We start from the raw sequence: 72,089 nt of genomic DNA on the forward strand, positions 1-72,089 counted from the left end.
GAGTTAATAAAGCTCCACTACTCTAAATTCTAGGAATGGAAATATGCAACATGAAAACATGCAAACTAAATTAAAGGTGCATAACTTAAGCATGCAAATTAAATATGGTTTCAAATGAACGTGGTTAATATGTTGTTGATGTGTTTGGCACGTATCAGGTTACCTCTTAACTATTTAGAGGTTACGAACCATTAAGAGGTAGCCTCTTAATGGCCATTAAAATGTTATCAAACAGCCCTTGATTCATGGAGCTTGTCTCGTTTCAAGGAATAGTGTAATGGTTCGCTACTATAAAATTGAAGCCTTGGGTTTATTATTGGGCTAAGACAGCCAAACCAACACATACGTGTTCTTAGCTTCTCTGAATTATCCCGTTGAGATTTCAAACAACTCATCATAAACCTCATTTTGAAAACATTTACATAATTACATGATTAATTGAATTTTCCGTAACGTACATGTTTGACCTGTTTGATATAAAAACAATTTTGTTCGCTTATGTTTCTTTAAATATAAATGAGCAAATTATATTTATATAACTATAAACATAAAAGGGACGTGTTTAAATGATCTGTTTTGTGTTCCTTAATGCTAACTTATGTTCGTTTGTGTTTGGTCGATTAATATGTTCATTTTTATTTGTCTATGTTTGTTTAAGTTTGCTAGTTTGTGTTTGTGTTTGTTTTCGTTCGTTAACTATTCGTTTAGGTTTTAAGTGAACAAAAAAAATTGTATGATTATACGTTCATGTTCTATCAAAGTTAAATGAACGATCATGAACATGTCCATGTTCATATTCGTTCGGTTCATTTGCATGCCTAAGAAATGTATAGAGGATGGCTAGTTATTTAACTAATGACCGTCTTGTTAAGGAACTGCTGGTTTAACAAGAACAAATCTCCAACTCGTTTTATAGCATAAGGAATAAATTAGAAAATAAAATGTGCTTATGAATTTTAAATGACGAAATTTTGTTGACACTTCATATTTCTCATAAGTCATTTTCTTACATCGGAATAGAAGACAAACATATAACAAGTTACGCGGGCCCCCTCATTAGATAACAAGAATAGCCTTTTGAATTTTAGATGCACGGTGTTTTAAGAGTCACATTTTCTTACGTAAGTTAATGTGAATGTTCATATTTTATTATACAATTTTAATTTTAATAATACTATTTCCCCCTAAGGGGTGGTTATTTTTCGAATGAAATCAAGGACACGAGTTTGGAATGAGGTTGCCATGTAGTTAACGTGTTAAGAGGTTGAAACTGATGAACCCAAAAATGACTCATATACTATGTTAAAAACATCAATAATAACACTAAATCCATGTAAACACAACTCATATATGCGTTTTATCCGGGTCAATTGGGTTGACATGTTAAAATGACCACAATACTGGAAGCCTGTCATTGAGTTGTGATAAGTTTGTAAACGAATTGATAAGATATAAAATGGTTGTAATAAAGTTGTAAACCTGATGAGATTATTACTTTTGAATTTAAAAAGATTGACAGGTTAACCCGTTTATCATTTTACAACTTGAACATGTCTCGTTTATATGTTAAATATATCAACTCAAAATATTCATTTATATGTTAAAAAGTAAACGATACCTATAAGTAGAGACAGTTAGAATTATCCTCTTTGGTGTTACAATATGCTATTTCATCCTTTTTTAAAGGATAATTAATAAACAAAATATACATCAATTTTAAATATATAAAATCACAACTAAACTTCTTATTAATAATCTTTGAATGAGTAGTACAACGATTGCGATTGATCAACGAACTCTGGGCCCATCAGTAAGGCCGACATGATAAATCTCTTAAAAGGACAAAAACAGTCCTTGATTTCAGGATTTATTTCTCATTAATTGTATAAAAATCATATAGGAGCCGGTACTAAAAAGGCTTGTATTCTGGTGATAGTTGAATACGTGTTTTGTTCATTAGTTTGAGAGTTTGAGTTACATAATGTACAAAATGTGTTGATTTAGAAGTAAGGTTGGGTGATGTATGATTTAATCTTTCTAAGGTTATGTATAAGACCATGTGTAGTCATAAAGCTTCACATCCAGGGGTTATGCGCCACGTGGCGCCCAGTCAGAGTTATGGTTTTGTACAAAAACATGTTGTAGTCATAACTCTCCACATCCAGGGGTTATGCGTCACGTGGCGCCCAGTCACTTTTACACTTTTTGTTTTTTGTTTTTAATTTTTAATAAGAATAATCAAATAACAATAATATTTTATTAAATAAATATTACAAGAAAAAACAAAAAAAAAACTATTCGTCGTTGTCATCGTCGTCTTCGCCCTCTTCGTCGTCGTCCTCGTCCTCCTCATCGTCGTTTTCATCGTCGTCGTTGTCTTCATCATCGTCGTCGTCCTCGTCCTCCTCATCGTTTTCACCAGGCAGAGGCCGATACATCCAAAGATGTTGGACCAAATCCTCGTTTAGTGCGTTATGTATCTCTCTTGACCGCACGGAATCCGAGTTTTCGAGTCGTTGCTCCATACTTGCCGGAGTCCGTGGTGGATCCGGGTCCGGTATGAAAGTTGGACATATTGCTCTTCCCTCGTCCTCGATGATCATGTTATGCATTATGATACACGCATACATAGCACATCTCATTCTTTCTAAAGACCACAGACGACAAGGATTTTAATATAATGCCATCGTTGTTGAAGAACACCAAAACACCTCTCGATATCCTTTCTCGCAGACTCTTGCACTTTCTTAAAATACTGTCTTTTTTCATCCATCGGGTCTCTGAATGTTTTAACAATTATCGCGAACTCTGGATATATTCCATCACCCAGATAGTACCCATGATCGTAGAAGTTATCGTTAGCCCAAAACGAAGCGACGGGAACGGTCCCAGATATGTAACTCTCCATCACAGGAGACTGCTCTAAGACGGTTTTGTCATTGTTGGAACCGGGAACACCAAAGAATGCCGACCAAATCCAAAGGTCGTATGAAGCGATCGCTTGAAGGCTGACCGTTGGTCCCTTTTGGTCACCTCGTGTGAATTGACCTCGCCATGCAGTTGGACAATTAGCCCATTCCCAATGCATGCAATCTACACTTCCTATCATGCCGGGGAAACCATGTACCCTTGTATGTGCCTCGTAAAGACGTTGTAGATCGTTAACGTTGGGCTCTCTCAGATAATGTGGTCCATATAGTTTAAATATTCCTATATTTTACGAAATTTTTATAAAAATAAATGATCACAGTAAACAAGTGATAAACTATTTAAAAAAAAACAAAACGTACCGTAACAAAAATACTCCAAGGTGTCCCGAGTTGTTTTTTCGGCCATCTTTAAATACTCGTCGTTGATGTCGGTCGTGTTTCCGTAGGCGAGCACGCGCACGGCTGACGTAACCTTCTGAATAGCCGTGAATCCTAGCGTCCCTCGAGCGTCAGGCTTTTGCTTAAAGTAATCAAACTCACGCTTCTAAATCATTGGTGATGCGCATAAATAAATTTTTAGACATCCGAAAACGACGCCTAAAGGTCTTCGGGTTCTTGTATCTCGGCGTGTCGCAGAAGTAATCCGCCATCAACCGGTTGTTGGCTTCGGCACGATCTCGTTCGATATATGCTCTTGTTGAAACGGGGGGTGGAGAGCTAATCGCACCCGTAACGGAACTCATATACTGTGTCGCGAGCATAATCGCACTCGTAACCGCCCGTTCCTCCTCCATGTCCTCGGCTTGTTGGTCGGGCCCGAAAAACTGTTTATATATAGATGGAGGATCCATATATAGTGAATTTGGTGTAAAGGAATTTTTATAGAGTTGAAAGAGAAAATTTTTATAAATTTAATGAGGTTTGATTGGGGATGAAATGGTTTAATATATAGGAAATAAATTTTTTTTTTTAATTTTCCAACGGTCAATTTTGCAACGGTAACTTTGGATTTCGTGCCATTATCAGCGTTGTATATAAAACGCTTGCAAAATTGAAATCAACATAACGCGGGGGGGGGGGGCGGTGTACCCCCCGCGTTTTGAGCCATAACGCAGGTGGCAAAGCCACCACTACACATGGTCTAATGGTCTTAACATATGGTAAAAGTTAAAGTGTCATGTCAGTGTCACGTAGACACTGAGGCTTTAACTAACGACATTTCCTTTAGCCACTTGGGTGAAGTGGTTTTAACAAAAATAATTAAATTAAAGAAAAACAATAAAATGTGTGATTGGTTGATTGGGGTTGCATTCCATCTCTCACGCCCCTCACCTCTATTAGACCATGAGTAGTCATAAAGCATCACATCCAGACATTATGCGACACGTGGAGTCCAGTCAGAGTTATTGTTTTATACAAAAATAGGGTGTGATCATAAAGCCTCCATGATCCTCAAACTCCATTATTTTATTATTATTTTTTTGCCTTCCATCCGCGTTTTGTACAAAACGGCCAAAAAAAATAAGCCATAATGCCACCGGGGGGGGGGGGGGGGGGTGGTGTGCCCTTGGCGTTTTAGCCCATAACGCCGCAAAATTAAGTGGACTACGGATGGTCTTAAAGGTTTGGTGAGCTCACCTTTGGCACTCGAGTAGTGGTGTTTGGGACGCTAAAGTGTGACATAGCATGGCTTAGGCACCCTCACGCTCCTCCACCATGTAGTTTAAAAATAAATAACGAAATAAACTATACATGAGATGGTTTTGCTCAAAGTAACTTTCGGATGAACTCAACAAGACTACAACACATGTTTTTTAGACGAGAATATACGTGTCTGTAAAATTACATATCATAATCACACAAACATATGTATATAACTATGTAATACAATTAACATGTAAATAATCACGCAACACATAATATCAACAATTATTAACGATGTTTCGTAAAGGGTTGATCTGACGTGGTCGACTGGTCTCATCAAAATTCAAGATTATTTAATTATAAATATTTTTTGAATTGAATAAACCTTTATATTATAATAATCTATGTTTTTAAGGCACATAAATAACCTATATAACACGTCTTGTTAAGGTGTGCCAAATTGATTTTCTTTCTTTTTAAATATTATATTTATTTATTATATGTTAGAAGACTTCTAATCTTTACTTTTAAAAATATTTTATCATTAAAAAGATCTTGCCCATACAGTTAATAACTTTAATTTTATATCTAAAAGTTTTATTCGTTTTGATCTGATTATTGCTTTAATAACTTTAAACTTTATGCCTACAGTTGTATTCGTTTGGTCACTTGGTATTTCTATAAAGGATTTTAATGGAAAATTTGTTTGCAAGTTTCATTCAGAACTTTCGATTTTAAAACACATAAAACAAAATATAACTTTAAAGTGAAAAATTGGAAGATGATATATTGTATATTTAAGCTTTTGAAGCAGTTGTAACGTGAAATGTACTTTTGTATTGTAAAAATGGAGACATTGAGATTGAAGAAACTGCATGTACGCGTGAATACTTGATAGAAAACCTTGAGACACGGGTAAAATTGAAACGAGGAAAAAATATGACGAAAAATGGGATATGCATTGGGGTATGAAATTAATTGTAAAAAAGTTTACGGGTTTAGGACGAGCGTGGTATTTGTTCGATTACTGAAATCAGCCATGCTTGTTTCAACACATTGAAACTGAATATATTACCACCATATGCAATCTTTACAAGAAACCAATCCTAGCCTTTAATCTTGAATTTCCTATATTAGCTAATTTGAAGATATTCATGTGTTTTTCGTTCTTGCCTTCTCATTAAGAACATAAATTATGGTAATCACTCACGCCTCTCGTCCCAAAGATATTCATGTGGTATTTGTTTTTATATCAATGTAAAATACATTTAACCCAATCCATTCATATATTTTACATCAAGTATTATATAACACAAACAAAAATATTGTCGGTCAAAGTTAAACAAGAAAGACTTGAAAAATCAAATTATGACACTTAAAATGGGACGGAGGGAGTACTTCTTTTAAAGTGACACAAAATCATTTTATTTTATTCCATGCACATATATATTTCGTAAATCTTACATCGGAATGTCAACAAAAATAAATGCGTCGTGATTGTAATGTTGAAATTTATTAAAATTTATATATTCAAAGATATAAAAAGAAAAACAAAGAAAAAAGAAAATATAGATGAATATATGGGTGAACTTAAAGGGGAGGAAAGATAATTATTAATTAAACTTACAAAAGTTGAATATAACTGAGGGGTTAAATTTGTAATTATATTTGAGGTTTATAAGTGCATATATGAGTTGTACTCTTAGGCTTAATTGACTTGTACATTATCATAAACACCTCAAAATAAAATAAAATTTACATTGAATTGTCGACAAAATTAAGCACGTTGCAATGATAAAGTCGGGTTTTTTAAAACATAATATATTAAAAGATATAGAAGAAATAAAAGTTTTAAATGAATTTGTCAAATAAATGAGTAAAGTTAAGGGGGTTTATTTGTAACTACTTGATAAATTAAGTAAGTTTTGTTGATGTTAAAGGATCATAATTGTAAATATATTCAAAACTAAATATTCTTAACCGTACATCATGTCTAAAATACTATATTACCCCTACATTTTCAAATTTGTATGCATTATAGATTTTAATTTATGCAATAGTGTTTGTACCTCTTAAAATTTAAGAGGTCCTTCACTCATGCATTATATATAGTAGAGATAATGTGAATTCTTGATCATCAGTAATATTCTACACAAACTCTCTCTAGATTCTCTAATTCATTTTACGTTATCAGCACGATTGCTCTCACTCATCCATCTATTCATCACATCCGGGTACACATAATCGTCTTCATAATTTGTTGCACATGTTTCTACATTAATATTGTTTACAACCATATAAATATATGCCCAGCAAGATGAATTTGTATGCTATGTGCAACAATCGGTTATTAGTAACAAACTCATCATTCAAAATTATGATTACATGCATATACATGAATCCCATATGATATAATATAGTTAATTAACATGGGGCATGATTGTATGAAAGCATAACCGAATCATCTGTTAAAACAAAAGATGGTGGCTATAAATGATTAGAAATATTAAGAGACGTCTAGAAATTAGAATTACATGCTTTTAGAAACAGAATCATTCATTGTTACGGTTTAATTTTATATGTAACAGAAAAGAAACTCAATGGTTCATTGTTCTGTTTTCCTTTTGTTCATTTAAAAAGATTATGTATTAGAAATGAGATATGATAAGAAAATATGAATCAAGATTCTATTTAACAATTAGTTAATAAAAAAAAGCCTTATTTGATTAGTGATTCTTCACTGATGATTTATGATGTAACAATCACATATGTGCATGTTTGGCTTTTGTCAATACTACTACGGATTCTATTTCTTGATGAATTGGAAACTTTGGGTGACGGTTACGAACGGATAAGCCGGCGGTTGTTAGGAATGGAAACCATAAAATAGTAACCTACATAAAATAAAATACTCATGCAAATCTAATTAAGATTTGAATAGTTATATTAAACAAATGTTTTTTTTAATAATTTCTACAATTTCATATAATACCTTCTTGGTTATATGTAAGCAGATTACAGAATCTATGGTTATTACAAATCGAACTCGAAGTTTTTTTTAAGATATATATTTTATACACAAAAACTCCTTTTCAATGAAGCTTTTGTCATTATAACAAACGTGAAAGTGTTCCAAACACAAGTTCGTCATACTCGACAACTCATTACATAAATACATCAAAGATACTTTTGACCACAAGAAGTTAGTCGTCCTTCAAAAGTTCCTACTTAAATATCATACAAGCTGATCAAGCGGTGCTAGTAATTTCTTGAAGCGAATGTGTAATTTTTAGGGCATAGTTGCACTAATCAAATAATATCCGACTGCTAATCACAAACGCTTCCCATCTATAACTAACCTCCCGAGGAGAATCATTTACATATGATAGTATTCCCAGTCTTAAGGGGGAAGATAAGAATGAAAAGTATGGTAATACATGAAATAATATGAAATGCATCACAAATATCAAATTTTGGATTCCGGAAGAGGTCAATATGAATCAGAAGTCACATATGTCGTATGTTAACAAAGAGTAACTAATGAGTTACTAGATGCATTCATAAACACAAACAAAGTGACAAAGTCACATAAACCAGCATCAAATTCATTTGCTCAATTTAAAGTAATCCATAAAAGATTACTATGCAAAGAAAACAGGGAAGATAAATTGGTTCCAAAGATAAAAACCCATGAAAATCAAATAAGCAGAATAATGCAGTTGGTTTAACCCCAGAAGAGGTTACATGAAAAACCATATAAGATTTTATTGATAGACTCAAGTGAAGGTAAATGTCCTAGAAGAGACTAATATATTTCTAGAAGAAAATATTAAACCCATGAAGAGGTAAATGTCTCATAAGAGACTAAGATAATTTATAAAGTTCAAGAAGAAACACCGATATTGAATCAATATGAGATCTCTACAAATTATGTACAAAATTGTAACATCCTAAAATTTATAATGTGAATAAAGAAAGTTACGTTTTGTGATTTTGCGTTATTAATAAATTAATATCGAGTAAAGAACGGATCATGGACTTAGATTAATTGAGATGGGTTAAATGAGAATGGGCCTTAGGTCCATGGGCTTTAAGGGATATAAATATCCCCTAAACCCTAAACCATCATTCATTTCCATCTTATTCTCTAACACACACTCCAAAACACACACGACCCGAACCAAGATCCAAATGCGAGGACCCGAGCTTGTTGGTGCTAGATCGTCGTGACGAACCACCAGCTCGTGTTCGTAGTTCGACTCATTTACGGTACGTTTATATCGAGAACTTGTTCGTTTAGGTTTGGATTAGTATAGAAATGATAGATCTGTGTTTGTATGGTAAAAACGAATCCAACAAGGCTAAACTTACTGAAAATGGTTATGATTTGATGGGTTAATCGATTGATAAAAGAACCCGTAACCTATATGCCTAAATCGCACCCTTTAAACATCGATGTTAGGTCGATTTGATGGTTGGGGTTTGTAGGCGCTGGTCAGACGATTCCGTGGATACCTAAATCGAGTTATATGGTTAAGAAACGAAGGATTTAAGAACGAACAGTAGCTGCAGCCGACAACTTCGCCTGCAAGCTAAGTTCGCCTGATGAACTTCGCCTGCAAAGCTAAGTTCACCTGATGACAACTTCGCCTAAAGCTAAGTTCGCCTGATGACAACTTCGCCTGCAAGCTAAGTTCGCCTGATGAACTTCGCCTGCAAAGCTAAGTTCGCCTGATGACAACTTCGCCTAAAGCTAAGTTCGCCTGATGACAACTTCGCCTAAAGCTAAGTTCGCCTAAGGTTTAACTTCGCCTAAAGTCAAGTTCGATTAGAAAATAAATTAAAAACCTAATGAAAAATGTGTTAAGACAGTTAATGTAAATAAAATTTTTCCAAGCTGACCTGGCAGCTCGACCCCAGCCAGGGGCTCTGCCCCTTGGACCCTGCTAGGGGCTTCCGCCCCTAGACCCCGCTGCCAGGGGCGCTGCCCCCGGACCCCCGTTCGTTGTGGGTAGTAATTAAGACTAGAAAGATGATATGAGTAGTGATAGTTAATTGATATGTATACTTGTTATACAGTCAGCCGTGCACAACTGAAGAAAGGGATTACGATTAACGGTGAACGTAACCGTGTTCAGGTGAGTTTCTAGCCCCATTTATGTGTTATGTTTTCGGGGCTGTGTGCATACTCGATATGTTTGTTAATACGCTTATCCTAAGAGATAAGTGTATGCCTTATGTGAATGATGTGATATGTATGAATGATTGCTTGATGGTACGTGAACGATCTTCGGATATTGCACGTACTGTCAGGTTGTAGCGCTAAGTATAAGGTAAGTATGATATGTATGCTTATGTGTATGAATGTTATAAAGTTAATAAAAGAAGGAAAGGATGGTTGTATGGTAACGAAGAGGGAATCGAACCCTACTAATATTCGAGAACTAGGGAACCGAACCCTACTAATATTCGAGGAAAGAGGGACCGAGCCCTAATAATACTCGAGGAAAGAGGGTACCGAGCCCTAATAATACTCGAGGAAGGAGGGTACCGAGCCCTAATAATACTCGAGGAAGGAGGGTACCGAGCCCTAATAATACTCGAGGAATGTAAGGCGTAATGCTCTTTATAACGTAAGATATGAAAGTAAGTTAATACAAATGAAAGTATGAAAGTAAGAAAGTATGAATGAAAGAATATAAGTTTATGTGTATTGTATAGTGTACGATTAACTAGAACTCACTCAGCGTAGCTGACTTTTAGTATGCACGCAGGTGAGTAGGATGAGGCAGCTCGCTTGAGCAGACACGTGGCACAGAATAAGAGGCTGGCATCGGAAGACCCAAGACGTTTAAGTTTAATGTTTCGTTTATTTTGAAAGACAAAATGATGTTTTAAGACAAGACGTGTTGTGTTATGAAATGTTTTATGAAAGCTTTTATATTCCGCGAATGTTTTAAATAACTCTGATATTTAAAAAACTGCGTTTATGAGTAAATCCAACACGAAAGTAAGGCTACCGGCAACGGGGCCTTACAAAAATGGTAATATGAAACCAGAGTTAAACACGCGTATAATGAAATATTTTCATAATCTATAGCAACATATGTAATCGATGAGAAAGATTATGAATCTAAAGCTCTGTAAGAGTACATACACAGAGATGATTGCCAAAGTGGCAAGATGCCTAGAAGGCTAAATTGAATATGACAAACAAAACGTGTTTGGACCCGTAGTCCGAACGCCCATAGACGTCAAACCAGTAGGTAATAAATGGGTGTCCTTAAAATAAAAAGGAACGAAAAGAATGAGATTTGCGATGTAGGCATAACTTGTGACACATGGTTGTTTTCCCAAATCCCAGCAGTTGATTATGAGGAAACGCATTCCCCAGTAATGGATGTGATAACCATTATATGATTTAATCAGCCTCACAATCTCATAACGACTTCATATAAAAGTTATGGATGTTATCACCGTATGGTTGTACGGGACAACTGAACATTACATTTACCTGAATATCCTTGTATGCATAAAAATACCTGAAGCATTAAAAACAATACCCCGAGATATGTTTATGGTCTCAATAAAATGGGTCATATGCGGTACAAACGACTATGAGTTTGATATTCTAACTATCAAAATTTTACTCTTAAAATTTCATATAATCGTAGTTTAGAGTTATGATGTCCTACATCATCGAGAGACTTTCTCAAACTACTTAAGAGAAAATTTTGAGACGAAAGAACTTGAGACCGCCAAACTATTCCTCGACCTACAGATCGAGTATATGTTTAATTTATTTATTAATCAATCAAATTACATCTAGAAGATGTTAACGTATTTTAATAGAAGTAAAGTTGATTCACTAAGCACATCATGATCGGTCAATTGCTAGATATAACATATGATTCTCATTGTACCAAGAAAGGGGGAAGAAGTACTTGGTCTAGAAGTACCGTGATTAGAAGTACTTGGTCCAGAAGTACCATGGTTAAACGAAATTGATGCCTTAATATGTCTTGTAAATATCACGAGATTGAATATTGCATTATTTATATATGTGCTAGTGAAATTTGATTATATTCTAACATGTTGCACTCTTTTTCCCTTTCACAAAGTTTTTCCTATTAGGTTTTCTTAGTAAGGTTTTTGATGAGGCAACATAACTGATCCAGTAGCATCAGTTTATCTTATAGGTCCTGATGTATCGATTTAACATCATCCTAAAGTATGTTGTTTATTTAAATTACGTTATGCACGTTTTTTTCCCTTTAGCTACGGTTGTGTCCCTACGGGTTTTTCCTAGCAAGGTTTTTCAAGATGTAACATGATTAAGCATATTAAATGATAGGTTAATATTTTTAAGGACTCAAAACATGGATTTGTTCCATAAAGAAAAAGCAGAGTCCCGTGTTATGTTTATGCAGGATATCCATCAGACTTGCACTGAGCTCGACTATTATTCAAATACGTTTTCACACATGAAGGTTAATGATCCAACACTTACAAGAGGCATGACCAAATTATAAAGAACCCAAAGGATATATGAAGACAATATAAATTGCATAGTTCCGATGGGAGACGACTACAACAAAATCAAGTCAAGCAACAATGATAGAAGATCGATTTCTAAAGACTTAGAGATAATGTTCAATTAAGGGGGAGAAATACACACGCGGTACTCTTTTTCCTTAACTAAGTTTTGTCCCACTGGGTTTTCTTAGTAAGGTTTTAACGAGGCAGCATAATTAATCCTTTAGTATTAGTTAATACCGGTCCAGAAGAACCGAGCCAACATTATCCAGTAGTATAATGTTGATAGTGTATAATAATGTATATCTGAGGGGGAGTGTAATAAACCAGATATACAATATCCCACATAACTATATTTGACGGTTGCTTTATGTATTACATGTTTATATATATATACATATATGTATAATGTGAATTCTTGATCATCAATAATATTCTACACAAACTCTCTCTAGATTCTCTGATTCATTTTAATTTCTAAGGTTGTTCCGCATGGTAGGGTTATCAAAGCCTTCCATAGTGTCACGTGGACAATAGAGGTATCGAAGCCCAAACTAAAATGTCCATTTATTTATTAATTTAATTTTATAACAAATACAAATCAATAAAAATTAAATAATAATATAGTAAACATACAAACAAAATTTATAAAAATAAAAAAATATAACCAACATATAACTAATTTACGTCATCGTCGTCCTTGTCCTCGTTTGCATATTTGGCCATTATCATTGCTTTTTTAGTTCTTTGCGAGAAGCTTGAAATCATATTCTCGTTGCCACTCCAAGTGAGCATTCTTTCTTTTTTCATGCATCACTTTGTATTCCGCATGCATCACTTTTCTTTCTTCATGCATTCTCGTGAGTTCATCTATTCAGTGTTTTTTAGCATTGTCAATCTCGTTCAGTTTAAGATCCAAGTTGTATAAACGCGAGCTCACTATTAGAACCTATAGTATTAAGGTTTAGTATTGAGCCCACGAGCCTATTTATCTCTATATATTGTAACCTTATATTGAATGGAAATTAACGAGTCTTTTACCATCTTACATGGTATCAAAGCCAGCCTAGTTCTATACCATCTTCGATGCGTTTCACAAAATAAAAACCCTAGCCGTCGTCGCCGAGTTAAAACCCTAGACAGGGCAGTGTGCCGCCACCGCGCCGCCGCCCTGTCCCATCGTCATCTTCTGTTTGCCTTCCTATTTATTTTTTTTCCATTATTCGTTTGAATTGAATAACGCTTCGTTTCGGTTAAAGATCAACACTGTATTTCCCATTCTTGTCCACCAGAAAGAAGTTCACTTTCGTCATCCATCTCGATTGTGCCATTTTTTTTGCTTTCCTGGTGTCGTTTGGGTTTATGTTTGCAAAGAAATCATGGCGCCACAATTACATTAATTGTTTTAACACAAGTGTGTTGATGTCATCAACCTCCACCACCATATATGGGTTGACTTTTGCTTCTGGCAACACACCACCACATGTTCCTTTGTGTGTTTAAGCTGTATCTGTATTTTATTTGACCGGCTATTATCACAAATGGGTTGGGTTACATCTCTTTCTTTTACTATTAGTCTCTCAGTTCGTTCCCATAACTTTCTTTTTCTTTTCTCTTAATTGATCGGTGTATTAGTCACATTTAAGACTGCGGTCCACGGCCACCGATCTCAAACTACGGTTTGACTAGTTTAGTTTTATTTTTCTTTTAAGATTTGCGGATCTCATCTCTTGATCTACGGATCCAAGAGACTGATGCATGACTATGGTCATCCTTTCTTTCTTTTTTTTCCTTTTTAGATCTACGGATCTAAGAAACCACTTCTTGCTAAATCTCGACACACCTCCACACGACTATGGTCACAGGTTGCCGACTTAGCTCTTGCAGATGGTGTTTATCATTCCGGGAACCATGAACCAATAAACTACAGTTGCGTAACCCCAACAAATTTGGTGATATTTTTTTTGAAGATTAATAGCCTACAAGCCGGCCGTTCAGCCTTACAGTCGCACGCTTTTGGAGACAAGGAACACATAATGCATTTGTTTAGCAAAATTTTTGGACCTACAAGTCAAAAACCTAGATCGAGACTAGTTATTATTATCATTATTATGTTTCTTGTTTATTATTTTCAAGTCTTAGCGTTCGATTCTCTACCTCTCTGACTGCGGGGGAATATTAGAACCTATAGTATTAGGGTTTAGTATTGAACCCACGGACCTATTTATCTTTATATATTGTAACCTTATATTGAATAGAAATTAACGAGTCTTTTACCATCTTACACTCACTTCGAAACTCATCGAGTAAGTCGTTCTAGACGAAGATCCTCCATCTCTAGCAGTCGCCTTGGCTTTATCTCTTCATACCGGACGTGGTAACTCATCTGGTTCATCAAAAACAAAATCGAGATCATATTCGTTTAGATTAACTTTAAAAACAAGCCTCTGACGCAGCTTGAGATGGCGACTGATTGGCCGAACTAGACGTTGTCTTTAACCGTTTGGACGGTCACGGTGAAGATGTCGGGACTGGATGCACTTTGGCGAGCTCGTGCATTGTCTCCAATTTCCAACATTTTTTCTACTGTTTGTAACGTGGGAGTAAATGTCTGAGAAGTTGGTCAGTTTTGTGTGCCTTCCATTTGTTTGAGGTAGATTCCTCCCCGCGGTAGAAACCTCGACCCATTATAGCAAAGAACTCAGTATGTATTTCTTCCCAAAAGTCAATGATTTGTTTACCGTCACCTTCGATACATATAAAGCTTAGTATTAGTCAACAAAAAAATAAAACATGAAATATTTATAAATAATTTTATAATTTACCTTGAATTGAGTCATCGGATGAGTCGATCCACGTATTCGCCAACGCCAATTCCTCATCCACTTCCCACCTTTGTCTTTCGACCTTTTCAGTAGTTTTTTGACCGCCAGCCTTCTTTTTATGACTTCGTTTACGTCGAACTTGTGGTCCAGATACTTAGGTTTTGGGTTTCGTGTGTTTGTGGTTCGGGTACTTCTTAAGGCATAAACGGCATTGGCAGTCGAAAGAACATATCGATGGTAAACGGTTGCATGGGTGGAGGCATTACAGGTCGATGTTGGTTGGCAAAGAAAGGGTTATTAGGGTCATTGTTACTTGAGAGGAAAGTAGCCCACAACATTTGAGCTGGATCCCAAGGGTTCGGGTTTCGGATCGGGTTGAGCTCGAGCTTGTGTTCGGGTTTGGGTTTCGGTTTGAGCTCGGATTCATGGTTGTGAAAATTTTGAGAGTTTTATAGTGAAATGATGGTGTGAAAGTTTGAGGAGTTTGAATAAAAAATGGAAAATGGTTTGATTTTATACAGAAAATGGTTAAATTATTTATTTATTAATATTTTATTTTTTACAAAATGATTATATAGTCGGGGGAGGAGCCGCACCATTTTCCTCAAAGTCGCCCGTCATTCCAAGCCCCCCCCCCTCCCTCGCCGGCCTGCCATTACTGCCCCTCGGCGGTGTTCAGCGTCATCGGCGCCTAAGTTGCCCCCTTCAGTGCCCATAACGAAGGGGCTAAGATGCGTGCAACTTATCTTTATAAATTTAAAAATGAAAGTAACGTATCTTTATATGTTTAACAAAATATGAGGAACAAAATAAAATTCTAAATGAATTAGAAAATTAGGGTTGTTCAAAAATCTTTGAAACCGATAGAATAACCCCGTCGAACCAAGTCAGCCAGTTTGAACAATTTGATATCCCAATAGTTGAGTTTTCATAGCTTGACGATTCGGTTCAGTCTAGTATGAAACTTGGAACCTGTTTTATAAACCAAACTGACGTTTACATTTATAAATAAATGTCGGAGTATTTAATTAGTTAAGTAATTAATTTACAAACGGTGATCAAGGTGAAAACTTGATCAAGATACCCTTGATCAAATAAAAAGAACCCTAAATCATATAACCACCTGTTAACACCTCTAGTATATTGTGTGGGGTGGGGTGGGGTGGGGTAATAAATTCACCGGATCAGTTCATCAGTTTTACTAATCCGACCATAATCGACCGGTATTAAAGTAGTTATATAACGAACTGATCATGACTTTAGAAATTAAAATCAGTGGTTTATAGGAGTATAATATTATATGTTGCTGCCGCGTCCTCCTTCAAAAGTAAAAAACATTATTGTATAGAATCAACACGAATAACCAAATAAAAATTTTCACCCAATTACATTTGGTCGGTTTCCAAAATATAAAAACGGATAAAGCTTTGATAATCACATTTAAGTAGTCCCCACATCAGATAGATATTTCCAGAAACAGCTGCCACGTGGCCCTCTCATTTCCACTATATAAACCCCCACAAGTCACACATATTTCCCACACCAAATCAAATCTTCTCAACAAGTAACAAAACAAAATGTCAGGAATCATCAACAAGATCGGCGACGCTCTCCACATCGGTGGAGACAAGAAGCACGAGGGCGAGTGTGCCCCGGACCACAAGAAGTACGAGGGCGAGTCCAAGGATCACAAGAAGGAAGGCGAGCATAAGGAAGGGATAATTGATAAGATCACCCAAACACCCTCTTAATTTAAAAACCTTAATTATCCTAAGCCCGGCCTATGCGTGTGTGCACTGATTTAACAAACAAGGGCTCGGTTGTGTAGTGTGTAATTAAATTAATTAAAAGGAGTACATTAATATGAAACTTGAAAATACACTTGGGTAGTTAAGGCTCAATGAGCCTAATCGATCATCTCATACAAGTCTCAACTTGGGCTCGATAAGGTTTTTCTCTTATAGAGCTTTTATCGATCTGATAGCGGGTGGCTTGGCTTGTTTGTTCCCCTAAAGTAACAGTTTACATGACTGACTCTAGACACATGATCGTATCTTCGTTGATCATGATTTCAGAATGGCTCAACGGTTAATTTGCGTAGAAACTGATTAATTCTATTAAAACAGTAAATAGATTTATGAGATGAGTAATATTATGTGAATATTTTGTAGGATGTACGTATGATTAATTACTCTTTTTGTGTTATGATTTTGCAGAGGATGAAGTTATATGCATAAAGATAACGCTTTCATGAGTGTGCTATGTGTTGTTGAAATAAATTGTGATGTAAAATAAAAAAAGAAGGAAAAAATTAAGAGTTATGGATTGTTGCTTAATTCGTAATTCGTGAGTGTAATTGCTACTGAATGGTGAATGAAGTTTTAGTACTTGTTTGTTTCCTTCGAATCTTTATTATTTTGTCCGAAGTAAATTTATAACAAATATAACTATAAGTAGTAAATATAGAAAAAGATACCAAGGAAAACTAAAAAGAAAAAAAATGTGTGATGCTTCAAGAAAATAGATGGTGATACGTTTATTCTAAAGTTGAGACCGTTAGAAAACATTACTTTAGTTGAGATTAATCACGGCTAATAAGTTAAAGTCGATATTATTAAAAAACCAATAACCTAAATTAAAGTAATATTTAAGTTGAAATATAGTTTGTATTAAAAATGGTTCATGTAACACAATACATACAAGAATAATAATAAGAATATTTAAAGGCTCCGTCTATTGACACACCCCACTTTTCTATTTACACACCCCTCATATGGGTCATATTGATCAATATGAACCATATCAGCCCATCTAACAGACAAAAAGCTGACCATGTCAGTTTTGGTCTGGTTGTTATTCCAATATGCAACTTAATGGTCAATATGGACCATATGAACCTTAGTGTGAATTTTTTGTCTGATTAGGTTGGTTATAAGATAATATGTACCAATATGGATCATATGGGCAGTATGGACCATATGAACTCTGCATATCAGTGTGAATTTTTTGTGTGTGATTAAGTTGGTTATAAAATGATATGTACCAATATGTATCATATGGGTACATATGAAAATTAATTACAACTAATATTTGACAAGAAAAATTAAAATTTGCATAAATATATAATCAGCTTGTACATACATAACAAAATTACAACTGATATTTGAAATTTAAGATAGTCAACAACTTAAGCTATGGCTGTAGATCCTGAGCGGGCGGCAAATCCTGGGCGGGTGGCGAATCCTGACCGGCCGTCGGATACTGTAGGGGCAATGGTAGTGGCCATTCCTGTAATCCGTGGGCCTGCCTCAAATCCTTCAATGTCTCAACTGCCCACCCCAACAAGTCTTCAATGCGGTTGATCCGGCTACCATAGTCCTAAACGAGTGCCCGTGCAACCGGAGGAAAATCCGAATAACCTTGTTGAGGATACTGAGGTTATCGCCGTTGCATCTGCGGCTGAGGTGACGGTGGTATATCATGATCAATCAGATCGTCAACATGAGCAGCACCTAATGATAAACCGGGATCACCGCCGGTAATGGCACATGAACAAAAATCTTGTGGTCCCTAGAGCGAAATCGAAGGGCCCCATCGAACATGCGTGTACAACGCATGCTCAACACCGATTTCTTATCAAACTTCTTTGACTGGATCGGCGGTGACAACCGTGTGTCCCCGTCCGGAAAGAGACCAAAGATCGAGCGATAATGGTAATGTACGCCCCCCCCCCCCCCCGGTATAATGACCCTTGCTTTTTACGATGATGGGCATTCGCAAAGTAATCCGCCAAACACCTCGCGAGGGCGCACGGCCTCCGGTAGAGAAGACAATATAAGAAAAACATATCACAAGACGTGCATTGGTCACGACTATAATCTCGTGGTGCAATGGATGTAATAATGAGTCTGTGTAAGTATCGGTAGAGAGGATCTGTAATGGCACTAACCTTCCCAGTCGATTTACCAAAAGGAGTCTCGGCAATCACCATCCAAAACCTAACAAGGGTTTGCCAATCGTATCTTGTGACCCCCTCCGTGTAAAGTGGCGTCACCGTCTCCGGTTCAGTGTACAAGCCGCTATGCTTCGCGAAGGCGATGAGTGACATCTCATACCATTTTCCCGCTAAACGAAAACGAACCTCAACAAACGGGTCGTCCAACTCCTCCGGACGATCAGCCGGTCGAGGAGTGAAAGTGAAAGAGGAGATAAACTCGACAACTAACTCCCTAAACGACGGTTGGGACGCAATATCAAACAACCGGTCCCATGGCGTATCGTGTCCAATGATCTCCCGAGCTCTTTCAGACTCACGAAGATCCTCTAGTAAATTCTAGTCGATCGCGACATGTCCTCCGATACTCATCTTACATAGCTTCTTACAATGCTTTTGTGCTTCGATACCATCATCGAACTGCAAATAAGGGTGGCCCTCTAGATTTTCAGAAGGACTGTGGTTATGTTTCGCGTTCAACACGTCTAACCTCCAAACCTTATGCTTTGTGTCTTACCACCCTTTAAGTGAGAAGGGGCAACCTATTTTTTTGCTGCCAGTTTTTCTCGTTGTGGCTTTATTTTTGTACTCGCCACTAAGACTGCATTGAAGCCATACACTCGTGCCATTTTCTCCTTTTTTCTTCGATCTTTTAGTGACAATGACGTAGCCGTTATCGGTTCCCCTATTCTTTACCCAATCCTTTAACTCTTCAAGGGAGTTAAATTCCTAAGAAAAAGACACTTTTAGACTTAGATTTATGGAAATGGACGTAACTGAGTAGTTCTCATACCTGGTCAGTTTCGAACGAAACTATCGAGTAAGGGTCTTCCTCGTCATCCATTAACTCCTTCTTGATTTGTTCGTCTGCATATGCCTTGTCCGGATAGTTTTTCTGTACGTGTAACAACGTGAAAATTTCAAGTTCAAAGTATCAACTTTCCAAAGTCTAGGGACTAAAATTGCCAAAATTCCAAACTTGAGGGTTAGAAATGAAAAATCTGGTTTCTTGTCCTATCGCACTACACGATGGACAAAAGGAGAGGTCCATCGCGTACCGCGATGGAGTCTCTGACACAATGTGACACGTGTGCCACGTGGCACACAGTGGCACCATCTTCTGCCACGTGTCGCCATGTGGAGCGGCGCCTGCCACGTGTCAACACGTGGCAGGTCTACGTAGTGAGTCAGCAGACCTATATCGCGATACGCGATAGGTCTGCCCAGGAACCCATCGCGTATCGCAATGGGGACCAATTTCAGCTCTATAAATAGCAAGTCCGGGATTTCATATTTTCACATCCAAACTCAGCTCTCAACTCTCTCTAACTTCTCTCTAAATCCCGACAATCATATTAACGATCCGTCTCGATAAGCGTGCCACGATCCCTCGTTTGTGAAGCTACGTTTCCTTGAAGTTTGTGCCACCTTCCACCCACATATCAAGAAGGTGTTTGTCGTAACGGCGATGAATCTCGATAAGCATGCCATCGTGTGTTGAAGATTGGCGTTCGTTGATTTGTTCGAGAAAAGAAGCGGCGTTGGAGTGCTGCTCGAGTCCCTAGGGTTTCTATACGCCACTAAGGTTAGGCGTAATAATGAATTCAATATAATTCAATATTATATTAAAGGCTTAAGCCTTAAGTCGAGGTTATACTCAATACCTCGATTAAAGAAAAGAAAGAAAATATAACAAAGAAATGAGTAAAAGAATGTATGTTGAATATGATAAATACATATGTGTGTAAGTATACATGTATATATATTCTTTGTTATGAAAATATTATTTAATGAATAAAGAGTATTCTTAAATAATAAAGAAAATAATTACGTTTTTTGGAGAAGAAGAAACGTCGGGTTTTGAATATAAACTAACGGTTTATAATTTACTTTTAAACTAAAGGTTTTCAAGTAAATAAGAATTGAACTAAAGGTTCAATCGAGGATTGAGATATAAGACTAAAGGTCTTAAGCCGGAGCGTGTATCCGACTAACAAATATTTATACTCGTACTATAGGTGCGAGATAAAGAAAGGGAAAGACCCTTGGACGGTGAGTGAAGCCGATCCTAAAGAGATTAGGTGAATACGCCCCCAACTTTTATAAACTTGTTTTCAAATGAGTCAACTTGTTATATGAAATTGTTTACAAGGAACTATGTGTTCCTAAAACCATTATAACTATGGGTATAAACCTAGCCCTCAGGCTGTGGTATACGTATGTCTGGATCCTTACATAGGTGGTACTATGCGATGTCTGGGCATGATCGCACCACCCTTGGTCGTAGGATGCTCTCCTGCAGGGAGTACGACCGTTGTGTATATTTACGGGTACTTAACTAAGTCGAACGCTGCGGTGTTTGCTGAGGTGACCTAGTGTAGAGGCTCTAGTTTGTAATGTGTTATTTGACTTTGTTATTCCTAAGCCACGTTGGGTCGATACAGGCGTAGTCTCGAGGGGTAATAAAGTAAAAGAAAGTATTTTTGCGTCAGCGTGTTCACCAGCATTCGTTGCTGACGTATTTTCTTACATTTTGCAGGTGAACAATGATAGCGCTTGGATGAGTCGAAGTGCTACTAATATCCGATGGCTCGGATTGTTTTGTAATAACTTAATATGGTGGTTTGTAATTATAAACACATAAATATTTTGTAACAACTTAAACGGGTGCTTTATAATCCCGTCTTTTGAATATATACATATATATAAATTACACTTTTGATCCTTAAAGTTTTATAAGTCTTCCGCAAATTAACGTAACTCTGATTTATTTACAACTACGATACCAACTATTGGGTCGCACTCCTAGGCCTTAGATGGGGGTGTGACACTACGTACGAGGGTTCACTACCGTAGCCGTAATCCCCGTACTTTTGTTGTCCGTATGAAAGTTCACAACCGTATTCGTTTCTTGAACAATCGTGTTGTGCATACGAAGGTTCACCCCCGTATCTATAGCTCGTGTAATCATGTTGTTCGTACGAAGATTCACCGTGATGGAGAAGCTCCTGAAACATGTTTGTGGTTAAAAGGTGAGCATAAAGATAAAACCAATTGTAAATTAAGAAATAAATATTTTGCCTGGTTTAGGTGGCAACACGGGTCTCTTGTCTTGTGAACGAAAACCAGTGACAACCTCCTCCTCGTTTAGGGCTGGCTGCAGCGGTTTCTCGTAGGAATTAGGAATGTCTGACTGATCATTAAAATTTTCGCCGAAAAAATAGTTCCCGTCCCACCACGACATTGTGATAATTTTGACAATGAGTGTTATTACATGTGAAAGAGAATGAATGTTATGTTTCTCACAGAGTCGTAGGTGATGGATGGTGTTATGGTGATATATAATTACCTAATATGCTCCATATTGGGCAATATTGAGCATATAGACAGAAAAGACAGACTTGACTTGTGGTATGCATATGATTTTAAGTAGGTAGGAAGATTCATGTTTTGGAGACCCGTATACTCGTGATTATAAGTTGGTAGGAGTGAATATGCTTTTGTCAGACTGATATGCACCATATTGACTAGTATGGAGCATATTGATTTTGAGTAGGTAGGAAGATTCATGTTTTGGAGACCCGTATACTAGTGATTATAAGTTGATAGGAGTGAATATGCTTTTGTTTTCATAGAGAAAACATGGTAAGCCTGATATGCACCATATTTACCAATATGGAGCATATTGTGAGAGATTAGACTTGTGGGACCCATTCACTTTGCATATGATTCCGTGTATGTACAATCATGTATGACATAAAACACTTTTGTGTCTGATTTAAGGCCATGATGCTTCATATTGGGCAATATGGACCATATTGGGGGTGTCTAAATAGATGTGAGGATGTGCCAATAACACGATCCTATTTAAAAGACAAAGGATGGGGAATGGGGTTAAAAGAGAAATGGGTAAACAGGGAAAGGATGGAAATATCTGGAAAAACAAAGATCACATCATTTGTTGTCGAATCCGATGTTTTATAGATGCTGTCGGTAACATACATTTAAAAAAATGTGAATAGTTATATCTTTATATAATTTGGATCTTATTCAAACCTTTTCAAATTTAGTCTACACAGAAGACCAAATATATAGACGTGGTTTGAACAGAATAATAAGAATAAGAAATGTGTTTTGGTAGTTTCGAAGAGAAATTATTACGTTTCCTTAAGTAAGAGGACAACATTTTAATCTATATATTTGCTATTCTAACCGGTATAAGAACACGCTCCATCGTGTTTGATTACAACCACTAACCATTCACATATTTACGTACAAAACTCCATGGCTAAAGCTATTGATAAACCTCAAAATAATTATGTTTCCGGCACTTTCGAATGTAATATATGTCTAGACACCGTCCGAGATCCGGTGGTGACACTTTGTGGCCACCTCTACTGTTGGCCGTGCATTTACAAGTGGATCCAGTACCAAGAAACTTCACCCGAACCGTACCTCGATCACCAAAACGCAAAGTGCCCGATATGCAAAACCGAAATATCAGAAAAGGACATTGTCCCCTTATACGGACCAAGCCTTATAACCCCAAAAAGGGGTCCTAGCGAAAGTGAGGTGGTCCCACCTAGACCGTCTACACCAAGATATTGTGGTCGTGGCATGCCAGATCATGGTAGTTATCGACGTCTTGCACCGTCACCTCTAGCTTTGCCTGGTCATGATGATATAACTATGGACAGTGTGGTGGTACCTAGCCCGACAATTGGGATGCTTGGTGAAATGGTCACAGGGAGGATCTTAGGCGATTTGGAATCCCCTTTGTTTGGCACACCGAATTCATATAATCTAGTCACGGTTACTAGACGAGAAAGATTGCGGACAACACATGCTGATAGATCTCTTAGCCGAATGTGTAGCTTTTTTATTTGCTGTGTAATATTTTGCTTTCTCATGTTTACTTAAATCAATATTTCATATTCAGTAAGCACCTTTATCACGGATTTCGGCAGAATAACGCATCAGTGATACTTCTTTGTGTTTGTAGTGTGAAACACAGTTACACAGGTAACCTCCCAACACGGCTCTCAACTACCTAAATCCTAAGTTAGTCTTTATTTCTGGTTCAAGTTAACCTACACATATTTGGTTTATATTCCATATTTAGGCATGCAAACGAGCTGAGCTACTCGAGATCAACTTGTGAAAAAGCTCAATCGAGCCCGAGCCTAAAAGTAAACTCAATTAATTAAACGAGTCCGAGATTCAGTTATCGATCTCGAGCCGGCTCACAAGCCTAAACGAGTCTGCCATTTATATGAATTTTTAATATATATATTTAATAATTATCAATTAATATATATAATATTATGAAAAAGTAACTAAAAGTAACTAAATAATATATATTATTTTATACATATAATTAAAATTGAATATATATGGAAATAACAAAATTAATTAATAAATAGTAAACGAGTCGAGATTGTGCTTGAGATACTCACTAGCCGAGCTCAAGCTTGAGCTTCATATAAGTTAAACGAGTTGAGCTCGAGCCTAATCGAACTTCAGCTCGGCTCGGCTCGGCTCATTTGCACCCCTATCTGTATCCTTTTATGTAAAGAGAACTGCTCTCAATATCAATTACTATAGCTATTTTCTCATGTCTATATGACTATATTGCTAGCCATTGCTAGTGATTGTGTAAGAATGTCTGCCATTTGCTCTTTAGAACTCACGGACTATATTGCAATTAACTCGTTATTTGGAATGTAAAGATCGGTGTTCCAAAATATTCATTATCTATTGAACGCATCTCACGTGAGATGGAAAAATATTATTTTTAATAAGAATAGACTCATCAAGTTTGTGACGGGGTACGCTTAACAATGTCATAAAAAATGCTTATTTAAATTTTAGGAGTTAAGGTTGTTAATTATCGAAAATTGTGATATGTAAGTTAATTACACAAATAATCTATATGGTTTTATCATAGTCGCCCATTTATTTTTATTAATATACGGTGTTATCAGTCGCAGAATCCCTTGCTCTAACGACCTTGTTTGCTAACATCCCTCATCTCAAATTACTCCACGACAAATTTCGCTGCCAAGTATTGAATAATATCAGCAACAACTCGTGTTCTTAGATATGGATCCTATGCTTTTAATAAAGTATATCTAATACTAGGTATTTATGCATAAAGTAGGTTTATCACATGAAATGTCATGAATGCATATATTATATAAATCTAATACTATATATACATGCATGAACCCTGTGAAAGTTATTTTAAAAGTAACTAATTGAAGGGTCTAATACTCGAATATAGTGTGATAACGATGATAATTTAAGTGGTTATTCTCAACCTAGTCCCGGTAAAGTGGGCTTGGGCCTAATCAAATTGGCCCTTCATGTTTTTACTTCTTTTTCAGTTTTTCTTAATATGCGTGGACTCATCGGATCTAATACCCGTAAGGGAATTATGTCTAGTGTTTCTTCTCATGGATTTAGCCTAAACTGGCTCGACCTGAACCTTCAAATTGACTCAGATTTCCACTTGATCCGACCCGGAAATTTATGTCTAATACTATGATATTGGATTATCTAAAAGCAATGTTACCACTAGAAAAAAAATTAAAGATGATTTATGATTCTCTTTTACACTCTGTTTCCGGGTTCCATTTAAAGAGAGAAAAAGAGAGGAAAGGAAAATAAGCGTTATTATTTCGTGTTCCCCAGTTTAATGAAAAGTAAAGGAAAGCAAATATTTTATGCGTTCCCTAGTTGGATGAAAAAGAAAAGAAAGTTATAATGTTACCATTATACCCTTAGGTACAATTAAAATAAAAAATACAATATTTTCCATTCTCTATTACTGGTTTCCTAAATGTGGTTATACTCTCCAACCTTTGTAGTCTCAAACTAGTCTTCATGTTCTAACATGCTAAAACCTTAAATTTAATTGAACATAACAATTAGATGTCTTGCAAATTAATCAAAGCAACCTGATGTCCATATTTATCTTTGAAATCCATATGCTGATATACAACTTTTTAAACGCGAGCAGTCATTTAATAAATAGAGCATGTATATTTTTTTGAATTACTAATTTATTAATACCAATCCAAATAAAACAGATGTCAATTTAGTAATACCAAACAAAACAGAGCCTAAAAACCAACTGCATTGCCCCGTTTGTAGTTTTGTCAACTCATGTATGTTTTAACAAATATACAATAATACAGTGTACTATAAGCTATATGAAGCATCACCTGAATTGACCTGCTCGTAGAGGTGTACATAAAAAATGGTTTATCAACCGAACCAAAATAGAACTGATTTGATACCGAACCGAAATTGCCCAGCTAATCTATTAGTTATATTTAAAAGGATAACAAAGTGTTACGGTTAAATTAAGAATACATTGATAAAAGAAGGGTTAGACGAGCATTGAGAAGCATCTGTGGCTTGTGGCTATGCTTGAGCGTCGAAGTTACGGAGAATAACTGCAGGTTGCTTGAATAACGAAAATTTTTTTGAAACAGGAAGTTAAAGGATAAAATTGATTTTAGGAGAAAGAAAAGTTATATTAGGAAAATAGGAGATCCGCCATTTGAAATGACGGGTGTCAACAAACAAGTAGGTCATGTCAGATCTTGTCTGATGAGGTGGACGACTACCAGGTGATCCGTCATTTCAAATGGCGGATCACGAATATTTTATTCGTGTTCCGCCAATTGAAATGCGAATGTTAGTTTTGGTAATCCGTCAGTTTGACTGGCAGGTCACAATTTCCAAAGTAGGCTACCCCTTATGTGTAAAAGTGAATTTTGATGGACATCCGTCATTTGAAATGGAAGATGTCATCTTGACATCCGTCATTTCAAATGACGGATGTGAATAGTATTTTCTGACTGATTTGACAACGCACCAGTCCTTTTTCTTTTTATTATTTAGTTATTTTCCAATATAATAACGTTTTTTTTAAATAATGTTGTTTAACAAATAAAAAGTGTATTAACAAATAACGTTTTTAAAATACGTTTTTTCTTTTTATTAGTTTTCTAAATATTAGTATTTAAAAAAAATACAAAATCTAATATTAAAAAGTTTTTTTTTAATAAAAACACCATGTTTTAATATATTCATATGGACATCCGTCATTTGAAATGGAAGATGTCATCTTGACATCCGCCATTTCAAATAGCAAATGTGAATAATGTTTTCTGACTGATTTAACAACACAGTAACACACTATCTTTTTCTTTTTAATTTTCTAATATATAATAACTTTTTTTAAATAACCTTATTTAACAAATAAAAAGTGTATTTAACAAATAACGTGTTTAAAATACGTTTTTTACTTTTATTATTTATTAGTTTTCTAAATATCATTATTTAAAAAAATACAAAATTTAATATATTTTTTTTATTAAAAACACCAACATGTGTAATTTTAATATTTTGATGGACATCCGTCATTTAAAATGGAAGATGTCATCTTGACATCCGCCATTTGAAATGGAAATATCCATCAAAATATTAAAACATGGTGTTTTGATTTAAAAAATCATTTTAATATTAGATTTTGTATTTTTAAATACTGATATTTAGAAAACTAATAAAAGAAAAAAAAACGTATTTTAAAAACGTTATTTGTTAATACACTTTTTATTTGTTAAATAACATTATTTAAAAAAACATTATTATATTAGAAAATAACTAAATAATAAAAAGAAAAATGGCTGGTGTGTTGTCAAATCAGTCAGAAAATACTATTCACATCCGCCATTTGAAATGGCGGATATCCATAAAAATTCACTTTTACACATAGGGGTAGTCTACTTTAGAAATTGTGACATGCCAGTCAAACTAGCGGATCACCAAAACTGACATCCGTCATTTCAAATGGCGGAACACAAATAAAATATTTGTGATCCGCCATTTGAAATGGCGGATCACCTGGTAGTCGTCCACCTCACCAGACAAGATCTGACAGGGCCTATTTGTTTGTTGACATCCGTCATTTCAAGTGACAGATCTCCTATTTTCCTTGTATAACTTTTCTCTTTCCTAAAATCCATTTTATCCTTTAACTTCTTCCTATTTCAAAAAAATTTTCCTCAAATAACATATGACCTAATATTGATAGGTGGGGGCAAGAAAGTAATAATAATGTTTTTCCTTTCCTTTCTCTCCTCCAATTTAAAATTTGAAAGGAAAATAAACACTATCAATTTCCTCTTTATTTCTTTTCCATTCTATTCCTTTCCTTTCATAAAAATTCTCATAAACACCATTTCACCCTTGATTCCTCCCGCTTTTTTTTTTTCTGTTCTCTCCATAAATAAACTTGGGAACACAATCAATATTTAAGTTTTAAATGCGCGCAAGGTTAATATGGATTTATTACTTAAAAAAGTAATTAACTTGCTAACATAATAACCGATTATAGCATACTTGGCTAATCATTTTTTTTTCTCAATTTGGGTTTAACTTAAACGAGTTCAAATGTTAACCATCCATAGAACACTTGCATACTTATCACATGTAATCACCTATAACATGTTAAATTTACCGTTAAGACTGCATCAAATATTTTATATCATAATGTCATAAGGTGTCCAAAAAGTGTATTTGAGATTAAAAAAGAAACAACGCAAAATTAGGCATTAGGCAAATATTATATGGTGCATCAAATAAAACAAATGGATAACAATAAAATTAAGATAAAAATTGATGAGAGTATTCTTAAATTTGTTTGATGATCTAGTTTATTCTAAGCATATTTGAAATGTGGACAAGAAACAGAATCTGTAAATGCAAGGTACAATTACACTTGCACCAAACACAACCCCACAAAGTTCTACCTATTTCAAAATCTCATTAAATCAGTTACTCCAACTTCAACCTATAAATACAACCCCCATCATCTTCAATCTCCATAATCAACAACACTCTCAAGTTAAGCATTTAACCATCTTTCAGCCTTTGAAATCATGGGTGTCATGACATATACCGATGAACACGTTTCCCCAATCCCACCAGCAAGAATTTTTAAGGCCTCGATCGTTGACTCACACAACTTGATGCTAAAAATCTTGCCGGATGCTATCAAAAGTATTGAAATTATCAAAGGTGATGGAGGGGCCGGTAGCATTAAGCAGATTAACTTTGCTAGAGGTAAACTTACATTCAATACGATCATATTAAAATGGGCAGGTCAGGTGGGTTGGCATTAAATATTATTCTTTTCCTTTTTAGGTAGTAACTAGTAAGTATTTAGATTACTAGAACTTCTATTTGGATGTTCAAGTCATCTTTTATTATCATGTGGCATAATGGACTCGTTTATAAGCATGCGGGTCGAAATTGTCATCTATGCTTATGAGGTCCACTTATTCAATACATTATTCTATGTAGGTTGGGTGAAACACCAAATAGATGAACTCAACGAGAAGACATTCACATACAAGTATACTTTGATTGAAGGTGAGGGCATATCCGACAAGATTGAGAAAGTGTCTTACGATATTAAGTTTGAGAGTTCGCCTAATGGCGGGACCATTTCCAAGATGACCACAAATATTTACACACATGGTGATTTTGAGATTAAGGAAGAAGAGCTAAAAGCCGGCAAAGAAAAGGTTTTAGGGCTTTACAAGGTTGTTGAAGCCTACCTTATCAATAACCCTAATGCGTATATTTGAAGATTCTCGTTTTATTGTGTTTGTAGCCACGCTTGGCATTTTTAAGATTTCCAATGTTTTCATTATATAAAAATCATACCATAAATAAAAGTTGTCAATCAATAAGAACATGAATCTACCTTATCTACGTTGACGTTGTATAATACGTGTTGCTTTGTATCTATGTCATCGACCTCTACCTCTAGTTATTGATGAATGATGGTGTTGGGTCAAAACCTGAACTCGCTGTTCATCTTTACCGGCTAACTCATCTTTGGAGGCCTCATAATTGTTAAATCACAATTATCATTGATATGTTTACAAACAACAAATTTCATGGTTGTTATACACCAGTGAACTAGGCACTAGATGCAAGGCGCAAACGGCTCGTTGATTGTCAAGGCACAAAAAAGGCGAAACATATATAAAAATAAATTAAAGCCTAATATCACTTTCAACACTTAGATCCATTTAGACCATGTGTAATGGTGCGTTGTGGCTAGCGTTTTGGGTGAAAACGTAGAGGGTACACCGCCCCCCCCCCCCCCCCCCGCGTTATGTTGAAATTTTTTTTTTGCGCGTTGTATCAAAAACGCGAGAATGGCACGAGAATAAAAAAAAGTAACCTTTGGAGTTTTAAAAAAAAATAATTATTATATTTATACTATATAAACAAATCAAACTCATATTTTTAATACATTCCTTCCAATCTACCAATTTACACAAATATTTATATCTTTTACACTAATATTTCTACCATCATGTTTCCAAACAACAACCAAAATATTCTTGGTTTCGGTCAATATGCCCATCAAGCCAACCAAAATCCACAACCGAACCAATCTACCGCCCCGAAGCCAACCGTACCCGTCCCGCAAATGTATGACACGCAAATGGCCGCGTACTTTGCACTTCTACAAAACTCTATGCCAAATGCGGTGCTTGGTTTCCAAAACCCATTGACAAACATTTTTGCGGGTTCGGGTTCCCAACCCGCCCCGGAGACCCAACCACGAGGTCGAGTTCGTGCCGGAGACACAACCCGAGGGCGGTTCGAGCCAACGCGGACGTTCGAAAAAACACGCAAAGAAGCCCGCCGGCGAACCTCGGGTTAAAAAGACGGTGATATCGTGGAGTATCGACGAGTACGTACTATGTGCTCGTGCTTGGTGCCAAATATCGGAAGATGCCAAATGCGGTAGGTTTTTAAAATGCATATATTTTTTTTTAAATTTCTTATAACAAACATTAAACTTGTAATGTTTTTATTTTTTTAGCGAACTATCAAAAAATGGGGGTATTTTGGCACAAAATTATAGAGAGGTTTCACAACCTTGGCGAGGACTCGCGTCGAGAAAAAGATTCGTTACTGTCGAAATGGGGCGACATAAACACCAAATGCATGGCTTTCCATACGGTTTTCTCTCGGATGAATCGAACTAGGAGTAGCGGTGTCTCGGACGCGGAAGTCACAGATAACGCGTTAGTTGAGTTTTAACATAAGGTCGGCGGGACCTTCAACTACTTTGGCATTTGGAAAGACCTCTTGAGGTTTCACCCAAAATGGGGCTTGGTGTTGGATGCCGAAGCCGAAGCCGAAGGTGGTCCGCGTAAAAAAAAGTCTAAAACATCATCTTCGGTTGATCCAGACACGCCCCGTTCCGACGCTCGAAACTTCAACTTAAGCGATAATGACCCCGTGAATACTACCGACATGCCTCGGCCGGGGGGTAGAAGAACCAAAGGCAAAGGAAAGGGGAAAGGGGCCGGTTCGTCGTCGGCAACGGGTTCGAATCCCGAATTGGAAAGCCAATTCCAATTAATGAACTCTCGACTCCAAGATTTACACCAACTTGGAACCCAACGACTTCAAGTAAATTTGGACGTCATCGACCTACTTCGAAGGAATGAGATGGACGAAGACATCGAGATTTTATCAAACGAGCTATCCGAAGACGACCCGATAGTCCAATCTCTAAAAGCCAATCGACGAACGAAAATTTTAGAAAAATATAAATGAGTTTTAGTTTTATTAGTATTATTTATGTTTTTTTTTTATTTTAATTTGATGTATTTTTTTTTAATTTAGTTTAATGTAATTTTTATTTGGAAGTTTAATGTAATTTTTAATTTTATGTTAATTTATTTAAATGAATTATTATTTAAAAAAAACAAATAAAATTATAATGACTGGGCGCCACGTGACGCATAACCCCTGGATGTGGAGAGTTATGACTACAGCCTATTTTTGTACAAAACCATAACTCTGATTGGACGCCACGTGACGCATAACCTCTGGATGTGGAGCTTTACGACTACGCAATAGCATTTCAATCATATGACAATTGTGTGTTTTCAAAGAGGAGTCTATTCAAATCAGATTTGAATAACACACAAACGGATACAAGAAATATGAAATTTTTAAGACTCCAACCAAAACTTAGGATATCTACCATACTAAAAAGTAAAAACTTGATCTTGGTTCATATCCAAAATTTTTAAAAAATATAATTTCCGTTGCCGGGACTTGAACCCAGGTCTCTCGGGTGAGAGCCGAGTAACCTAACAAACTAGACTACAACGGATTTGAATCATATCGTATATGAGTTATTAAATATTGGCAACTTATATGTTGTGGACATTAATGGAATGTTTAGAAAGAGCATTCCATGATTAGAAGAATAAATAAAAACAATATTCTAAAGTTGTAATAACCGAGTTCTAAATATTTCAAAGTTCAATCCACATACAGATGCCCATATCTCCGGTCCTTTAATTTTATAATGACTTTCGACGGCTCATAGCTGCAAAACAAATTAATAAACGTATATTCATCAATCTCGTTTACTATAATTTAAAAATATATTAGAACGATGATGAAAACTTGTATATTGGAACTGAAGGCATATGCTAGTAAGTGGTCTATAAAGTGATTAGGCAAGTCTAGTCACTAGAATATTTTTTACTATCATCATGTTTCCGCCATTAAATGGCCAAAATTTTGTACCGGTTCGGGTCGTGTCATTAAAGTTTCAAACATTGTACATTTTGTAATCAAGAAATAGATATGATGGTAATTACATAAACAATGGCGTGATTCAACTTTTTTTCCTTTTGAACGACAAACTAACTTACTCATATATAGACCACATATACATGTACCTTGCAGGATTTGAACCATCTACCTCTAGGATAGAGCAGATGACATGATGATTCAACTAATGTTAAAAGCTTAAATAAATTTAAAAAAAAAACCAACAAATTATGTTATTTAAGTCCGGTTAGATTATTTGTTTAGTTGGTTAACTGATTTTTAGTAAGTGATTTTAAATTTTGATTTTAGCTTAATCATAACAATAATTCTGAAGTTATTAAATATTTGTCATGGAGCTACCTAGTGGTTCTGATATGTTGTTACAAGAAATCTTAAACGCCTCCTCAACAGCATCCCTGTCAACCAAGTTGTTGCAAATGTTTTCAAAGGTTGCCATGTGCCCCATGAAACATTCATTTATCAAACCACAATGCTTCTCAAATAACTCAACCTTCAATGAAAAAAAAATTTCATTTAGTACAACAGTCACATTATACAAGTGAAAATCTTAAAAGTGAAAAAACCGTAAGTTAAGGGTGTCTTCGTCCTTTCAGACGGAAATCCCGGGTCAAACCTCTAACTACGGTTTAAGAAAAATACTGAAAGAATCTTATATATTTCAAACTGGCCGACTTGCTTCGGTTAAGACAGTTTTATTGGTTTATTAAAATCCCTTGACCATATGTTTGTTTAAGTAAGACATACCGTAGATTTATAGCATTTCCAATCATCCACTAGAGGTAGCCCGGGATCTCTAACTGGATGGATCATCGGATTACGAGGTGGTCCGAAAAGAAGCAAATCAATTTCCATAAAGACTGAGTTTAAACGTCGCATATACGTCAACATCTCTTGTGTCTCCCCAACAAATTTTGGATCTTTCTGATATTTACGACATCTTGATCTGCATACATATGCATAAAAAGTGTGAAAACATCATGTTAGAGAGATTACCATTGACTTATTATTATTATTTGATTCACCGTGTATCTTTAAGTTTGTTTGCCGTTAATTATATTACCTCTAGTTTGAAATCTGAATAAAGGATTGCACACAAATTAAGTTGTGTATTTATAAACGATCTAGTTTACAAACAAAAGCAAATAAGCAATAACTTATAAAGGTCACATGGAAACAAAATAGCTAGTACACGACTTACCACTAAAGCATATACGTAAAACTACCAACGAATGGCGAACGAAAATAATAATTAAACCATGATCCAAAAAAGAAACTAAGTAAACGACACAGGTCATAGCCTGAAGAACTGACCCGTTTTTTTTTTCAACTCTTTTAAGAGTTGGCATCTATATTATTCAATTCACTAAAACCGTTTTCTAGTTCTTTGAATTCTTTCACATCCTGACATCTATCTAATCTACGTTAGAAACCAACGAAACAATAAAGATTACTTACACGTTCCATCATGTCGAGACGACGAGTGTATCCTTCTTTTCTTAATCTAGTGACGTAATTAGCCAAATAAACTTGTTCATCGATGTGGTCAGGAACCACTTCTTCTAGTGCTTCCAATCTGGTTCCGTTTACAACATGTTCATCTAATTTTGGATTCATATTCACCGTGACCGAAGCCGAGACCGAGACAATTACAATAAGCAAGCATATGATACGAGATATTGTCATTGAAGCCGACAATAGTGTTATGAACGAAAAAGAAATGTACCTAATGAGTATTCAAGATCAGAAACCCTAAGGGTATGTTTGGTTGGAGGTAGTGGAATGAAGGGAGAATGGAATGGGAGAAGAAATACAATGAACAAGAGAATGAAATTAATCATTACCATTCATTTGTCTTATTTGGTTAAACTATGAGAATGAAATGAATTATTAATTAATGTTGTTTGGTATCCAAAAAAAATTGTAGGAATAGATAGAAATAATAAAAACATTTACCTCAGAGTAATTTTTTTACCAAAAAAAAACTATAATGGTGACGGTGGTGGTGGTAGCTCCGACGACAAAAATGGTGGTGGCGACGGTGGTGGTGGTGGTGGTAGGAGGGGTGGCGGTGGTCAAAAGATGGTAGCATTGGTAGTGATGGCGATGATAGGGTGGTGGAGGTCACGTGGTGGTGGTCAGGCAGCGACAGTGGTAGTGGCGGTGATGGTCAGGCGACGACGATAACAATGGTTGTGGTAGTTACGGTGATAATGGTGGCGACGGTAGTAGCGCTGGTGGTGGTGGCGGCGACGGTGGTGGCGGAGGTAGTGGTGGAGACTTCGACAGTGGCGATGGTGGTGGCAGCTATGGTAGTGCTTATGGTTGATGTTGTTAGGTGGTGATGGTGTTGAGAAAGTAGAGTGAATGAGGAATGAAATGAAAAAAAAAATGAGAGGTGGGAAGCAATGGTTTTGATGAAATGAAATTCCATGTGTAATTGATGATTCCATTCAATTGAGCAACTAAACGTGATTTTTTTCATTCCCAAGCAATGAATCATTTCATTCCCCCTGTGATTACTGTATACCAAACGCTACCTAAGTTTATAGTTTTTGAATCAGTTTTTTTACGTATATCCCCTCCTTAAATTTCCTTATTACATATTTCTCAAATGCTAATTAATTACGCATTTCCCCTTTTAATATGCCATTACTATTTTATCCTTTTTTACAATTTGCGATTCCCTAGTAAAAAACCAACCCTCATTTGCATATAGAGTAGTGAGATATTTAACTTACAAAACTATTTTTCTTAAAAACATTTCAAGAGGCAGAGGTTAGTAAATGAAAAATATAAAAACAACATCAAAATTTTTAAGTTGGTTCTTGAATAGTGAGATCAATTAAGAGATTTGTATTTGAAGTAATCTTTTACATTAATCTTTATTTGATTTTCTCTCTTATATTTTTCAAAAGTAAATATAATAGGTATTGCTAGCTTAATTTAATAGACTTGTAAACGAAAACGAATAACAATCAAACACGAACAATTATACAAGCAATTATGGTTTAATGCTAAATGAAAAAACGACCCATAAAAATATTTTATATTTATTAACGATTAAAATAATCGACCAAACTAAATTTGCTAGCTTCGAATGTTCATCTTACAACCGACTCTGTTTGGGTTTAAATTAGGAATATATGTAATTGTTACTAATAAGAAGGGGATCTATGTAAATTAATATTTTAATTATTTTTTAAAAGGATAAAATGATCATTTAGTTAGTTAATTTTAGGCAAAGGAGATATATAATTAAAATGTAAATGCCCCTAAAATTTATATTATCTAACTAGCTTTAGAACCCGAGTAATACACGGGATTCGTCAAATGTTAAAATAAATAAAATGTGTTATTTGAAAGAAAGAAACAAAATTAAATGTAATAATATATATTACGAACAATAAGAAATTTAATAAAATTAACAAATTTGGAAAAATCTTTTTAAGTAAAATTTTAGTATTGACTTGTTTATGAAGATGAGCGTAAAAGAATATCGATTGTGTTACATACTAACATAGATGTATGCAGGCAACAATTCCATCCAAAATTTGCATTGAACCTAGGATAAAATCAATCTATTAAAGTTAACTATAATATTGATTGGTGGATAAGTTTGGTATGAATTCAAATTTCGAGTATGATTTATGAATTACTTTTGATTCATTTTTTTCAAATTTCGAGTATGATTTATGAATTACTTATGAATGATTTAGAGCATTCTCATATTTTCCTGTATATTCAAATCCAAATTTACATTTAAAATTATTACGTTTTATCTCATATTTTCAATTAAATAGTATTTTGTACACCTTTATCATTACATTTTTGTTTTCCTTTAACCACAACATTTTTAAAAAATATTAAAAAACTTATTGGATGCTACAAAAACTTTTTAAATATATTACAAAATAACAATATTTTCTCACTCTTTCACTCACAACACCATAAAATATTATCTATATGGCTATATTATAAAAACTTCACTAACAATAAATTAGTTCCATAATTTACTTACATATCTTTTTCCTCGTTCGAAACATATTAAAACTGCCAATAATTATAGGAAATTTTGCCATTTTCACTTTAGTGGGGGTGTTAAGGTGACCCCACAGTATACAAATATTTAGTAGTTCAAAAAAATTATAGGAAAATTTTGTTGTGTTTTTTATTTAGATGAAATTTTTTAATTTTATTTTTTTACTTAGATGAAAATATAAAATTATTGATAAGAAAGAAATTAGTGGGTTTCAAAAATCTTACTTTCGATATAATTTAGGGTCATTTTAAAACAAAACAAACCTTAGAAATTTCTATGAAATATTTTATAATTAACGGACTGTAAATATAGAAAAATGAAAGATAGAAACCTTTTTTTTTGTTTTTTTTGTGTGTATTTATGGATATTTCTACTCAGTTAATAATTTTGATTACTTTCATATATGTAACCTATTTTTGATAATCTTTCTAAAAAGAAGTAACATATTTTTGATAACATTGGTATGAAAAAATTAATTAACCGTTTATAATACTTTTTACATGTGTTTTTTATTTTTACTTAATATCCTATATACCAAATTATTTTAACCCAAAGATTATAATTTTAGAAGGGAAAAGATGATGAAAAATCAATATGAGACTGACATGTGTCAACCAGTTTTTTCTTTTATTATTAAAGTAAGATGTGTTAATCACCTCCAAAATTATCTTAGATTTTTTTGGTTAGAATATTGAACGGCATATAATATTCTATATAAACAGAAATACGTGTTGCTATATATTTGTTTTTATATACATATTTATAAAATTTTAAAAAGTTGAACGAGATATGTATTTTATATGAATAAGTCAAGACGAGTCAGCACTTTATGAAAGTTTAGATAGAGACTTAGAAAAAAAAAATATGGTAATTGGATAGTTGAATTCACAAAAAATTATAAAACATTTAGTAGAAACCTACAAGATAATCAGAAAGTGGATAGGATGTGTATAATAAAATTCTGAAGGTGACAGAAAATTAAAGTTTAGCGTTAGGCCTAAAAAATCATTTTGGTTTTCCGTTAAAATAATATTTTTGAAATAGGTTAACTTCCACATAAAAAAAATAAATATTTGTGATAATGTCAAGAAAACAAAAAATTTGGTTGCCGGGACTTGAACCCGAGTCTCTCAAGTGAGAGCCAAGTAACCTAACCAACTAGACTACAACGGATTTTGGTTATTTGTATATACTACAGGTATATATCAACTCATATCTCTTCTGATGAAGCAAGTATCTTATTACTGAAAAGATATGATTACTAATCACATTTGACAAACAATTATATTAAAGACTAAAAGACTGAAGGAATTAACCGGTTTCACTTAAACTAACTTAACCCATTTTGCCTAATAATTTAATAATTATACATCCATGGTAAGGCAAATACACGGATACATTGAAAGAAGTGGATGTTAAAGCCACTCGGTTCAAGAGAATTCAAGTTTTAGTTTATTTATTAATTTATTTATTTTAGCTCTATAGAAGCGAAAAATGAAGGATGCAATTAAAAGTTAACTCCAACTTCAAAGCGTTGGCTTTAAATATGGTTGCATTAAATACTTCCAAATAACCCGCTAAGACCATGCGCAGTGAGCCGTGATCCCATCCCATGGAGCCCCCATAGCGTCGGGAACACCACCCCCCCGGGCGCTATGGAGAGGGGGGGGGGGGGGGCTTCCCACAAAGCGTCGGGTGGGGGGAAGAGGTTGGTTTTGATAGGTGAGTTGATTTATTTTATTATTTTTAATGAATAATAATAATAATAATAATAATAATAATAATAATTATAAAGAGTTAATGATTAGCAGGGGCTCCATCCACTAGTGGCGTGGCGTCGCAGGACGCATAACGCACCCATTGAAGTTCCATATAGGCATATACTAACATGGTCTAATGAGTACAAAATAATATACCTTTTACGATTACTTTCTTGTTTTTTTGGTAGTTGACATTGATCAAGCCAAACATGAATATCATGCGGGATCATAATGCTTGGATTTGGTAATTGCAAACAAGTAAGAATCGACTTCCAAACTACAAAAAGCAAGTCGACAATTGGTATATAAATGTTGAGTATATGAATGTTTCAAGTCGACTTCTTCTTCATTGAAGAAACACTAATCGACCCCGGGCAGATTATGGATAATCTGGGGGTTAAATAGATATTTCCCACGAGGGTTAGTTCCGGCAAAGATGGTTATTCTTCAGATGACCTGTAAAACAGACACCGTGAGCTCGTCACTGAGAAGGGGGGGTTCCTCCTTGTGACCACCCTCCGGCGTGAGAATCAGACTAGATTGCTTTGAATATAAGTGTATATTAAGAGAAATAGCTAGTGAAGATAAGATACAAGATCATGATACCGTTCCAAGATGTTGGAGTATTTATAGCCGAAGGTAGGTTTCCAAGCAGGTACAGCCAACTGTATAATATTTCTTTTATACCAACTGTGGGCTACGCACGTGCCATGCTGGTAGTTGGTGGGTAGGCAGCGGCTGATAGTGACATGGCCGGCTGTGTACTATTCCTTTTCCGCCGGCTGTGTACTATTCCTTTTCCGCCGGCTGTGTACTATTCCTTTTCCACCAACTGCAGGCTATGTACGTGCCACGACAAGGGTTGGTGAGTAGGCAGCGGCTGATAGTGACATTTTGTACTAGAGCGTGCTCCTCGTACTGTTGTCGGTGAGCTGTCACCCTGTGATTGGTTCATGGGCTGCTTTGGTCAGATCTTGTCTATTTTGTCCATACCTTGGTAGGTATGGTACAAAAGATATTTCAGAAGCCTACGGACTGGCTCATTTGGGCGGGAGTATTCCCGCCTTGCTCATTCCTTCAGGTGACACTGAATTATTGAGTTAGTGCCTTGTGCGTGTAGCCTTGCTATTAGTGCGGGTAGCCTTCCCTGATGGCTTGTATCCGCAACTGCGGGAACAGGCGGGGTACTTCACCATTGGGAGGCTTTTCCTGCGGGAACAGCTGGCGTACTGCGCGTAAGGTCTTCATCTCTGAGCATGGTTGGTCCTGCGGAACCAGTTGGTCCTTGCGCAGACGTCCCTCTTCAAGGTGAGTCATGCGGGTCCAACTGGGCTCTGCTGGGACCTACCTCTTCAAGTCCCCCCAGTCCAATGTTCTTCTCATGAATTGTTAATAAGTGAGGTGAACTTTTGGACTTAAGCAAGGGGTTTTGAAAAGGGTTTCTAGTTTTAAGGTTTTCCGTGGGGATTCTTCCCGCGGTTTTCCTAATGTCACGCAGAATTTCCCACTTTTCTGCTTGATCTTTGGGTATGATGCGGGTAGGTGTGTAACCTCCTCGCAAGTCAGGAGCGTTGAGTTTCAGTTGTATAGGTTCTCCACGAGGTTTTGGTAGTTTTAGACATAGTGATCAATTATGTTTAAACAACCAATTCCATCTTGGAGCATCAAACAATCTAGTTCTCAATGTTCCCGCTATGCGGGGATGTTATATCCCTTTCCACAAGCATGGCCCAGAAGATCCTTCTTGGTTTCAATTCCCTGCGAGTGCTAAGTATGTGAAGGGTTTCGCCTTGACACTGTACCCGCACTCGTCTTATAGTTACTTTACTTCCAAGGTATTCTTGACTTCAATTCCCTGCGGGTGCTAAGTATGTGAAGGGTTTTGCCTTGACACTGTACCCGCACCCGTCTTATAGTTACTTGTTTAAACAACCAATTCCATCTTGGAGCATCAAACAATCTAGTTCTCAATGTTCCCGCTATGCGGGGATGTTATATCCCTTTCCACAAGCATGGCCCAGAAGATCCTTCTTGGTTTCAATTCCCTGCGAGTGCTAAGTATGTGAAGGGTTTCGCCTTGACACTGTACCCGCACTCGTCTTATAGTTACTTTACTTCCAAGGTATTCTTGACTTCAATTCCCTGCGGGTGCTAAGTATGTGAAGGGTTTTGCCTTGACACTGTACCCGCACCCGTCTTATAGTTACTTGGTTGACAAGGGGGTGTATTCCCTCTTATTTTTGAATCTTTTTGAAATTCGAAGAGTTGGTGAAAGGATAAGAACAGTCCAAACTGTTGAAGGGACGTTAGCGTCGTCCGACGGTTTCTTCTGACAGTTTCAGGACGTGCAGGAAGTTATGGTGACGTGACGGTATATGGTCATTCCAGACGCTTTTTCAGGCGCGTGGGCGCGAGTTTCCGGGCGCGTGGGCGCGAATTTTACGGCACGCGTCCTTTCAACAGCTGTTGCCAGCTTGCTCTTTCCACGTGTCATAGTTTCATTGCACCTGCGCTCTCTCTCTCCTCCGCATTAAATTCATCACATTCATTGCGATGAGTATATAAAGGGGGAGAGGGTGCATCTTAATCCACAACTTCACTTCACTCTTCTTCTTCTAAACGATTTCCGGTGAATACTCTAACTTTTTCGTCGAGCATTCTCTTGAAATCGTTCTTTACATCTAAAACATGTCTTCTACTCATGATCCAGAAGTCACCGCCGAAGAGTCCGACGTGTATATCGAGAACCCATCGTCCACTTCTGACAAGGACGATAAGAGTACTGCTGGCGAGTGCCAGTGTGCTCTTCCCGTCGACCTCTATCAGTACATCGTCAGGAAGTTCATGCTCGAGCCTTTCGAGCCTGAGTTTCCTGCGTCTCATCAGACGGTGTACGATGCCCCCAAAGGCAAGATAGGGGTCTATGCTGCATTCTTCGTCTATGGGAATCTCAGGTTCCCATTGACGAAGTTTGTATACCGTGTTTTGGAGAGACACGGTGTGCACCTGACGGAGGTACACCCAATGGCGATCGCCAAGATCCGCCATTTTGAATGGGTGTGCCTCATTCTTGGTGTGGAGCCCCATGTCGACCGCCTGATGACCTTCTACTCCTGGAGGTGCATCCAAGGCTGGTACACCTTGGTCACCCGGATCAAGGGTTTGAAGATCTGTGCTACCGAGCGCAGTCTTCGGTCTTGGAAGCGGGAGTTCTTCTACATCTCTGCCCGTGTCGTCCCTACTGCGATGACATTCAAGAACGGGAGAGCACTCCCCAGCCTTCACACCTCCAACTACCAGAAGGCGGAATGGTTTATCGCTTTGCGGAGTCTGGGATGGTGATGCTTGGGATGAGCCGGGTATGGAAGGATGCTGGGGCAGAGGCGCCACAGATTCTCATCGTTCTTGAATACGGTTTGAATTCTATTCCCTATGGTATGCTCCATCTCTTTTTGCTGATTTTGGGTTTTTCTTCTAACTGCTTCTGTTTATTTTCAGAGGGGAACAATTTGCAGTCGCTCCTGCAGCCGCGTGAGAGAGGTGGTCCCGCTCGGTTGGGTACTCGTGCTCTCGACGAGAACGAGTTGCCCATCTTGGAGCAAACGGCGGATCGGTTTGTGGAGGTCTACCCGCCAGGCCACGAAATTCTGAGCGCCACGCGGCCATGTAAGGGTTTCATTAACCCTCGCCCTCTTCATGCTCAAACCTCTGCTGGAGTTTCTCTAATTTTGTCATCTTCTGATGAGGAATCCGCAGACGGTCCTTTCTTCCTGAGGAAGAAGAAAGCTGCCGGCGTGAAGGGCAAGGCGAAGGTTGCCTCCACTGCCGATCAGGGGAACCGGTCTGACTCGGAAACCGAAAGTGAAGAGGCGGCGGGGAACCCTGGTAGTGGTGAGACAACTGTCTCGGCGGTTGAGACAGCTGCCACCTCCGCCCGACCAAGTTCTACGACGGTGACTGGCGTGAAGAGGCCAGTTCCATCGGGTTCGTCCCCGCCTGTTCGCACCTTCAAGCTCAAGAGGACTCGTAAGTATAAACTTCATTTACCTTAACTGCATATCTTTCCGCCATTATACTTATATATCTTGTCTTCGTGCAGGCATGGATGCTACCGCATTCCAGAGTGGAGCTGGGAGTAGCGTTTCTGGACCCATGACGGTAGGTTTGGTCAACCTACCCGAGGCGATAACCCAGGCGGCTACGCCTGTTTGCAGTATTGGTTCAGTTGCTCATCCCGTTGAGGCAACTGTTCCAACTGTAACATCATCCCCGCCGGCTGTCAGTGCCATCTTCACGGAATCCTTCACTGAGCCAGCGGTGGTTTATTCTGCGGGTTTTTCCGCGGCGACTGCCACGGTTGTGAGTTCACCTCCGGTGAGTTCAACCGCGGCGGCCTCCACCATGCCTCCTCCAGCGCCGGCGACCGCGGCCGGTCCTTCAGGTATGTTCGGGGTTGGGGCGTCTAGCCAATCTTTGCCTCCTTCCCGTCTCCTTGACCTTTTGGATGGATATCCCTTAGGTTCAGGTGATGGGTTTGATGGCTATCGGCCTGTTGTCGACCCTACAGGTGCGTGGGGTTATCTTGGCCTTATATCCCTTTTATCATTTTTTTTTCTCTTAACTGTTTTTTGTTTTATTGCAGTTCGTGATTCCAACGAGGTGTACGCTCCTCGGTGGAGTATCCGCCGGGGAACGACCCTCCGGACTGCTGCGGATTGCGTCGAATGGGCGCGCCACGCCGCCCCAAGCGGTGCGTTGGGGGAGGCAATGGCTAGCTACCAGGAGGGTAGGCTACCCAATGAGCTTAGAATTCTCCTTGCCCGGATGCAGCCGCGCGTCGAGCTGCTTTGTCGTGAAAACGACAAGTTAAAGACGGCGCGTAGCCTGGAAGTGGCTCAGGCGCGGGCTATCCGGGAGGAGAATAAGAGGCTCGCCGCCGTTGCTGCGGAAAAGGAGAAGGCCTTCAAGGTCCTCGAGGTTGAAGTTCAGGCCCGGCTGGAGGCCTGTTCCAAGGCTACCCAAGCTGTTAACGAACAGCTTCGGTTGGCTAACGAAACTGCACGGAACGCAACTGAGATGGCCACCAAGGCTGAAGCTGTTGCTGAGCCTCTACGCACCGAGAATGAGGAACTTAAAGCCAAAGTCGAGAGGCTCCAGCAGGCTCATGATGCCTTGGCCATGGAAGACGCCAGGAAGCTCCAAGAGATCTTGGACCAGAGGGGCATACTTGACCACACTGAGCGTAAGCTGAAGGGCGTTGAAGAGGCTACAGCTAAAGATGTGTTGCTTGCCAACCTTACTAAAAACGAAGCCGAACGCGCCCGTGATGAAGCTCAAGCTGCCCTCCGGGAGGCTCTGGTTACCAAGGAATGGCTTCTACGAGAAGCGTTGTCGCAGGTATGTGCAGCTTCATAACTTCTTTACGCTTTTCCTTACACTTAGAAGAGTTTTTGATATACTTCTGTTTTGTAGGTTGTGCGTCGGGTTCTTACGAACACATCTTATGACGATGCCATGAGCGCAGCCCTCAACGCTTCTCATGAGGATGGGGAAAAGGCTGGCTTCCTGCTTGGTCTAGGGTTTGTTGAGAAGGGCATCCCGCCTTCCAACTTCCCTCTATATGACGTAGATACTGAAGCTGCTTATGACCAAGCAGTGAACCAGTATGCTGCTTTCCCACATCCGGTGGTGGAGAAGGTGAACGAGATTACTGCTGCTGATGATGGGCTAGCTATTCTCAAGGCTTTCCTTGAACCGCCACACTCTACTGATGGTGCGGGTTCAAGTGGGAGTGGTCCTGAAGCTTGAGCCTTTAGATCCCTCTCCACCGTTGGAATAGATTTTTATTTTTGTATAGATTTATATTCTTGTATGCGGGTATGTGCCCGGCCATTCTTGTAATACTTAAATTTTTATGGAATATAAATCTTTTGTTAATGCCTTGCCTTGTAAACCTTATATGTTTTGCTCATGCATATTCTAGTTTAACTTAGCAATTTCTTAAGTACTTTGGATAAGTTAACCTTTCAACGTGGCAGATAGGTTAAAGTTTTGCTTCCTCTTTCGTGATTGTACGGGTAAGACCGTCACTTTCACTTAGTAGGATGGCTAAACTTTACCTATATCTGACCTGCGTGGAGGTTTTCCTCATCTTTTCCTTAGAAATTTTCTAAGTGTTTTGAATAAGTTAACCTTTCAACGCGCGGTTGTCAATAGGTTAATGTTTAGTTTCCTCTATCATGATTGTGCGGGTAAGACCGTCACTTTCATTTAGTGGGATGACCAAACTTCATCTATAACTGACCTGCGTGAAGGTTTTCCTCATCTTTTCCGTAGAATTTTTTTCCGTTTTTTGTGTTTATGCGGGTTTTGCCGCCTTCCACACGCAACGACTTACTTCTTCCCATATTTATGCGGTGAATACCGGCATATCAGTGTGGGAAGTTCATAAGTATAAAGGTAAGACTATCAACACAATGTGATAAAGGAGAATCATTTCTATTAGAAGTGGCTCTAGGCCTTTTCTTTACAAGTTTGGAATTGATCTACATGTAACATTTGCGTAATTGAGCTCCATTCCATGTTCTTGGGATGGGAGTGCCATCGAGCCTTTCGAGCCGGTATGCGCCCTTTCCCAAAACTTCTTTGATAATGTATGGTCCTTCCCAGACCGGGGCCAGCTTTCCTGGGCGCTCTTGGTTCGAAGCCTCGTTGTTACGCAATATGTAGTCTCCTACATTGAAGTTGTAGAGTTTTACCCGCGTGTTGTAGTATTTTTGCATTTGTCGCTTGTAGTTTTCTTCACGCGCTCCGGCTAAGTCTGCGTTCCTCGGTTAACATAAGGTCTAACCATCTTTCCGCATCATTGTCTTCTGGCTGAATCAAGACCCTTGGTGAGGGTAAACCAATTTCGACCGGGACCATGGCTTCAGTACCATAAGTGAGGCTGAACGGGGTTTCTCCCGTACTGGCCTTTTTCAGCATTCTGTTTGCCCAAAGGACGTGTGGAACTTCGTCCACCCAGCCGGATCTGTGTTCCAAGAGTCTTTTCTTTATGCCGTCGACGATGCTCTTATTTGCTCTTTCCACATCACCATTACCCTGCGGGTGCGCCACTGAGGTAAAGGTGTGGGTGATTTGAAGTTCTTCCAGCCACTTTTGTAGCTTCTTGTCAGCAAAGTTGGTGCCGTTATCGCTCACCAAAGTCTGTGGAAGTCCAAAACGACAAATAATAAATTCCCAAATAAATTTTTTAATATGTTTTGCGGTTGTTTGGGCTAAGGGTTTTGCTTCTATCCACTTGGTGAAGTAGTCGATGGCTACCACTAGAAACTGAACGTTTCCTGCTGCTGTGGGAAATGGGCCTGTCACATCGATGGCCCACTTCTGAAATGGCCATGAAGAGGTGACTGGAACAAGTTCATTCTTCGGGCGATGCGTGTTAGGTGCGTAGAGTTGGCAAGCCCTACACTTTCTGATGTATGCCAGCGCATCCGTATGCATCCCCGGCCAAAAGTATCCCGCGTTGTTTAGCTTAGCTACAACAGCGCGTGGACCTGCGTGTACTCCACAGATGCCCTCGTGCACTTCCCTTAGGAGGTAACCAGCATCTTGGTTGTCTACGCATCTTAGGAGTGGGCCAAGAAAGTTACGTCTGTAAAGGATGTCATCGATGAGTTGATAGTTCAGTGCTTTACAACGTATTTTTCTTGCCTGTGTTTTTGACTCTGGTAGTATACCCGCCGCAAGGTAATTTATTATTGGTGTCATCCATGTTTCTGTGCCGGTTTGGATGACACAGATTTCCTTGTGCGGGACTGATGGTGCTCCAAGGAGTTCAATGCGGATGTCCTTTCCCAAGTGGGTGAAGGCTAATGATGCAAGCTTGCTTAATGCATCCGCAGATTTGTTTTCGCTACGCTTGACGTGTGACTTTACAATCGTCAAAATCGCGCATAAGGGTTTTTGCTTGTGCGAGGTACAGGGCCATCGTGTCGTTCACGGCCGTGTACGTCCTGTTTATTTGGTTGGCTACTAACATGGAATCCACGTGGGCTTCCAAGTTCTTCACTCCCATCTTACGCGCAATTCTCAGCCCGGCCAAGAATGCTTCATACTCCGCTTCGTTATTCGTACTTGGAAAATCCAGTCGAATAGCGTAAGTGTATTCTTGGCCTGCTGGGTTGGTTAGTTTCAACCCTGCACCTGAACCCTCGTTACTGGCTGCTCCATCAGTGTAGAGTCGCCAGACATCATCGATGTCCTGTGCTAGGGAGGGTTGAGCCTCCTCCTGGCACTCTTTCTCCCGCGAAGCGGGGACTTACGCAATAAAGTCGACCAAGACCTGGCCTTTTATGGCTGGTCTCGACTTGTACTTTATCGCGTATTCTCCCAATTCTATTGCCCATTTGGCTAGGCGTCCCGACAATTCGGGTTTGCCCAGAACGTTTGCAAGTTTGAAGTTGGTGAGAACGGTGATTGGGTGACCTTGGAAATATCGTCTTAGCCTGCGTGAAGCCTGTACAAGTGCTAGGACTAATTTTTCTAGGGTAGAGTACCGGGTTTCTACGTCTGTTAGGACACGGCTAACATAGTAGATTGGCATCTGGATGCCTTTTCGCTCTACTAGCAGGACTGCCCCGGTTGCTCTATCTGTGGCGGAGAGGTATAAGATTAATTCCTCCCCCGCTTCTGGTGATGTGAGCGTTGGGAGTTCGATCAAGCGTGACCGAATTTCCTGAGAAGCTGCTTCCGCTTCTGGTGTCTAGCGGAAGTGCGTTTTCTTTAAACAGTTTCTCAATGTGGACATGAATGGGAACGACCTATCCGCATGGTTTGCCAAAAAGCGGTTAAGTGCAACTAGTCGTCCATTCAGTGTCTAAGCTTGCTTGATGGTAGTAGGTGATTCCATTTTGATAATGGCTTCGACCTTTTCAGGGTTCGCTCTGAAGCCATCTTTAGTAACGATGACTCCTAAGAACTTTCCTTCTTCCATCCCAAAGGAACACTTGCTCGGATTGAGCTTCATGTTTATCTTTCTGAGTGTGTTGAAAGTTTCTTCGATGTCTTTCAACATCGCTTCTGGCTCAGGGCTTTTGACGACCAAGTCATCCATGTAGACTTCCAAGTTTCTCCCAATTTGGGCATGAAACTCTTTGTCCATCAGGCGTTGGTATGTGGACCATGCATTCTTAAGTCTGAATGGCATCATTTGATAACAAAATGTGCCATCGGGCGTCCGAAATGCGGTTTTGTCCTGGTCGTCTATGGCCATGTGGATTTGATGGTACCCCTTATACGCATCAAGGAAGCATTTAAGGCGAAACGGTGCTAACGAATCTACCTTAAGATCAATTTCGGGTAACGGATAACAATCTTTGGGGCATGCTTTGTTTAAGTCTTTGAAATCTATGCACATGCGCCATTGTTTGTTAGACTTCGGTACCATAACGGGATTTGCAACCCACGTTTGATATCTGCTAACGCGTACGATGACCGCGTCAAGGAGTTCCTTGACTTGGGTTCTACACGCGTTAGCTTGTTCCGCCCCCATTACGCTGCGCTTTTGAATGACTGACGTAAAAGCCGGGTCACACTTTAGCTTATGCTCTGCCTTACTTCGAGGTACACCAGTCATGTCAGCTGGTGTCCACGCGAAGATGTCAGCGTTTTTCTGTAGTAAGTGTTTGAGTAAGGTGCGCGTAGGATCAATGATTGTTGGGCCAATGGTAACAGCCTGGTCAGGGTATTTGCCATTGAGGGCCCATTTTTCTGGTTTGGTGATGGTTGGTTTAGCCATCTTTGGTTTGGGTTTAGATGAGACAGATGCGATGCATACCTGGGGAATACCGGTGATCATCGCTACACCCTCAGCTGTTGGCCATCTCATCATGCCGTGGACTGAAGATACCACGGCATTGAATCTTGCCATCCCGTCTCTCCCGAAGAGAATGTCGTATGTGTGGTGTGGCTTCCTCATCACGACGAAGTCCACGTCTTCTGTGCGGGAAAGATAGGATACCCAGGGGGGTGTTCGTGCTGCCGTCGAACCCCTCCATCGAGGCGTAGACCGTTTCCAGGCGTTCCTTGTCTTCGTCGTCTAGCTTGTCGAAGAACTGCCTGTACATAACCGTTGACGAGGCGCCGTTGTCAGCAAGAGTGCGGGAAGTGATGTAGTGCCCCAGCTGGCTTTTGATGACGATTGGGCCTTCTTTGTTGGGTCCTCCTGGCACTCGCGGGAAGCGCACCTCAGCTTCCTTCCACGCGCATGGTTCTGTCGTTCGTCTTTTTCTTCCTCTGATGTTACTATGAACCATGTGGATGCTGATGTCAACGGGTTTTCGTCCGTTGCCTTTGTATCGGTTATCATTCCTCCCTCCATTCTTGATTGATGCCACAAGGTGTGTAAGTCTTCCATCCTTGACGAATGTTTCAACAATATCCTTCAAGGATGTACACTCCTCAGTGTTGTGACCCTTTGTCCCGTGGAAGTCACAGGATTTGCTCTGATCCGCATTAGGTCGCTGCCGGATCATTGGAGCTTTTGGCCATGGGAGTTTTTCGGTGGCAAATATCTCCGTGACGCTTTTGGTGAGTGGCGTCCACCGGTGTTTTCGGCTTGATGGGTGCGTGTTATCCCTTCCGCCTACTAGAGGGCGAGAGCTGGATGAGGTGTCAAAGTTTACCCTTGACTGCCAAATACCTAGCTTCCTCTTTTTGTTTTGTCGGGCGGTCCGAACGTTGTTTTCTCTAGTCCTCTGCGTGTAGAGGTGTGTATTCTGGGGAAGATCCCTACCCAGTTGCTTCTCCGTTTCGGCAAAGCGCTTGGCCGCCGTCATGATGGCATCCCATGTGGATGGCATGCCTTCCTTACCCGTCAACGTGCGGATAAGCTCTGGGTATTCGGCGCCCTGGATGAAAGCGACGCGAACAAGATCTTCGCTTATTGTGCCCAGACTCAGCTTTTTCGAGTTGAAGCGAGTGATGAAGTCTAGTAAGGATTCATCCTCCTCTCTAACGCAGTTGAGGATCGTCCACTGCTCTTCAGTATATTTCCTCTGTTGACTGAAGTGTTGGCTGAACTTGTATTGAAAGTCCGCCCAATCATAGATGTGATGGACCGGTAAACGATCAAACCATGCCCTGGCCGCTCCAACCAGCGTCATCTGGAACATATAACACCACGTGGGTTCCGTCCAGTTGCTGACGGTTGCCCCCGCTATGAATCTGTTCAAGTGATCGTCTGGGTCGGATATACCATCATAAGTGCCGATGTTGGACATCTGTTTGGCACTCTTCAGGGCGATTGCTTCCGCAATGTCCCTTGCAAATTTGGACGTTCCCGCATTTGCAACAGTTGGTCTAAAGGTTTTGGAGAAGTCACGTAGGTTCCCCCCGCGTTCCTTTGTTTAAAGGTTTCTCCAAAATTCCTTCTTGGTTGGAAGTCCGTTTCCTTGCGCTTCACTTTCGCCCTATGGCGAGGGTTTGCGTCACTGTCGGACTCCTCCCAATCATCGTCCAAGTACTCGCACTCATTGCTCATGTTGAGCTGTTGTCGAGTGCTTCCGAATTCGTCAGCCTGCTGGAGTGAACGTAAGCGTTCATCCAATTCAGCTTGGAATTCCTTCTGACGTGCTTCCGCCCACGCTTTAACTTGATCAAGTGTTTGGCGGGGGAGCCTCGTCTGTTGTCTTTCCACCTGGGTATCAATGAATCCCAGGGGATGATTATTTACTGCACTTGCCCCGGCTTGGGTAACCGGGGTAGTGTTCGTAAAATTTGTGTACTCGCCGGTGTTCCCCCCAGTAGCTGGGGTTGTTGTTACCGGGGTTTCTTGGTCACTCGCTAGCCTTGGCACCGGAGTAACCTTAACCATCTTTCCAGATGTTTTGAAAAAACTGAGAAAATTAGTTCTAGCTTTTATGCACGGATGGCGCCAATGAAGAAACACTAATCGACCCCGGGCAGATTATGGATAATCTGGGGGTTAAATAGATATTTCCCACGAGGGTTAGTTCCGGCAAAGATGGTTATTCTTCAGATGACCTGCAAAACAGACACCGTGAGCTCGTCACTGAGAAGGGGGGGTTCCTCCTTGTGACCACCCTCCGGCGTGAGAATCAGACTAGATTGCTCTGAATATAAGTGTATATTAAGAGAAATAGCTAGTGAAGATAAGATACAAGATCATGATACCGTTCCAAGATGTTGGAGTATTTATAGCCGAAGGTAGGTTTCCAAGCAGGTACAGCCGACTATATAATATTCCTTTTATACCAACTGTGGGCTACGCACGTGCCATGCTGGTAGTTGGTGGGTAGGCAGCGGCTAATAGTGACATGGCCGGCTGTGTACTATTCCTTTTCCGCCGGCTGTGTACTATTCATTTTCCACCAACTGCAGGCTATGTACGTGCCATGACAAGGGTTGGTGAGTAGGCAGCGGCTGATAGTGACATTTTGTACTAGAGCGTGCTCCTCGTACTGTTGTCGGTGAGCTGTCACCCTGTGATTGGTTCATGGGCTGCTTTGGTCAGATCTTGTCTATTTTGTCCATACCTTGGTAGGTATGGTACAAAAGATCTTTCAGAAGCGTACGGACTGGCTCATTTGGGCGGGAGTATTCCCGCCTTGCTCATTCCTTCAGGTGACACTGAATTATTGAGTTAGTGCCTTGTGCGTGTAGCCTTGCTATTAGTGCGGGTAGTCTTCCCTGATGGCTTGTATCCGCAACTGCGGGAACAGGCGGGGTACTTCACCATTGGGAGGCTTTTCCTGCGGGAACAGCTGGCGTACTGCGCGTAAGGTCTTCATCTCTGAGCATGGTTGGTCCTGCGGAACCAGTTGGTCCTTGCGCAGACGTCCCTCTTCAAGGTGAGTCTTGCGGGTCTAACTGGGCTCTGCTGGGACCTACCTCTTCATTCATGTTTTTTTTCCTTATTGGATATGAATATGTTTACGACACCAACTAGCTCTATCCGGTCTTTGTGAATACTGTTTTATTCATCAAATTACCAACTACTGATAGCATCGGCACTTAAACTATTTATTTCTTGTGTTCATCAACTATTTATGAATCTGTTTTCTTATGAAGTTTACATAATTGCATTTTGAACAATTGATTTTTTCTTAATACAAATCCCACGTATATATATATCTTGTGATAGCTTTACTACTTTAGAATAACTTGTAGACCTATATATTTGTTCATGAATCAATAACAAATCCGATCATGTTTTTCTAATCTATATATATGTATACACTAATATCAATAAATAAAGTACGTATATATATTCATCTTATTTCCACATGATATAATTTATTGCATAAGTAAATACATGTCAATATCCAAATCATGAAATTTAGTAACTGAATCAATCTTTGTTAGTCTTCACATACGAAGTCCAGTAGTTATACGCAGTATAAACAGTAAAAGCCACAATCGCAACAAAGCCGGCGTTCACTATGACTCGAGTAAGCGTTTTTGATTTCAAAACTTGACCTACTCTCGTCTTGGTACCAGGAATGACATTTTTCTCATTCGTATTGATGTTATCACTTTGCCCATCTTGGGGTGATGGTGTCGCAACTACAGGATGCTTTTCTGACATGGAAGGCCGTGTTACAACTTTTTTGGGCAAGGTAACACGAAGGCAACCTTGAGAGAATTTGGCATGAATATTATTTGAGTCGTAATCTTTCGCAACCTTTACTTCTTTCAGAAAACGAATTCTTCGTTTACCTTCTGCAGCCTTTTCTCCACTGATCTTTAAAAGCCCGGTATTGCTTATCTGGATTCTTAGCTGTTCTTTCTTGAATTCTTGAACATGTAAAAAAGATATACAATTTGAGAAAACAACTATTTGATAGTTTTATCCGTGTGCGCTTAACAAAACAAAATAATAAGTATACCTGGTAAATGGATCACTAGTATATCTTGTGCGTCCTCTCGTTGCCATGTGCAAAGTGGCTCAATATCATCGTAAGTTAGTAAGGTCTGTAACGAGGTGCCCCTTGCTGTTGAGTCCATGAAGCGATATACAACGATTTAACTAATGAAAATACAACAAATAGTTGAAAAGATAATTACATTTTCATTTCATGAACTTGCTTATATAGTAGTAATATGAATCATGGGTGTTATTCCTTATCTAGGTGTGTTGGTTTCTTGGCTTCGCTTTATCTTTCAAAGATTCTAGTGAAAGCAAGGCATGGCTTGAAATAGAAATAGATGGAAGGATCTTGGAACATGCAATGGAATAACTTTCAAGGGTCTATGGCATATTTGGATTTTATTTGTGATAGTATCTTCTATAAAACATTTTAAATATCATATTTGAGTACATTTTCATTAACTTTTTATATATTTATCAAGTATGGCCTATCTAATCGATTATTATCGGTAATAATATGTATGAATCCATCATTTGATATATTGACCAAAGAACAATGGCGGATCTATAACCAAATGTCATGGTTAATGTTCAAAAACTTTTTTACCGTCTTTCATATTGTGTAAACTAAACAAAAATAGAAGCACGATGATAAATAAATTTAAACACATGGGCTGCATATTTCTGCAATTCGGTTTTTGAAAGCTTGAAATCGAGCCATTACATCCTCTTTTTTTACTTTATCAAGAGTTTCTCTTTCGACCGCACAAATTAAAGCATTGTTCAAATACTCATAACCCAATCGATTGCGCAAATCCGCCTTGATAAACTTCATTTTAGAAAAACAACTTTCAACGGTTTCGTTTGCAGTCGGTACAACCAACGTTAGCTTCAATATATGATAAATCAAAGGAAAAGTGACGTGTTTTCCGGTTTCAACCATTACACGAGCAAAGTCACATATTTCATCCAAATTTGTAAATTTATCATATTAATTTAAAGTGTGATAAAAGGTCGTGAGATCACCCGAAATACATCCTCTTTCTTCATTACTAAAATTCAGATACATATTAGAAAATGTCACTATTTTTGATATGTCAAACTTAGAAAATGAATCACAAGGATTTAAACCGGGCATATTTTCTATTAAACTAGTTGAGACCACACTAAATTTATTTCTAAGTTCTTGAATTCGCATATCCAAAACGGTATTAAAAACTTCAACCTCAAAATGATGTCGATTAGTAATTATATTCTTTTGGTTTCGTTGATTACCATAACTTTCCGTCATATCTAACATCTTAATCTTGTCTTTTTCACAAAAGACGTTACTCTAGCCAACATATTGTCAAATCCGTTTTGTCTTAGATTATTCAATGTTCGATTTGTCCCGCTTATCAGCTTAGACGCTTCTAACAAGTCTTGATTTTTTAAGACGTGTTGATAGAGTATTTGTGAGGCCTATAATATCGTCTAACAAGTGTATATATATTAAAGTTAAGTGTAACATATATTATTTTAACGGTTAATAAGTTTTATTGGTTGGCCTTTACACATTTGTTTGTGCTTTAGTTGGGTTGAATTTTTAAATTGGTTGGACTTAAAACGCATAGGGGTAACGTTATTTTTTTCAAGTGGTAACGAAAACCGACTTAAAACTTTTTTTTACACACTATCGAAGAGAAGTTGAGTGGTGGAGGCTACCCCTAGTGATAACATACATCCGCCACTACCAAAGAAGAAAAAGAGTTGTTTGATATTATGGATGGCTTGTTACGTATAGACCATTTTGTTTTTTCAGGTTGATCCAACCTATTGCTCTTTCCTTGTGTTTATTTCGTTGTAGGGGGGTGGTTCATGAGTACAACCTTTGTTATTACTATAAGTCCTGTAGCACAATGAAATTTTATTCATTGGTATCAATTAGACAATTAGACGGTCTGTGAACTTTTATTGTTCTCCCCCCAACGCGTTGGAAATAATAAATACTGAATGGCTAAGTAAAACTTAAAATAAAATAACTATTTTCAATCGATGAAAAGACAAGGCATAAAATGCATGTATCGTGATTAAAAAAAAAGAAAAAGGATAAAAGCAAGTGTGGTCCACCGTCCAACTAAGCTCAATATCTGGAGCACTAGGATCACGAGACATGAAAACCAACAATCAGATATTTGACCATAATTACAGACATACTTGCATCAAGCAAGAACGTGTTTAGAATTTTTTAGTATTATATAATAAGAGGTTATTTATAAATATAGCACAAATTTACAAGACGATTTACATTCAAACGTATGCATATCTGTCGACTCGGGATAACCCAATGACTTCATACAAAGAAATTTTTTTTTAAAAAATGCTAGAATGATATGATCCCTTCGTCACTCAATGATGAAAGGGTTTGATCTTGTAGTTCTTGGTCTAGGAAGACATGTTGTGTTCATGTTGACATGTCTAACCAGGCTAACTGGCTAAGTACGTTAGTCGACCTCGCTAACCTTTTTCTTAAACAATTCCGTTACCTGGTTTAACTCATTTTTAGAAACTTTCAGCCCAACTAACACATTTACAACACGATCATTATGACATTTTCAGTCAACCACCTACACTTAAAGTTCCTTTTTAATACTATCCATAAATATAATAAATTACATTTTCTCTAGCTTTGTTTAGGGGAGCAATAATCAAACCGAATTAAAGTTAACTGAAAATCAATTGTTAATGTGAGGCTAACCCACTTGATAGAGACATGTGCTTTTTAGAAGGGAGATCTCAAGTTCAAACCTAAGGGGGTGTTTGGTAGAGAGATTTGAGGGTGGAGAATTAGGTTTCTCTTGTTTGGGAGAATTAGGCGGAGAATTGGGCGGAGAATTGGTTTTCTCTGAGAATTGGGTGTAGGCAAAAAGTAGAGAAATCCAATTCTCTCCATTTGGAAGAGAAATGGAATTCTCTCTGCTTCTAAATCGCGTCTCTGCTCTACTCCGTTCGCGTATGATGATGATGATGCTCCGACCGGCGATGGTGATGATGATGCCGACGTCCGGCACGGCGGCCGACGCCGCAGCCACGTCCGTTCGCGTCTCTGAGCCAAAACGAAACCCTAAATCGCGAGGCGGTGTTGCGAGGCGGAACCCTAAATCGCGGTGTTGATGTTGCGCGGCGATGATGATGACGCTCTACTCCGTTCGCGGTGTTGCGACGCGTCTCTGAGCCACCATTTCTCCACCATGATGATGCCGAGGCGGAACCCTAATCACGTCTCTGCTCCCGTTTCTCCACCCATTTCTCTATTGTACCAAACAAAGGAAATGATTGTCAATTCTCCACCCATTTCTATTTCTCTCCAATTCCATTTCTCTCCCATTTCTATTTCCATTTCTTCTCATTCTTTTTCTCTGTACCAAACACCCCCTAAGTATATATGTGTAATACTGGTGTAAGTTAGCAGTAGGAATAGGAATTTTTGGCTGTTGAAAAATGGAAAATTGATTATCGGGTTTTTTTGTTTGCACACACAACTAAACAAAAACTCACTTATTAATTCGATTAAGGGGGTGTTTGGATGGGCTTTTAAAACTTGCTTATTTACTATTTATTTGTTGAAAAGCAAAAGATGTTTGGTAAAACAACTCAAAAAACGAAGCTTTTTAAAAATTGTTTTTATTTTTCAAAAAACAAATAAACAAAAAAATAAATTTAAAAGCTCATCCAACCATCCGTTAAGACTAATAACTGAGCCTAATGTCCTCCTTTATTACCGTTTTCATGAAATAACTAAATAGAATAATATTAACAGATGCCTTTTTATATGGAGAGAGATATAAAGCCAAAACATGCAGGACATCATCAGGTCTTCTTTCGTTCACACTTTAATGGCGTGACTGATTCTCATTCTGAATCTATTAATTATTTTCACTTGCACTTGAATTGAATCCTTCATCGATTCACCACTACACACATACACAATGCAGGTAATTAATTTCATACTCTTTCATTCATAACCCCCTAATTTCCACAATAATATTAATCTGTTAATTTGTTGCAGACACGAACAGTGCAAGTGGAACAGCTTTCAGATCTAGCTACTGAACGAGAAATTCACGAGTTTTTCTCTTTCTCCGGACAAATTGATCACATCCAGATCTGTCGGTTAGTTACGTTATTCTTAATTAATAATATATATTATTAGAATTATTAATGATGCGTGATTGATTGATTCAGGGATTGTGGAAGAAACAAGAGTGCAGCATTTGTGACCTTTACAGATCCTAAACCTCTTGAAATTGCATTATTGCTATCGGTAATTATTATTATTATTATTATTATTATTATTATTATTCACTTTCTAATCACCTTTTAGAGTTTTTAACCGAACTGTTAACCGAAAAAATGAACTGAATTGAATCTGATTAACCGGTGATTGGGTTATCGTTACGGTTAATGTGTCTTTGTTTTCGTTAACTGACTTTGACCGAAACCGAACTGAACCTTGAAAGTTTGTGTTTTACTAATTTTATACCTCTATTTCCATGTTTTATACCTACATGGCTGGCTACATTTCTAGCTTCAAACATTATTGATGATACTGTAAACGAACTGAAATAAACAAGGCCTTGTTCATTTTTTGTCCGTTAAGCTTTTATCGGACAAGGGAACGGTCCGCGGACAGTTAACTTACCAAAATTTCTTGTTCACACTCATTCATTAAACAAAATGAATTTTTTCGTGAACAGTTCACAAACACAAACGGTGTTTTATTTGATCTGGCTAACTGATAATGGTCAGTGTCAACGGGTTGGTCTGGCTACCAACCTTGTGTTGGTGGGTTTTTAACATTCATATTCATATGCTAATTTTACATACAAATTAATCACATACTAATTGTATATATTTTTGTTTTATAGTTAATAGTAGTCTTGCTTAAATCTATATGATAAGATTAGATAAGTCATTAAAAAGTATTAACAACCTTTAATGATCAAACAAAAACAATCAAACCTTAACGAACATAAATGGTCATATTATCAAACGTTCACGAACACAATCGAACAAACATGGCATCTGGTCATGCTTGTTCATTTAGTTAATAGAACGAAATTTGATATCACTCGTATAAGGATGTTAAGACTTGCAATTACTCTTGCTGTTGCTTAAGTATTTTATAAGAATTCTGTTTACTCTTTCTATTTCTCATGAAAGAACCATCCAACGGTGTTATGGTATCATTGTGGTTAATTCTGAACATGAAAATGGTTTTATCATTTGTTATTGCACAAAACAACTATGTATATCTATAAGTTCCTTTCTCATTGAAAACTCAAGTTGTGTGTTATCTGTGCCATTTACAGGGAGCAACCCTAGTTGATCAGGTCGTTAAAATCACTCCAGCTGAAAATTATGTACCAAAACCTGAGTTGCAGGTATATGATATATCTATAACAAACTACACTCTCATTCACACCATATAAACACATGTATGCTAATTAAAACTTATATTATGACTCACTTCTTGCAGGAAGTTCGTGCAGATGATAACACCATTAACATGTCTCGACAAAATTCTTTCTCAAACGCTACATCTCCAAGTAGAAGAGTGTATGCAAGTAAAGCACAAGATGTTGTATCGAGTGTGTTGGCTAAAGGGTCGGCTATCGGTCAAGATGCAATAAATAAAGCTAAAGCCTTTGATGAGAAACATCAACTAAGAGCCAATGCATCCGCCAAAGTAATATCTTTGGATAAAAAAGTAGGACTTACAGACAAGTTTAGTGTCGGGATCTCGGTGGTGAATCAAAAAGTAAAGTCTGTGGATCAACGGCTTCAAGTTTCTGATAAAACAATGGCGGCGTTAATGGCAGCCGAGAGGAAGTTAAATGACACGGGATTGGCTGTTAAATCAGGCAGGTTTGAACTTTCAAGTACTGTTTGATTGTTAGTTTTCAATTAACTGTTTTTATTGTTGTTTTTTTGTTGACATCATATGATTGTTTGTTAGATATGTGACGGCTGGAGCAGCGTGGTTAAACGGGGCGTTTGGTAAAGTGGCGAAAGCTGGACAAGTGGCGGGTACAAAGACGAGACATAAATGGAATTTGGCAGTGTCAAATTTAACTACAAAGGTATGATGTATTTTATGAATAAAAAGATTTATGAGGTTTTGTTTAAAAAATAATAATAGTTTTAGATATAATAAATTATCATGAAAATTCAACAACATTCTTATAAAAATTCATAAAAGAAAAGGGAAAATCTCGAAATGGACAAGTTGATCATCAAAATGAACATCTACTAAGTTATATTTCAAATAATAAAATAATTGCACATCACATTTTTGTACACAATAGGTGAGAAATGTACAGTGACGGATCCAGAAATTTTGTCAAGTGGGTTCACTATTTGGGTTGGTTTGGAGGCAAAGGTCATTCCGATTGTTCGGATCGTTTCGTTTCAATGGTTCAGGCCGGTTGGACGATGTGGGTCAGTTCAGTGTATCAAGATTGAGATTTTACTAAAGATCACCTTTGATTCCTCTAAATAATGACCAAAACGTTTATTTAGAAAAACTAGCATATCTCTCTTTCTTATAACATGTAATACATAACCACAAGATTAAATTGCTACATAGAGCAATTTGAAATTGTGTTGATTTTAGTTTTCAAGAGTCACCTAATTGTGTTAATAAAAATATTTTAGCTAATAAATGAATGTTGCAGACTCACATCTTTTGAAGTTAGCCACATACACTCAAGCAGAAGCAGAAGGTAACACAATTAATCAGTTTAAGAAAAAAAACCTAGTGAAAGTGGGAATTGAACTCAGGTTCTCACAGTGACAAACCAAGGTGTCTACCACTAGGCCATGATGAAAGCTTTGTTTATGGGTTCACTCACAATTTATATGTGGATTCACTCTCATATTTTATATATGCATTCTATATAAAAATCGAAACTCAGTGGGTTCCCGTGAACCCGCACCCGATTACCTAGATCCGCCCCTGGAAATGTATGCATATGAGGTTAACGAACCAGATCATCACAGGTGTCCTAATTACGCCTAGCGGTGTCTCATTGGGTGAAAATTACTCTCTGGGTCACCATGGGGCGTAATTTTTGCCCAATGGTGTGATTTTTTTAATAAAGACGTGTGTCATAATTTGGATCATCCACTTCATAGGCATAAATTTGGCCTATTGTGCCAAAAATTCTATGTGTGATTGTTTATTGGTGGAAAAAGCGAATGTTTATGGGGGAGTTTAATTTATTTGATGTTCATTTTGGTGATTTTCCAAAAGAAAATGTTTGTTCATGCGCAAAATAGCACGCGAAGGTTAAAAAAATGACTATTTACTTTTCTTTTTTGCAAATTATAAAAACGGAAGTTTTTGATATGCAGGATTCTAGCATTGCAGCATGAATCAGGCCGACGATTGGAGTTTATAGCTATTGAAATCCGGTATTCAGATTGTGAGATACCTTAATGTTATGTTGGTTTTATGGTTAGTTTTGTGATTCTTTTATTGTTTCTATCATGAGTGTATTTCTTCTCCTGCAAGTGTGTAAAACCATCAAGGAAAATTAAACATTGTTTTGAGCTCAGAATTATTGCAACTTATATCTATTGAGTCAAGCTACTGTACAATGTAATAACCTAAAGCTATAATTTTGGATGATTATTGAAAGCGATATAAAGCCAATTTTTCCGGCTGTCAACTGGTTCAGTCGGTCGGCTGACAGAGATATGTCGTTAAAAACCGGTACTTTGTTCTCCTTTAGCTCGTATCTAAATTGCTGGTGTTAGTGCTTTCAGTTCAGTCGGCTCTTCTAGTTTAAGGAACACTATTCATTGATTAAAAAATTTTGATTCATGCTTTTAACAAGTATATGTTTAATAATTTACATTTTATATGTTTATGATATATTTGTTAAATTATACAATTTGTTTAATAAGTAACATAAAGAGTCAAAAAGAATATAGTTATAAAAATTTGCCCAGGATCTTTAATTAATCATAGCATTGGTTATTATATTTTGAGTTATGTTTAATATTATTGATGTTTGTCGACTACGATGATGATGCATTTGACTATGAGAAAGAATAAGAATTTATTCACGTGGTTCAACTAAATTTATGGAAATCCCTTTCCCATATGTGTAATCATGTCGTATTATACGGTTTTGTATAATGACAAATTAACTTTGCACACCTAAGCGTGTCACGCCATACGTTCTATATGATATGGTGAAAAGTGATCATATTGGCCGTATGACTTTGTCAGTGGTTACATTACTTATTGAGGTTAAAGCTGATTCGAATTGTAAGGTAATTACGTTTTCCCGTATTTTATTCTCATATGTAGATCGGGGTTTCCAATCTTAGATCATTGCCGATATTTGCCACAACTCACAAGATTTAATTATTAGGTTTTTCCTGTATACATTGTATTTTGAGATGGTGAATTTCCAGTTTGTCATTGAGTCATATTTTGAAAGGAGTAGAGGTTTAAACTAGCTGAGCCCGAGCTTGTTAAGTGTTAGCTAAAAATTTATAGAGCAACAAGAGAGAAGAAGTTCGTCAAATCATAGCTATCAATTCTCATTAACAAACTGATAGTTATACTAACTAATAACTAACTAACAACAGACTCACTATTACTATTGACACACTTAATCCTTCTACTATCCTTTTAATACAATTAGCACCCTATTCTATTAGTAGTTATATAAATGTGTATACTAAATAAAGTCATACAAATAAAAAGCTTGTTTAGGCTCGCGGCCAGATTGAGCTCGATATATATGTCAATCTCAGGTTCGAGCTTGTTTGTTAAATGAGCGTCAGTAAAAGGTTGGGCTTGTTTAAGCTCGGCTCGATTCGAGTTTTTAAAGAGGCAATCTCGAATAGCTCAAGAGCGGCCCGGCTCATTTAAACCCCTAATATTTTCAACCATGAAAAAATATCGTCTTATAGAAATTGAGTGATTTGTAAGTAAAGTTTCATTCTAATAACCATGTCTTCATGTTTTGCTTTTACTTAGGTCAGTTATTTTGATTGTAGGATTCTAAATGAATTGAGCGTTAAGCAACCATTTGCAAACCGTTTGACGATCGTTTGTTTGACAAATGAATGGACATGAACACCTGTTTTGTTCGTTCATGAATGTTTATTTGTTAAGGTTCGTTAACATTTTCTTTATAATAAGTTAAATAATAGTACTAATAAAGTGGCGTTTAGAAATTATAATCACTAGCCTCACCTCTTGAAACTATTAGTTGGATTTATATATTAATGTTGTTGGTGTTCGTTTAGAGTATTAACTAACGGACATAAATGAGCACAAACAAGCTCAATTTTTATAACAAACGAACTCGAGCAGGAAAATATGTTAGTGTTAGTTTATTTGTTGTTTAGAGTCTTTACATATGGACATGAATGAACACAAACATGCTCAATTTCTTAATGAACGAACACGAGCAAGGAAATATCCCCGTGTTCGTTTTTTTTGCTGTTAAGGTTAAACAAACAAAAACGAGCATATCTCCGTTTGTGTTTGTTTGGTCGTGACCCCGTTTACAACCCTACTTTTGAGTACAATTTCTAAGCATTTGATTTTGCTCAAAATTTAGGCCAAAACTTTAGGTCAACTATTGATATGGGATTCAGTTACATAAGTATCATCATGATTTATAAAAAAAAATTAGTTATGTGTTAAATATGAATAACATACGCATGCATAATTAACTGTAAATTTTACACTTCAAGGTGTATGATTTCATGGTGGCTTTCATCATATATAAATTTTGTCCATTATGGAACAACAATATTCTGAATGTCAGGTACTTGATAGTTGATACCTGCTTGATCCTTTTGCTAGACAAACTTATATGAGCGGTCTATTTATCGAACTATGGTACTTTGGATTTTGAAGCTAACAAACAAATTATGTCTGTGGTACACTAATATTTTCAACCATGAAAAACTATTGTCTTATAGAAATTGAGTGATTTGTAATTAAAGTTGCATTCTAATATATTGCTTTTACTTAATTATTTTGATCTTGGGATTTTAAACACATTTTTGGTTTATTTGATAAATGAATGGACATGAACACACGTCTTTTTTAACTACCCGTGTGTTCATGTCCATTTTCTTTAAAATAAGTTAAATAAAATGCGAATATAGTGGCATTTAGAAATTATAAACCCTAGGCTCACAGTCTCGACTCTTGAAATTATTAGTAGGATTTATATATTCAACTTTTTTTGTGCTCGTTAAGTGTTTTAATGAATGGACATAAATGAACACAAAAAGGTTCATTTTCTTAATAAACATACTCGAGCAAGAATATATGTTGGTATTCGTTTATTTGTTGTTTAGAGTATTAACAAATGGACACAAATGAACATAAACAAGTTCATGCTTAATGAACAAAAACGAACATAGCCCAGTTAGTGTTCGCTAGGTTCGTTTAAAACATCATTTTGAGTCTAAATTTCTAAGCATTTGATTTAACTCAAAATTCAGATATTTTTTTTGTGCAATGAAAAGTCAGAACTATTAAGTCAACTATAGATATGGAACTTTAGTTGCATTTGTATTAACATGATCCATATAAAAATATATTTATGAATTATGATTCAAGACTTCAAGTATGAATTCTATATGCATGCATATTTAACTGTAAATTTAACACTTCAAGATCTATTAAATTTGTCCATTATGGAACAAAAATATTCTGAAGGTCAGGTACTTGTTACCAACCGAATCCTTCTGCTAGACAAGCTTACATGAGCGGTCGACTTATCGAACTATGGCACTTTGGATTTTTGATGCTAACAAACAAATTATGTCTGTGGTACACAATTGATAATTGATACATAGAAATAAGTAATTGAAAAGGTAGAATCAATATATTACACAACAAGACTATATGTTTTGTTGTATGTGTTTTGATTACTTTCAAAATAATCTGATTGTGCAGTGATGGAGCAATCTGACCATCTTGCAGTCTCTATTATTTGTCTGAGCGGTTTTCGTCCGCAATTATTGTGAAAAGTTCATGCGCGATCAATTTGGGTTGTTAGTTATCTATAATGGATCAAATTAATAAAAAGATTAGCTAAAAGGGGAACGAGTCATATAAGTTGAAAGTCACAAAAGGTATTTCTTTTTTAATAACGGACAAAAAAGAGTTTACGGGTCAACCTTTTATTTGTCCGTTATTAATTCTTTTTAGTTTTTAATAACCGGTGTATAATTTCGGATAAGCAGCTTTTGCTTATCTGATAACATTGGGTTAGATAGTCAATCTTGAATAACAATTTTCACACTAGCTTCAACAAAACTGACTCTTAATTGACAATTAAGATTGAGCAATTCTTGGAAAAACTTTACTGAATTTGTACCTAAGTCATTGGCCTTTTATAATGATTTGAATCCCTAAAATTCTAGAATTTAACAATAAAGTCATTGGACATTTCTCTTCACACACACATCACCCCTACTTAATGATATTTTAGTCCAATTTCACAAGAATATTATTCTTATATTTTTTTTCCTATATTTATTTTTTTTCAAAAGAAAGAATTTTTAGACACCCAAAAAGCTAATTATTTGATTGTTACAACTTCAAACAACATAATCACATCCAAACACCATCTCCTACCTACAATTATATTACATCCAATTATTATTATTATCACAAACTTATTCTCAAAATGCAAATTCAGACACTCATTGTTTTTTCTCTGATGTAGTTATTATTGTTATGTGGGAAAACTATGGTTAGTATTTTCGCCTTAAAATACTGGACTGCCGGATAATGACCATCATCATTGGTGACAAGAATTCATTTCCATTGGTGTCACAAAGTTTTTAATGGTAAAGGTTTTAGTTTTTTATATCATCCTCCATATTCTCTGCAGGCTTTATATAATAAAAATTCTCAGTGTTTGAAGTCAAAATTAAGGTACTAATTAGATGTATTAGGTGAAGATTTTGCTTTTAGTAATGATAATAATAATAATTAGTCTTATGCATTTTTGGTAAGTTCTCATAAAGATAATGTTGAGAACATATGTGTCCCCACCTTAAAAAGCCTTATTTGATAAATTATTGGACACAAGAAACGTGTTACAAGTTGTCAAGTTCTTGAAATGGCGGGTTCGTTAAAGACACATGATTTAAAGAAATATAAGGAGGTAACTTAAGATATATTACGCGTCATGATCATAGGTGGCACAATGATCAGTTTGCGGGTAGACCCATCCGACCCGACCCGACCCATCATGTTTTATTTCATGAAAAGAACTGCTATCTTTTATATATAACACAAACCGAACTAAATTTGGATAATGGGTAAGCGAGCAACAAGCTGCGCCGCTATCTCCTTTTGAATCGCAAAGCCTATTCTACTAAATATAAATCCTTGGTTCCCCGGGCTTTGCGAGTCACTGTGGACCACCTTCTGCACCCGCTCCAAGAAGCGAACCGCCTCGGGAGCTAGGGATCCAAAAGTGTCGAAGGCAAATGGAATGAACACGTGCTGATTCTCCAAACACGATGTCTCATGCTTAGCAACCTTCCTAGACTCCGCTCTCAAAACCGCCTGTCCCGGTACGAAGCCACTGTCTCTCAGCCCCACCAACGGGGACACCCTAGTGAGGTCAACACACACATGCTTACCCCCTGCCCAGCCAAACACAAGAACATCCGCAGGACGCAGGGTAGATCTTCCCTCACACGGATCAGTCAAAAAGTTAACAGGTGCCTCTTTCTTGGCTGAGATGCCGGCACGTCTAAGCACATCCCATAACACATCTCTAACCCAGTCATGACGATACTTGAATCCCGACAATTCCTTACAGTGGAGGACATGCTCACCGAATCTATCCAAACAAGCTTTTTTACAAATGGGGCATAATTCATCTGGAGGGAAAAGAGGAATCATAAGCCGGTATTTAAGGATGACTCTGTATTCAACTGCCGACATCCGTTGCCCAAGACCTTCAATGGGCACAACAGTCAAAAAATCATGGGCATGAGCCCCCTTGAGACAAGCTAAAACTGTCTTTTGTCTCGGGGTCATATCGAATCGCTCCTCCAAATCATGTACGTGTTTACCATAAAGAGCACTCGCCAAGATTTGTTGAGGTTTCTTGGGGGGCGGTCTCCTTATCAGTAAAACCGCCTATATCAAGGTTCGGGAGAGTTGTTCCAATATTACCAATTGCAAAAGAGTAGTCAGGATCTACCCCCGTAACACCAGCGTTTCTCAGGACGTGGTCCTGCAATTTCCACGACTGAGACCTGGAAGCCACAAATGCATATGCGGAGACATCCTCAGCCGAGAAAATTCCTAAGCCTCCGCAACGCATAGGGAAGGAAGCCAACCTCCATTGGAGGTCCCCAAAATGCGGTCCTCCACACACAACAATATCTTCAATTGCCCCCCGCAGGCCCGCATCAAAGATGGACACAGCCTCTTTGACATGTTCAGGTTGACAGGTCCGGAGCCCAAACACTAACTTAACAACCCCCATGCACGAGCGTAACAAAATGAGCTCACTTTGGGGGTCCCTCAGGTCCGGCAGGCGTTTCATAAGTTCAACCACCCTCAAAGCTCTTTTAGTTGCCAAAGACCGAATAAACCCTGCATCCCGACTAACCGCTCCCCCCAAGAGTTTAACTCCCATCGCAGGCCTGCTAATCTCTCCAGGGAATAAACCCGACACTTTCTTCGAATCATCACATGACGGCCAAAAAACCTCTGTTTTTCGAATATTAAGCCTAAGCCCTAGAGACGCCCCCTCTGAGCGAATAATGCCCAACGCTCTAGAGACCTCCTCAGCCTTACCAATAATAGTGTCATCGTCTAAATACCAAGCATGGAAGGGCAAGGGACAGGTCCCCTGCACCCTAAGGATGAGCGGATGAAGGACCAACGCAAAAATAAGAGGGCCAAGGGGTCCCCTTGCTGCACCCCAGTAAAAGCCCCGATATGAGTATCCCCAACATATAAACGGGCGGGGCGGGCATATAAAAACTGGACCCATGGGAAGATGGATGGACATATGCAGCTAACTTCATTGAGAAGGGTCGTCCGATCCACCTCGTTGAAGGCGTTAGAAAAATCAACAGTGAGCATAGCCAGGGACCCGTCAGAATGAAATGCGCCCAAAAATCTGTTAGCACTATGCAATACCGCTTCTGCCCCATTAGGGATCCCAACCCCGAATTGGAAATCCCCTAGATAAGCAGCCACCTTTTTCCCTATTTTACGCATAGCGACTTTCGACACCAATCTTCTCCAAATGGCCCCCACTGCGATGGGTCTAATTCCATTGTCAAGCTTCAACAGGGGGGTCAACTGCTATAGAAAATAACTACTACATTTGTTCTCTTTTAGTTGTCTTGTTTCTAATTTAAATGTCACACAAACAACTTTAGTTTATAATATTAATATCAATATATATATTTTTTGTAGTAGTTTTTTATATAACTGTTAAACTTTGATTTCCTTTTTTGCTTCATACACATGTTCTTAGAGCCGAGGGTCTCTCTGGAAGCCACCTCTTTATTCCTTTGGATAGAGGTACGGTGTGCCTACATCCCACCCTCCCCAGACCCTACCTATAGCTCTGCTGTCGGTGGGATTTTACTGGGTATGATTTGATTTGATTTGATATTTTTTGATATTTTGTGGAAAGTTTTGAAATTTCGGTGTGGAATAACTGCAACTGTAGTTTCTCTCAAGTTGAACATTTAGTTTGTAAATTTACCAAAATACCCTTCAAGTTGTCTGCTTACAAAGTACTAGGGATATCATCATCACCATCTTCTTATTTGTTAGTTTTGCATCTTGTTTTTTTCTTGTAACAGACTGTTTCAACTGAATGTTAAACTGGTAAACTTACCAATATACCCTTTGAAACCTTTCCTTTGTTTCTGGCCTATGAGGGGCAGAATAGTAATTTCACATGTGACTACTTTTAGAGTTAACCAAAAGCTGATTAACAAATAGCAGAAACTGGTCCAGACCCCTCATTTATTTGGTTGGGACTCATGTGATGATGAACAAACCTGTTGCTGCAGAAGGGTAGATCTGGAAAACAAAGAAAGAAACAAGAGGAAGTTGTACATTGTGGTTGATGGGTTGTACTAGAAGAGAGGAGGAGGCCCATGCTCTCACTCTCATCAGTCTTTATATTTCTTTCTAAAATGTCAGAAAATTTGGCAACCACTCTCTATTGTCTGCATGTCCTGTGAATAAAGTGAAACAAGACAAACCTTGCTTCCAAAATCTTCCAGCTTTCCATTTGTTTATGTGGAAAAGTGACCTGTCAATTCATGTGCTTCCCTCATTTTAAATCTTAGTGTAAACTTCAAAACTTTATATATAGGCGTGTCTTATGATACTCATAATCATCAAATGTTAGTGTTTCAAAAAGTTGGTTTCTTGATTCTTGAATACTGAATCTTGAATCATGAGATAGAGAAAACAAAGAAATGGGGTTGTTTGGAATGAAGTTTGATCCAAGATCCCTTTTGAGGTTTGCGGGGGTCTCGGACCAGGCTTCATTCTTGACAGTCGTCTTTTCAGTTGTCTGGAATGAAGCTTAATTCAGGTTTATTTTATAAGTTTTTATATGAATTCTAAAAAAATGGTAATTCATGTGCTCCTCCCATTTTAAATCTTGTGTAAAGTTCTTAACTTTATATATAGATGAGTGTTATGATACTCATAATCAATCATCAAATGTTGTGTTTGAAAAGTTGGTCTCTTGATTCTTGAATCATGAGATAGATAAAAGAAAGAATTGGGATTGTTTGGAATGAACTTTGATCTAAGATCCCTTATGGTGTTAGTGAAGATTTCAGACCATGCTTCATTTTTTACAATCGTCTTTTCAGCTGTTTGGAATGAAGGTTAATCCAAGTTTCGTTCATAAGTTTTTAAGTGAGTTTGAAAAATGTTATGTGAGTTGGTTGAAATCATTGTTTTATAAGTTTTTTCTTTTACCGTTCTTTGTTTGTATGGAGTTTTTCAATCTTGTTATCGAGTTCTTTTGGTTATATTTGGTTTTATATGATGTTTCATTATATTGGAAGTCAAATTCGTTTCCTATTGTTTTATTGGAGTGAACGCGGTGATTTGTTTATCGGCTTTTAAATGATTGAACCCTCATGTTATGTTCTTTGAAAAGGTAGAAATTGTCTATGGATCAACACCTAGGGTTTGTTCTCCTTTTGTTTTAGGGTTGGGGATGATTTGAAATTTAGAGTAATCTTTCCTTTTCCTATCGTAGAAACTATTTTATATTGAATATTGAAAGCACTGTTTTGAAACCCGGCCCGGCCCAGCCGGTCGGACCCATCCGACCGGGACCCGGTCTTAGAACCGGGTCGGGTGAGGCATTTGACCCGTTTTCGAAAAACCCGGCCGGGTTTGGCGGGTGGCGGTCGCCCAGACCCGGTGACCCGGCGGGTCGACCGGTAAAACCCATTTTTGTTAAATCTAAAATGAAATGTGTATGGTGGGATTCGAACTTGGGTTATTTCCTAAATAGAAGCTTTAATAATTACCCATGAGTCAACCAACCAAACTTCATTGATGTCTTTATTGATCAAATATATATTATATATATTCAAAAAACAATGTATGAAACATAAATAAACATTAAAGTTTGTTATTATTATTATTATTTGTTATTATTAATTTTTATATGTATATGAATTATATATATAAATATATATATATTTAAATTATTTATGACGTCATCCAGGTCAAACACCGGTCCGCCCTCCCGGGTCGGTCCGACCTTTGACCCGGTAAGACGTCCGAGTCGATGCCCGGGCCGGGTCTGAAAACATTGATTGAAAGTCTATCCTTTTACTTTTACCGTATGAAGAATAGAGAATAATAAAAAATTTTATTATAAATGATGATTTTTATTTCTATTTTGTTTTATCATTTTCTTTATTTATAAGATTTAGATACTTAATTTATTAAATTTTTATTCGTTATTTATTTTTCTTAAAAATAAAGTAATTATAAAAAATAAGCGTAAAGTTGGTGCTAATATGAATAAAATTTTGTGAGATAGATGTATTGCTTGTAAAAGTTTCCGGAGATGTATGTGAGATGCTCCTAATGTATCATGTAACTAGCCATGTTTGTCGGTGTTTATAGGTTTTTGCGTTGCAGATGCTTGTGAAGTGTTTCTTTATCAATTATCATATTATTGAGAGTGAAGAAACACGGATCCGTTCCCTGATCGGGTCCTGGATTCAATGAGTCCACATGGTAGGATATGATAACAACCAACAAACACAATATGAGTATAACTTCCCAAAGTCCAGTGACCGGAACCTGCAAAACAGACACCGTGAGTCTCGTTACGGGAAGGACAAGAAGGGGGGGTCTTCCCATAACCACCATTCGGCGTGAGAATAAGTACAGTCCTTAAGAGATAAAGTAATATATATTGAAAGTATGGGAGTAAGTATAGTGAGAGTATATGTGAATGAATACCTCATGCAGGTTGACAAGGTATTTATAGTCGAAGGATGTGAGAAGGTGATTGGGCCAGCTGTACCTTTCTAGAAGATCTCAATAACCGTCTGGACGTGTCTCCCTTTGTGATAGGTTGAGCTATACGTCCCATGTGCATGGGTATAACAACCTGGACACGTGTCACCCTATGATAGGACTGATCAAACCCTGGCCATATGCACGGTTATAACAACCTAGCCAGGTGTCCTCCATTCATTGGTTGATGAGTCACGTATTCTCCAAGAAACAATCGTGGTTATTCTTCTAGAAGGCAATTAGTTATTTATAGTTGTCCTATTGGCATTGCATCCCGGTCATTTTGTGCGGATGGGCACTCCATCCTACGGATGACGTCCGAGGGTGCCAGGATGCTTTCGCATACGTCAAGTGGGTGTATCTTCCTTAGACGGTTAAACGGGTGATCCGTATGTCCCGCGGGTGGTATATGAGGAGTTCCTCTCCAACCCGCGGGTGATACTTAAGGGTATTTGGGTCTTTTTGATACCCTACCTCTATAGAGAGAGACATGTTTAGTACCAAACCTTTGTAGACGTTAACCTTTATCCTTGAAACAATATTAGTATTAGCAGCATTTAGGCCTCTAATAACCGTTGCAACAAGTTCTTCATGGAAGAATGTTGCGCTACCATTTCAGAGAATTGTGCATCCATTATGGACTGAAACTCCATGGTTGTTTTGTTTCATCCACCTTCTCCACTTGTTTTGTTGTCTTTCATCTAACAGCCAAACACCAATTTTCTAGATGAAAATTTGGTTCTATGCATGTCAAGATTTTACCCGTTATCCGACCGGTCTAAGTAGAATTTGATGGAGAAAAACAAGGGAGAAGTGCACAAAAGTTTGATGTAAGCATAAATATGACCATTACAAGGCAACCCTTTTGATCCATGGTTTTCTTTTCTAGTAGAGGTGTTTAATGCCATCCGTTTATTATAGTTTCATCTTTTAGCTGTATCTGTTATAGTAGTTCAATTGAATATAATCTTTTTTATTGTGACATCATTGGCGGATCTTATAAGGAGCCAAAGTGGGCCTCTGCCCACCCATCTTTTTCGTTCAGTAAGGTAAATTTTTTTGAAAAAAAACTTATATGTGCTGGGTCCGGCTCATCCATATTATTTGTGTTCAGCCCATCTATATTATTTGTGTTCGACCATCCATATTTTTTGTGTCTGAGCCATAATTGATTTTTTTAAATAAGTTTTGCTTAGAAATGAAGCCAAGCCCAATAGTTTTTTAAACAAAAAAAAGCACTAAAAATGAACTTCATCATTAATCGTACAAGACAACAAAGCCCAAGGAGTGAAAACTGAAAATTAAACACTACTCTCATAACCCCTAGATCATGCCGTTAGAGCAGTAGAAGAAGGCTCTCAAATCACAATTCTTAGTTAACACATTAGGCAACACAGGTTGGCGTTTGTTTGTTTGTTTTTCCTCTGATTTAGTATATTAGGGTTTAGAATTATTGAAAGAATTGGTATTTGAATTTGGTATATGTGTTCTTTGATTATAGATTAAAACTTAATAGCAATGACTTTTTTTATTCGTGGTGTTAAAAAAATTTGAAATTTTTATTGAGTTTTTATTGTTTGACCTGACCCGAACCAGATTGCTGACTCGAAACATATAAGTAGGAAAAAAATCTTTGAATCTCGTGAATTTTGGCCCATCTATATTAAATGTTCAAGATCCGTCACCGTGTGACATAAGAGGGAGTGATCTTTGTCAAAAGCATCGGGTGATTTTTATTGCTTATCAAATATAATTATTAAATTTAGGTATTTTGGTTTTTATTAATTCTAACTATTGCCTTTTGGTCACTGCCGGTCCCAACTAACGAATTGGTTGTTGACGGTCACAACTTTTAACGTATTTGTTTCTAACGGTCCGTGATTAACAGAATCTTAACACCGTTAATTGCAGGTCGCCGGAAAAAACGTATTTGGCCGGAAAGCTCACATTTTTTTCCTGAAAACTCAACATTTTTGTCCCAAACATCTTGGTAACTTCGTATCGGACCCTTAGGAACCATTTTCTAGTAAACGCCCTAATTATTGAGGTCGCCGGAACCCCTGAAACCATCGTCAGAATCAAATTATGGTGCTTAAGTGGTGGTGGTTGGTTGGCGGTGAGTCAATTGGTGGTTGTGGCGGTGTTTAGGTAGTGTTTTTCGGCAAAAAATGCGACTTTTCCG

At 37.7% G+C, this 72,089-nt stretch overlaps 4 protein-coding genes and 1 non-coding gene across 5 annotated transcripts; 3 read left to right on the forward strand and 2 right to left on the reverse strand.

Annotated features, from left to right (window-relative positions):
- The first annotated feature begins 23,102 nt into the window (after nt 1-23,102).
- On the forward strand, nt 23,103-23,849 carry LOC143565708 (E3 ubiquitin-protein ligase RMA1H1-like). The gene has a single exon (XM_077052595.1). It carries the CDS (start codon nt 23,214-23,216, stop codon nt 23,847-23,849), a length of 636 nt encoding a protein of 211 aa, XP_076908710.1. The 5' UTR covers nt 23,103-23,213.
- Nucleotides 23,850-28,726: 4,877 nt separating this feature from the next.
- Nucleotides 28,727-29,608, forward strand: LOC143565709 (major allergen Pru ar 1-like). Its single transcript, XM_077052596.1, has 2 exons — nt 28,727-29,066; nt 29,307-29,608. The coding sequence occupies exons 1-2, from the start codon at nt 28,883-28,885 to the stop codon at nt 29,591-29,593; spliced, it is 471 nt and encodes a 156-aa protein (XP_076908711.1). The 5' UTR covers nt 28,727-28,882; the 3' UTR covers nt 29,594-29,608.
- A 2,476-nt stretch (nt 29,609-32,084) lies between these two features.
- On the reverse strand, nt 32,085-32,157 carry TRNAE-CUC (transfer RNA glutamic acid (anticodon CUC)). The gene has a single exon. It is a non-coding gene; the product is annotated as a tRNA-Glu (tRNA).
- Nucleotides 32,158-51,445: 19,288 nt separating this feature from the next.
- LOC143565710 (uncharacterized) lies at nt 51,446-52,746 on the reverse strand. Its single transcript, XM_077052597.1, has 2 exons — nt 52,337-52,746; nt 51,446-52,244 (listed from the first exon to the last, which is right to left on the reverse strand). Exons 1-2 carry the CDS (start codon nt 52,452-52,454, stop codon nt 51,799-51,801), a joined length of 564 nt encoding a protein of 187 aa, XP_076908712.1. The 5' UTR covers nt 52,455-52,746; the 3' UTR covers nt 51,446-51,798.
- A 3,422-nt stretch (nt 52,747-56,168) lies between these two features.
- LOC143565712 (binding partner of ACD11 1-like) lies at nt 56,169-60,073 on the forward strand. Its single transcript, XM_077052598.1, has 7 exons — nt 56,169-56,291; nt 56,366-56,469; nt 56,542-56,620; nt 57,669-57,740; nt 57,836-58,224; nt 58,316-58,439; nt 59,713-60,073. Exons 1-7 carry the CDS (start codon nt 56,286-56,288, stop codon nt 59,731-59,733), a joined length of 795 nt encoding a protein of 264 aa, XP_076908713.1. The 5' UTR covers nt 56,169-56,285; the 3' UTR covers nt 59,734-60,073.
- The last annotated feature ends 12,016 nt before the right edge of the window (nt 60,074-72,089 follow it).

This window comes from Bidens hawaiensis, unplaced genomic scaffold (genome assembly GCF_021521415.1).
Source record: "Bidens hawaiensis isolate Kalapana, Puna unplaced genomic scaffold, B.hawaiensis_p1.1 tig00022513_1, whole genome shotgun sequence".
Lineage (NCBI taxonomy): Eukaryota > Viridiplantae > Streptophyta > Magnoliopsida > Asterales > Asteraceae > Bidens > Bidens hawaiensis.

Coding starts and splice junctions, on each gene's coding strand:
- LOC143565708 (XM_077052595.1), top strand. CDS start 23,214: ATGGCTAAAGCTATTGATAAACCTCAAAATAATTATGTTTCCGGCACT.
- LOC143565709 (XM_077052596.1), top strand. CDS start 28,883: ATGGGTGTCATGACATATACCGATGAACACGTTTCCCCAATCCCACCA. Junction 29,067..29,306: donor GCAGATTAACTTTGCTAGAG/GTAAACTTACAT, acceptor TATTCTATGTAG/GTTGGGTGAAACACCAAATA.
- LOC143565710 (XM_077052597.1), bottom strand. CDS start 52,454: ATGGACTCAACAGCAAGGGGCACCTCGTTACAGACCTTACTAACTTAC. Junction 52,245..52,336: donor ACTAGTGATCCATTTACCAG/GTATACTTATTA, acceptor TACATGTTCAAG/AATTCAAGAAAGAACAGCTA.
- LOC143565712 (XM_077052598.1), top strand. Junction 57,741..57,835: donor TACCAAAACCTGAGTTGCAG/GTATATGATATA, acceptor CACTTCTTGCAG/GAAGTTCGTGCAGATGATAA. Junction 58,225..58,315: donor TTGGCTGTTAAATCAGGCAG/GTTTGAACTTTC, acceptor ATTGTTTGTTAG/ATATGTGACGGCTGGAGCAG.